The sequence below is a fragment of the Rhodamnia argentea genome, chromosome 9 (genome assembly GCF_020921035.1).
Source record: "Rhodamnia argentea isolate NSW1041297 chromosome 9, ASM2092103v1, whole genome shotgun sequence".
Taxonomy (NCBI): Eukaryota; Viridiplantae; Streptophyta; class Magnoliopsida; order Myrtales; family Myrtaceae; genus Rhodamnia; species Rhodamnia argentea.
Genome location: NC_063158.1, coordinates 18,095,942 through 18,168,030, shown reverse-complemented (window position 1 = coordinate 18,168,030; position 72,089 = coordinate 18,095,942). Strand labels below are relative to the sequence as shown.

General features: G+C 40.4%; 3 protein-coding genes and 2 long non-coding RNA genes across 7 annotated transcripts; 3 read left to right on the top strand and 2 right to left on the bottom strand.

Moving 5' to 3' along the window:
* The first annotated feature begins 25,757 nt into the window (after positions 1–25,757).
* LOC115728721 (putative invertase inhibitor) lies at positions 25,758–26,423 on the top strand. Its single transcript, XM_030659092.2, has one exon. The coding sequence runs from the start codon at positions 25,797–25,799 to the stop codon at positions 26,355–26,357; it is 561 nt and encodes a 186-aa protein (XP_030514952.1). The 5' UTR covers positions 25,758–25,796; the 3' UTR covers positions 26,358–26,423.
* Positions 26,424–29,039: 2,616 nt separating this feature from the next.
* On the bottom strand, positions 29,040–29,955 carry LOC115728727. Its single transcript, XR_007199819.1, has 3 exons — positions 29,594–29,955; positions 29,239–29,487; positions 29,040–29,142 (listed from the first exon to the last, which is right to left on the bottom strand). It is a non-coding gene; the product is annotated as an uncharacterized LOC115728727 (long non-coding RNA).
* Positions 29,956–33,463: 3,508 nt separating this feature from the next.
* Positions 33,464–35,042, top strand: LOC115726330 (mannosyltransferase APTG1-like). The gene is made up of 5 exons (XM_048284800.1): positions 33,464–33,693; positions 33,762–34,313; positions 34,398–34,560; positions 34,662–34,785; positions 34,921–35,042. The coding sequence occupies exons 2-5, from the start codon at positions 34,180–34,182 to the stop codon at positions 35,040–35,042; spliced, it is 543 nt and encodes a 180-aa protein (XP_048140757.1). The 5' UTR covers positions 33,464–33,693; positions 33,762–34,179.
* A 4,758-nt stretch (positions 35,043–39,800) lies between these two features.
* On the top strand, positions 39,801–43,711 carry LOC115728725 (probable E3 ubiquitin-protein ligase RZFP34). 2 transcript variants are annotated; one of them, XM_048285907.1, is made up of 12 exons: positions 39,801–40,133; positions 40,216–40,303; positions 41,189–41,248; positions 41,355–41,387; positions 41,489–41,566; positions 41,888–41,931; positions 42,340–42,380; positions 42,479–42,561; positions 42,717–42,808; positions 42,920–43,031; positions 43,185–43,312; positions 43,363–43,711. In XM_048285907.1, the coding sequence occupies exons 1-11, from the start codon at positions 39,880–39,882 to the stop codon at positions 43,293–43,295; spliced, it is 996 nt and encodes a 331-aa protein (XP_048141864.1). In that variant the 5' UTR covers positions 39,801–39,879; the 3' UTR covers positions 43,296–43,312; positions 43,363–43,711. The 2 variants fall into 2 exon arrangements, with proteins under 2 accessions (XP_048141864.1, XP_030514955.1); XM_030659095.2 differs by lacking the exon at positions 43,363–43,711 and having other exon boundaries at positions 39,804–40,133; positions 42,920–43,074; positions 43,127–43,290.
* Positions 43,712–68,967: 25,256 nt separating this feature from the next.
* LOC115728726 lies at positions 68,968–71,909 on the bottom strand. 2 transcript variants are annotated; one of them, XR_004013871.2, is made up of 4 exons: positions 71,528–71,909; positions 71,131–71,250; positions 69,968–70,311; positions 68,968–69,403 (listed from the first exon to the last, which is right to left on the bottom strand). It is a non-coding gene; the product is annotated as an uncharacterized LOC115728726 (long non-coding RNA). The 2 variants fall into 2 exon arrangements; XR_007199817.1 differs by lacking the exon at positions 71,131–71,250 and having other exon boundaries at positions 71,528–71,900.
* Between the last annotated feature and the right edge of the window lie 180 nt (positions 71,910–72,089).

The following is a 72,089-nucleotide window of genomic DNA, read 5'->3' as shown; positions in this document are numbered from 1 at the left end:
CTAACATATATAATCCATTTACGATCCTTCTTTTTATGTTGTCATTTAAAATTCATTTATGATTGGCGTGCAAAATTTTAAGTGAGCCATGTGTAATCTATTTAAATGAATATGGGTGGCTTAAATACGCTACAAGTGCCAAAACTTGTGTACGACGTTTATTTTAGTACCAAAACTTTTAAAATGATTACTTAAGTGTCAAATTTTTGAAAAACGATTACTTCAGTGCCAAAACTTTTAAAACGATTACTTAAGTGTTATTTTTTTTTAAACGATAACTTAAGTGTCAAATTTTTTTGAAAGCCAACTCCGGCTAGCCACGTCAGCTCAAATATTAATAAAAAATAGCCCACGTCAGCTCAAATTGGAGTTGGTACTGAAGTGATCATTTTTAAAAAAAGTTAGCACTTAAATGATCGTTTTGAAAGTTTTGGTACTAAAGTGAGCGTTGTACACAAATTTTGACACTTGTAGAATACTTTACCCGAATATGGGTTATTCAATAAATTTTGGACTCATTTTGATAGATCTACCTATTACACATATTTTTGGTAATTTACGGAGCAATCCACAAGTACATTTTTCTAATCGTGGACTTCTTGGACGACGTCAACATGAAAAGAAATCCACGCCCAGCATCCCAATAAACTTGGGTCAGCGAAGCCCACCTTCTGACTTTCCTTTCTTATGTTCTTTGCTTGGCCGGCAATTTGGCGCAACAATTTTGAAGTATCCAATTCGAAATATTCAAACCTCCACGATTAACAATTGATCTTGAGTAGAATGTTGCCTAACGAGCTCACACACAAGACATATTTCGATAATATTTCCATTAAACAGTTGTTGCGCGTCGAAATCCTTCGACCGGGCTTTCTTGGTTATGGGTTTTAGGCCCAAAATAACTATAGCCCAAAAGAGATTGCTGACGCTAGAATCTTTTATCGAACTTAATCCGTTCGTTTTCTAAAAAGGAGTTACGGGTCGGTTTTGGACAGAGAGTGTCAAATGCAGTAGATGTTTTTATTAACACAAAAGGTGTTACGGACTCTCAACAACTTCGACAGCCCAATACGTGCAATAGTAGAAGTATGTAGCAAACTTCGACACGATCCCGGAATTAAATCGACAGGATCGAGCAATGATGTAGGACACAATGTTGGAATTCAATCAACAGCACCGGATGGGGGATTATAGGACACAATACCGGAATTGAATCGACGACACCCGACTCTGGATATGAAACTCGCCGGAATTGAATCGACAACGGGAATCCGAAAAGCTATGGCTAGGCTAGACTAAAGACTAAGAGCTAGTTGAAAAGATAAGTGCTTTTGTGTTTGTTGTTGTATGTTGCTACTACGGGGTATTTATAGGCAGACTCTTTGATAACCGCCGAACGGTTTCTTCCTTCGGCCCCACGCTTTACCCTTTTCCATAAGCCACGTGGATGACGGTTTCCTAGTCTTTGCGCCTTTTCTTTTTACCTCGTGAGGATTACCGCCAATCTTTTAGCAACTGCTTCGATCGTGGCCCCCTTCCGCGCGTTTTTCTTGTTTTGGAAGGAAGTGGCGCCAGAATTTACCCTAACACGTGGCACCCTTTTTGATCGGCACGTACCTTACTTCAGTGTTCCTTCTTGTAGCTGATTATCGCCCCCTCACGTGGTTGTCACGAGCCTTCTTGGATTGTTTTAGGTGTCAACACATGCCCCCTTTTAAAAGATGTAAATCGACGATTTACCTCTTTTAAAATATTTTCCTCTAATTTGATGGTCTCCAACTGTAAAAATGATGATTACGCTTTTCCCTTGATCCCTTTTCCCGAAACGCAATCCTTTCAACTTCATACCGTGTATCAGCCCTTTTCGTCTTGCTTTTAAGGATTTTGAAAAAGCTTTCACTCGTCGTCTTTACGTGTCCAAGGTTTTCTCTAAACCCTAAACCCTTTTTCGAGCATTCCAAACCTTCATGACGACCGAAACCCCCGAGTTCCTTCCTCACCAGTTCATTGCCCGCTTCGACGAGATCATCAATAGTAATGATGCTGATCACTGTTTCTTCAAATTATTGAACACTCAACGAGAGTATGCCAGTTTCATTCTTGGACCCAGTCTTCACGATCATCACCATGTTCCAGCGTCTCTTCAATCTTGTTTCCCAATGCGGGCGGATGAACAACTTCCTATTCAAGCCTCTTCACTAGAGAATATTTGGTCCATGCCGGCTCAGCGATTTAGGAGTTTTCCGCTATTTGATGACAAGGCTTACGCTTGGTTTCAAAGGCTCTAAGATGATATCCCAACAGTCGCCTTTTGGGAAACAGCCAGATAAGGACAACGATTGAGGTTAGCATGCTGTCCCACGATTTGAATAGGGGCTTACCGGGGTCCGTTATAAGTTTCCGGTCTTCCTCTATCAATTGCTTTTTCTTCCCATGAGGTCCCATGTCTATAACCCTTCTAGATACTTTTGCCATTGCTGGTCTCTCTCCTTATGGGACTTACATCAAAAACCCGGGGAAAACCAAGGATCGCCCCATCTCTGATGATACTCTTGCCTATGGGAAGTTTATCGATACTCATTGTAGAACATCCGGGGCAGTCACCCATGAGGAGCAGACGGCTTTCCTTCTCTTTTGGCTGTCGAAGTATCTATTCTTTAGCCCGACCCTTAAAGTGTCCAAGGATTACTTTGACCTTGCCTCACTTCTAGCGAAAGGGAATCTTGTCACTATTGGTCCTCTTGCCTTGGCATCTTTGTATAGAAGTGTTTCCTATGCCGCTCGATTAATGTCAAATTCTGAGGAAGATAGCGTGCTGTCGGGTCCGCTCTGGATTCTTCAAGCCTGGGTTGCGATCTATCTTCCTTTCTTGTTCGAGAGCATTCCTTCCTTTGATTCCAATAGGGTCCCTTTAAAGCTTGGTATACGATTGCTCCAAGCTGCCCCATCAAAGGCCCCTAGTGATGTTCAGCCTTTCCGCTTCTTCCTTCGACAGCTTCTATCTCGTGAGGCCGATCGAATAGATTTCTTCCCTTACCGCTCGGGTGAATTTGACTCTGGCTTCAATTCTCGAACCTTGAAACGGTTCAATTATTGTGACTTTTGGACCTTTGTCCTCTTCCCTCGAGATCTCCCAATCCGACTTTGTCTTAAAGGGAGATTCTATCCTGGTTTTGAACTATATTCTCCTCATTCTTGCGCTAGGCGGTTCGGCCTTTGACAGGCAGTGCCTATGCCCATACCTTATCTTATGGATTTCCCATCTATGGACAAGAAGGTCTATAACATCAAGGTCGATGGACCGTTCGCCCGCTGTGCCGAGATCACGAACGTGATGTATCAGCGGTTTTCGGGGGACATCCCATCGGCACTACGTTTGAGTTACGGCGTGACTTTCGAGTTTACGACCTGGTGGACGTCCTTCGCCTTCGAGAGCCCTTTTGAAGATGCTATCTCGTCCATACTCAAGGATAGTCGGATACTGCTCTTCGATCACGCCTCGAAGAAAATCGGGAAGAAGGGTGCAACGAGAACCCTTTCAATTGGTGGTCGCAAACGTTCAACGATCAGTTTCGGTAAGTCTATTTCTTCCTAATTCTCTCGGTATTACGGGCCCGGAGTGACTTTACTTCACCTTTGCTGTTAGGCGACGACTCAGATGACGAAGTTGATGATGAAACACTTACTTCTCTTAAACGGCGAAAGATGGGAGCAAAGAAGAGCAAATCTCCGATGGAATCTCCGAAGGTTCCTCAGTATGTCGAAGTTCCTCCGATTGCTTGTCCCGAAGATCATTTGGGGAATCTTGATCCACCCGTTGGGAGGCCCGGTAATATTGCCGTTGCTGGAAGTTCGTCTGACCCTACTGTATCGGGCGCGGCTTCCTTGCCTATAGAGCCTCAAGGGGAGTCTTCTTTACTAGCCCTTGCCATTGTCCCAGCTTCGATGGTCGAAGCTCCTTCAATGGCTGAAGATCTCACAATAGCTGAAGATCCTTCATCCGCGGATATTATCCGGGATCTTCTTGCTGCTTCTCTCCTTCTATCGCCCGTTGAAGATGTTCAAACCTATCTTGCTAGGTCTTCTCGATCTTCAGATCATCCGAGTATGCCTCAACCAAGCGGCTCCTCTGACTCGGAGACTTTCAGCAAGTTGGGTATTATGTTGTCTTGCTCCTTGGACCTTGTTTATTCGGGGGTGGCCTCCTTCGTTGACAATCCATCGATTATTCAAAGTATCAAGTCCGTAATGGAGTGGTCGGTCAAAGAGGAAGTTAGCGAGAAGCTTCCTGCGAGTTTAGTTCGCCGGCTGAAAGCATTCCTAGAACACTTTCCTACTCCCTTTGTGCATTTTTGACGGTGTCGGGACAAGATGCTTGCTCCGTCGAACTTTCCCGATAAGCTTTTCTCTCCTAGCTCCGAGACCCAAGAAGCGGGACAACTTATGACTCAAGGGGAGCAATCCCTTCAATCTACCATTAGTGAGCTTGCTGCCCTTGATGAGAAGGAAGCTACTCTAGAGCAACAGAGGGTGGCGATAGAGAGAGAAATAGAGGAGACTCGACGCCGACGATCGACTTTGCTCTCTCATCGATCTTCCGTGGAAAACCAACCGAAGGTGTCTGTTGCCTCTCCGGAGGAGGAGAGGCGATCAGATCGTGCTCGGGTAGTACAAGCGGAAATAGAGCGGCGTCGCGTTAGGAACATGTACATGGATAAGAATAGGAAGTTTGAGCGTTTACTCCGTGATTTGCCCGAGGGGATCAAGTCGGCCCTGTACCACGACGATCCTTAATGAAATTTCGCCCTTTTTCCTCCTTATTTCTCGTATCGTACTTTGCCACGATCTATGTAATTGCCCACATTTGAGTAATCGCCATCATTCGCCCGAGTCGGTTACTTCAAAAATCCCTTATAAATGGCGATTGCCCCCAAATGCTGATCCACACGAACCTTGTCACGAAGCTCATATGAGTACTCACGTAGCTTCCTACTTGTCGCGCTTCGACGCTCTCCCACAATGAAGCCAAAAGGGAACTCTCCTTATCCTTCATGGATCATCGGTTAGGAAATGGTCATATTATTTTGGGTCCACATCTCACAAATTTACCACCTCCTTCCTTCTTGAATGATTGCTTTCCCCTCAGTTGCGATGAAATCTTACCCTTTGAGCAATCTTGTCATTTGCACCTCGCTTGGTTGTCGAATAATCATAGATTTTCTTTATACTCATCCTTCGACCGCCAATTTTACAATTGGTACAAACGACTGGAAGGGGAGCCAACTACCGTCTGGGCACAAGCCAAGATAAACGTCCCGCTACCATTTTGTGGTATATCCATTGATCCTTCCGAGTATGGTCTCATCGGCAGCTTGTGTTGCTTCAGGTCGCCATCATCGAATTGCTTCTTTTTGTCTATTGGTCCAGTGACACCTACCCTTCTTGATATTTGGTTTCTGACCGGTCTTTCTCCGTTTATCGATAGTGACACTCAACCTTCGAATGACCAATTTCTACTTGACATGTCCTGCTGCCTCGACCCGCCATACATCGAATTCATGGATTGCAATGGTAAATCTTCAGGACCCATTCTTCCAGGGGAACATACGGCTTTCCTTACGTGTTTGGCTCTGTAAATATGTCTTTTGTCTTCCCACATGTTGAATTTCTTCAGAATTTCTTGATATGGCGCATGAACTGGCATGTGGTGTTGATATTGGACTAGGTTGGATGTTCTTGGCGATCTTGTATCGAGGGTTGTCGGATGCTCAATCTTCGTTGATGGATAAACATCCCGCTCCTTTTTCCGATCCCTTATGGATCCTGCATTATTGGCTCCGAGCGTACCTCCCTCATATGTTTCTTGATAAGGCGCTCACTTTGACAACAATTCTTTCGCCGGATGGTGATGTCTAATGATGTTTTCATTCAAACATTGATACTAACCATTTAGTTGTTTGATCACCAGCTGGGAATAGCCCTTCACTTTAATTGACCTGATCCCCATGTCAATTAAAATATTCAATCCCACGATTAGGGTTTCATATTCGGCTTGGTTATTCAAGCATTCAAAGTCAAGCCTGAATATGAGCTTTGTTTTCTGTCAAAAGGGTGATATAACCATGATTCCTACACTTGCTGACCCGGATGCCACTGACCTGTTGAAATATAATGTCCAAGGTGTAATACCAAGATAATTTTCATCATCCTCGACTTTTAAACTCGACGGGTATTCGGTAATGAAATCGGATATCGCCTGCCCTTTTACCGCTTTGAGCGGCACATAACTCAAATCGATTTCTATTAGAGTAAACGCCCATTTTGCAATCCGGCCTCTAATGATTGGCCTGGACAACATGTACTTAATCACGTCTGTCTTGCAAATTACATGTACCGTAGTCGGCAACATATAATGTCGTAATTTCGTACAGGCGTAGTACGAGAATAAACATAGTTTTTCGATGGACATGTATCTTGTCTCGGCATTATTAAGCATCCTACTTAGGTAGTACATGGCCTGTTCTTTGCCTTCATCGTTTTCCCGAGCCAGCATACTCCCTATCGTTGTATCGGCAGCCGACAAGTACAACTTCAATAGCCGTCCAGCTTTTGGTGGCATCAAAACTCGTGGCTTGATGATATACTCTTTTAATCAGCCGAAAGCCACTTGATGCTTTCCCTCCCATACAAAACTCTTGTTCATTCTTCAATTTGAGCAACGGGGAGAAAAGTTCGATTTTTCCTGACAGGTTAGCTATAAAACGCCGCAAGAAATTTAATTTCTCGATTAGCATTTGCAACTGTTTTTTACTAATAGGGGCTGGTAATTTTAAAATAGCCTTGGCATTATTCATGTCTATCTCTATACCTCTTCGATGGACTAGAAAACCTAGGAAATTGCCAGCTCTTATCCCGAAAGCACATTTCAAAGGATTCATCTTTAACTTAAATCTGCGCATTCTCTCAAAAGCTTGCTCTAGGTGGTCCAGATGACTTACATGGTCTGTCTTGACGATGACGTCATTAATGTAGACCTCCATGAACTCCCCAATTATGTCGTGGAAAATGTAATTCATTGCTCTTTGATATGTAGCACCGGCATTCTTCAATCCGAAATGCATGACGACCCATTCGAATGTGCCAATGGCCCCGGGGCATCCGAAGGTTGTCTTGTGAACGTCTTCTGCTGCTATAAATATCTGATTATACCACGAATGTTCGTCCATGAGGGACATCATTTCATTGTTGGAGGCCGAATCGATCAACATATCGGCCATGGGCATCCGGTACTCATCTTTTGGGGTGGCCGTATTGAGGTCGCGAAAATCAACGCATATTCGGAGTTTACCATTTTTCTTCTTAACGGGCACGATATTGGACAGCCATTCGACATACCTTGCTGATCTTATGAATCCGGCCAAACGGAGGCGCTCAATTTCCTCCTTAATTTTAAGGATTACTTCGGGAGCGAACCTTCTAGCAGCCTTTTGGTGTGGTCGAAATCCCCTCTTAATTCGCAATCGATGCTCAACTATGCTTCTCGAAAGGCCGGGCATCTCATGGCAATTCCAGGCAAAACAATCATTATATTTTCTCAACGGGTTTACCATTTGAACCTTGTATCGCTGATCGAGCAATTGGCTAACATAAGTAGGTTGAGGACGGGCCTTATCTCCGAGATTAACTTCTTCCAGTGGGTCTTGAGCTTGGATTATTTTGTCGTCTTCCTTAATTGGGGATTCTTCGAAATCTAGAATGCTATCTGCAAGCTGGCTAGCTTGATCATTTCGCTCGGCCCAGAGGGCCGCATACCTCTTAGCGAGGTTTTGTGCAAATGGTTGAATTTCCATCAGAAAACCGGTCAATTGGTTCTACCGGTTCCTTTCTTGGGATCCACTCGGTGCTTCCCTTGTCGAAACGACAGAATGTAATATCCCTTGAGTCCGCTTCGGGCGGCTTAGATACGTGAAGGCAATCTTCCGGCATCACTTTATCCCGACCGGATATACGGGTCCAAGTAACACAAGTTTGAGGATTCGCCTTTACATATTCCACCTTGTCCCCATTCCAGAATGCCGGTATTTTGTGAAGTGTTGATGTGACACATTGGTTTCCATGTATCCAATCTCGTCCCAAAAGCAAGTTATAAGACCCGTCGGCGTCCATGACGCAGAAGGACGTCCTCGACGTTTTAGATCCAATGGTCAGGTCGGCAATATATACTCCCTTTACTTGAGTAATGTCGCCGGTGAAATCAGATAAGCGTATATTCGATGAGATTATCTCGTCATCATTCCTTCCTATTTTCTTGAAGAAGCGGTATGGAATGAGATTTAACGTCGACCCCCCATCGACCAACACTTTCATTGCTGGTCGCCCGTTGATCTTGACATTTATGTTGAGCGACCTCAAATGATTTGAGACATCTTCCATGGGTTTTCCGAATTTCATGGTTTCTTCATCGTTGAAGCGAAATTGAGCCCCTTCCCTCTCTTGTGTCGTTTCTTCATTATCGCCGTCAGGTGAGGTCGACTCAAGTCGAAACTCGTGTGGCAATTTTAACTTGTACCATACAAGAGCTTAGAGGGGATACTGACACGCTAATAGGGGTTTTAAACAGGAATTTGGATGCAGATGGTTTACGTGGCTTTGTGCCATTGTCCTCTTTTTCTTGAACCGGCTGTCTCTCTTCCGGTCGTCGTCGCCAAACCCGATTTCTTGTCCTCCGGGGCTTGGTGTAGTTCGGGGTTGTTGGTATTACCTCACGGCTGGCTGGGATCTCTTGTTGCCGTAGTATGCGAACCCTATTCCTCTTTTACACCCTTCTTTTCTGATCGGGTCGGGATCCTTTCCTTCTCTCGGTCCTCCGTTACCTCGTACCACGATCCCTTTATAGGGTTGCTTGGTATCTTAAGAGTTCATCGACGATGTGGCTCATGGGGGCTTCGTCGAAAATTTCTGTCGAACTCTTCTCCCCATCCATAAGGGATTCCTTCTTGAGGATATGTGGGTGGTGGTCCATAGCTCACGTAATAATCGAACTTGCCATTTGGCTTACCTAAAGTACCAATTGTGGGGTGCCCTTCATCATATCTCTGCTTGAATGACCTATAAGCTCCTTGATGCTTGAGACTTCTCCGAGGCTTGGTACTTTCGATCCGAAGAGGTGTCTCGTCTCTCCGACCGGTTCGATTACTTCTTTGGACCCTTACTTGGGTGCACTCGTGTTTCCCAATCTTCGTTTACAATGAGCGCATAAATTTGGAGACTTATGCCCTTCATTTAACCGCTTTAAAGAAACCATTTCAGTCATTATCGAAAAAGGGTCGGTGTCCACTTCCATCGGGGACTTCCCTTTATCCTCGCCGAATTTAATCTTCCCTTGTTGAATTGCTTCTTGAATGTTCTTTTTGAGGACCAAACAATCCGAGGTGTTATGGCTCCACGAATGGTGCCATTTGCAGTACTTCTTCCCCGCTAATTCCTTCTTGGATTGTATCTTCCGTCCTTCAGTTAGCTTGATTTGTCCGTCGGCCAACAATATGTCGAAAATTTCTTCTGCCTGGCTCGCATCGAATGAATAGTATATTGCCTCTTTTGTTCTAACCATTATGGTTAACTTTTCTTTCATCTTTGCTGGCTTTAGTGCTTGGCAAGTGTATGGCTTGTCGATAGTTAATTGGGCGACGGCCACTTCGACATGATCCGTTAATTTTTCGTCGAAATCGGGTGGCTCGACAAAACTTACATCTCCTCTCCGGGTATGCCTCTTATCTTTTTCCTTGAGCAAACTCTCATGCTTCGCTGCCATCGTGGATAACTCGAACGGATCCGCACATGGATGTCCCACCATCCTATCTCGTATTTCGAATTTCAACCCGTTGAAGGCGAACTCCGCGAACGTTTTTTCAGGTAAAGGGACTAAACATTTGTTTCTAGCCCGTTTGAACATTGCAATAAACCGGTCGACAGTCTCATTTGTCATTTGCTTCATTGTTGACAAATCAGCTACTGACAAGTTCGACACCGCTCTTTGGAACCGGCCATGAAATAAACGTTCTATCTGCTCCCATGTCGGCACCGAATTGGGTGGTAGCGCGGTATACCATGTAAAGGCTGTCTTTGACAAGGATAATGGAAAGAGCCTTAACTTCCAGTGATCCGCATGTGTAGTATCTCCACATAGTGCTAGAAAACGATTGATATATTCATAAGTGGACTGATCATCCTCACCAGTAAAAAGTGTGAACTCGGGTATTTTAAATCCTCTCGGAAACGGGATCGTATCCATCCAATCTGGATATGATTTTCGGTAGACATTAGCTCGGTATCCTACCATTGGGTCAATGTATACGGGTGCCTGGTCAAATCTTGGCTGTTGGTACTGCGGCGGATATGGCATTTGATATCCAGGTTGTGGTGCATGATACACGGGTTGCACGACAGGCTGAAACATAGGCTCGGGACCTGGTGGTTGTGGAGCTTGATTCATCTGCTAATACCCGGTCGTATGGCCCGATGTCCAAACTGGCCCGGGCCCTTGACCTGGGGAAATCGGTCCCGCCCCCTGACACGCCATTGCCCCCTAAAGGGTACTGCCCCCTGGTTTTTGATGATCAAGGGTACCGGTTGTTCGTTGACGGGGACGGGGTTATGCTGGGCAGCAACCTCCCGACGAGCAACATTCTCGTCTTGTCGAATAGGGTGTCCCGGAAATATACCTGTGTCTATTGGCATATCTTTTCGAATAAGATGTTTAAGGAACATACTTGCGTACGCATTTAGCGGGGGTCCGGGTTCGTTGACCGGCAACGCTTCCCCTTGTTGCGGGATCCGCGCAGGTGCTAAAGGTTGAGTATTTTGTCCGACGGGCCCTGCGTTTGGCGGTGTTGTTGTTGGTAACACGCCGTTTGCTGTTGGTACGAAGCCATTCCCCCTTGAGCATGAGGAGGATTGATTGTAATTCCGCATCGTCTCGCAGCACATTCGTGATATGTGTTGATGATTAATAGCTCGACAACTTCAGTCATTCGCTGAACCATGTGATCAGCAAACTCGTTCTGGACTTATTCAATGGTGCGTCTTATCGAAGTTAACATGACATGTGTCATTTCCGGATTTCTCCTTGGCTCCTCGACGTTACGTCGAGAGACTTCGGCATCTTCTATTGGGGCCTGATGGGCCGTAGATGACTCAATTCGTTGCATATCTTCTAGGGGTTCATCTCCAACACCGTCTAAGTTAATACGTCCTTTTGTGCATGGCATAGCACTTCTCTCAAACTGATACCGGACGTCCCACCGGGCGTGCCAAAAAAGATTGTTGCACGTCGAAATCCTTCGACCGGGCTTTCTTGGTTACGGGTTCTAGGCCCAAAATAACTATAGCCCAAAAGAGATTGCTGACGCTAGAATCTTTTATCGAACTTAATCCGTTCGTTTTCCGAAAAGGAGTTACGGGTCGATTTTGGACAGAGAGTGTCAAATGCAATAGATGTTTTTATTAACACAAAAGGCGTGTTACGGACTCTCAACAACTTCGACAGCCCAATACGTGCAATAGTAAAAGTATGTAGCAAACTTCGACACGATCCTGTAATTAAATCGATAGGATCGAGCAATGATATAGGACACAATGCTGGAATTCAATCAATAGCACTGGACGGGGTATTATAGGACACAATACCGGAATTGAATCGACGATACTGGACAAGATGGACGAAGGGTTCAACACCGGAATTGAATCGACGTGCTTGAACCTAGTGAGCGAGCGTCGGAATTGAATCGACGACACCTAACTCTGGATATGAAACTCGCCGGAATTGAATCGACAACGGGAATCTGAAAAGCTATGGCTAGGCTAGACTAAAGACTAAGAGCTAGTTGAAAAGATAGGTGCTTTTGTGTTTGTTGTTGTGTGTTGCTACTACGGGGTATTTATAGGCAGACTCTTTGATAATCGCCGAGCGGTTTCTTCCTTCGGCCCCACGCTTTACCCTTTTCCATAAGCCACGTGGATGATGGTTTCCTAGTTTTTGCGCCTTTTCTTTTTACCTCGTGGGGATTACCGCCAATCTTTTAGCAACCGCTTCGATCATGGCCCCCTTCCGCGCGCTTTTCTTGTTACGGAAGGAAGTGGCGCCAGAATTTACCCCGACACTTGGCACCCTTTTTGATCGGCACGTACCTTACTTCGGTGTTCCTTTTTGTAGCTGAGTATCGCCCCCTCGGGTGCTTGTCACGAGCCTTCTTGGATTGTTTTAGGTATCAACAACAACTGAAGTTTGTTAACTAAATAAACTCTTTTGTTTAATCAACGGCTAATGATAGACGATGCACGATGTACTATTTCGCTCATCATGCTACAGTATTCCATTTCGGCTGCCGGATTTTTACGCACAAAACAAGGAGAGGGGGTAGATATAAACCGGTTTTGATGGGCGGGAAAGGCGATGCCTCGGAATACATTTGAGGGTACGTTTTTTCAATTGAATACTTAGTGATTTAGAAAAAATATTTTTTGTGAAAATCACTTTCATGGAAAATGGATAGTTTTCATTTGTTTTGATTTAGGGAAACTAATCTCCTTCTTACTAGAAGGGAAAATCATTTCCTCACAATCTAAGTTTGTCATTTTTTATCCGTGAAAAAAAAAAACGTTTTCGATGTATCGATTAACTTTCCATCATCCAGACATCGGAAAGTCCGGGAACAATTTCCCAATTACGATTTTTCTTCAAACGAACATACCCTAAAATTCCATGCTTTTGAGATGGTACAACATTAATTAGCAATATTGCTGAACTTAATATCGTATGCTTGTAACCAAGTGACACATTAAAGTAATATGATGTAACTGCTGACCTTAGCATATAGGCTTTTGCCAAAGCAATTACACTAGGAAATCTGAGACTTAGATCCCAATAAATGAGAATTCGACTCGCATTGCTTAATTAACTCTTCTTATCTTAAGTATGCATGGATCATCCTCTATAAATGCTAATGGTCTTCATCCGATCAAGGCATTGAGTACTCTTTCTATCAACAAGAAGTAAAGATGAATAGTGCATGTTAGAGTTATTCTAATGTGGGCTTATATTAATTGAGATTGTATTAATTGACTTGGTCTAATAAAGATTGGATATAAAGATTCTTAATGGGCCTAATATGGGTCCGGCTAGTGTGGGCCGAGTTCGGCCCGGCCCGTGATGAGAAGGCCCGCGAGAAACTCTATAAATAGCGCTCGGTCCCTCCTCTAGCCTTTAAGGATTCGGAAATCACTTCACATAAAATTCAGAAAGAAAGTGAAGGGCGTCTCATCGAGCCAATCATTCGGAGGGTAATAGAGGAGAAGATCTTGAGCTTCGGATCATTGCGATTCCGCCCGAAGTACAATGGATTCGAAATCGGGAGCACAAACTTTTTATTTTCTCCGTATATTGCTCTATTTCTAGCTATGGTGATCCTGGGATAGCCGCATTAAGGTTTATAGCGGCTAACGGTTGGTATCAAAGCGGTTCCATAGTCTAGATCTAGAACATTCGGTTTTTGCTTGTTTTTGAAAATTTTGACGGATGAATGTTGAATTTTATTGCATATTTGGGACCTACTCGTCGTTCCGAGCATTTTGAGGGGTGACCTGTCTCCGGCGGACACCACACGGCGCCGCATGCGCGCCATCGCGGTGTCAGACGGCGCGATTCACGCGCAGCGTGCGCGGCACGCCTCGGGCGCGTGCGCAACACGTGTGCGCCGATGCGGCTACCGCCCGCGCGCGCAACGATCGTGCGACACGTGTCCCGGACACGTGTCGCTTGCGGGCGAAGCGGTGGTCCACGTGGCTGCTAATGTCATGATGACGTCGGCGGGCCACCGCCTTTGCGTTCGGGTCGAACCGGGTCGACTCGACCCGAATCCGGTGACCGGCGCAGCGCACACTCCGACCCGACCCGTTGACCCGGTCAACTCGACCCGATGACCGTTGACCGGTTCGACCAGTTAATGATCGGATCGGAAAACTGGTCGGACCGGTTTTGGGTGGACCGGTCAAACCGGTCGGATCGGTCGTTGGACCGGTGAGAGGGCCGAAGACGTGCGTGGCGCGTGTGGCGTGTGAGCCCCATGTGCCGATGCTTTAGGCGGCGTGTGTAGGTGCGTGCGAGCTCCGTTTGGGGCATTTTTGGTACCGCGTGCTCGTATGAAGATTCTCTACATTGTGGTATATTTATTTTAAATATTTAGAGCTTTTAAAGATTGAAAAATGCATAGAAACCCTATATATGTGTATTTCTAGGGGTATTTTTGGCATTTTTCTCGTATTTCCATATAGTTTCAGAAATAGTAAGGCTAGCTCATATTAATATGACCACATACAGAATGTGTAGAGTATTCTTAAGTGTTGACATGTATAAAGATTAACATGCATCAATAAATGAAGCAATATTATTGGCATCATATATGATTTTAATGACAACTGTCCATGTCTTTAAGTTTAAAATTACATGTATATGATGAAGGTGAGACATAAAGATTATATCCTTGGTATGAGAGAGTTTCAAAGATTCAATTGGTTTGTGACGACTAAAGTGGCACACTTGATTGAGTTTGAGAAATATCGATCTCATATTGTGGTAGGATGTCTCCTATTCTAATGCATGATCATACTCCCAAAGGAGGTGATTATGTATTGATTATGGAGGGATACATGTACATCATATAGTTGAGGATTGACTAATCCTAGTGGTTCATACACCCAAAGGTGGTGATTCACGAAGATTGGAATATATTCTGATAACCGCCGACATGTGGAGAGTTTACAATCGCACGTTATACAATCTGCCCAAAGGTGATTGTATGATGGTACATATAACCCTCTAGTTGTGTACTTATATGGTTTTTTAAGTTACACAGTACTCACTTGATGCTGATTATATGCACTGCTTGTTTTTCCAGTCACCTTCTCTGTGAACGGCAACTCCATTACGATTGAGGTTCTTCATGGTTCAAATTTTAAGAAATGGAGAGAGGATTTTCTGTTTGCTATGGAACCGGCGGATGTTCATGTGGCTCTTTATGAAGATAAGCCAGCTAATCTCATTGAGATTAGTACAGCAATTGAGATGGCGCATTTCGCCGCTTGGGAAAAGAGCAACATGATTTGCTTGTTATCAATGAAGCGATCCATACAGGAACATTTAAAGAGTAGTCCGCTAGTTGACTGCCCTGTGAAAGAAATGATGGAAGTTTTGATGGCCAGAAACCGAGTATCATCTAATGCTGAGGTTGGGACACTCGTCCAGGTACTTTTTAACATGAAGTATAATATAGGTGCGGGAGGAGTCGGGGATTATATCCCGAGAATGTTGGATTTGCAAACAAAACTTAAGATTCTGGGTATTATAATTCCCGATGCTATTATGGTACATCAAGCCTTAAACACCCTTCCCCCTGAGTTTGGTATGATCAAGACTAGTTTCAACACACAGGATGAGACTTGGTCTATTAATGATTTGATAGCCAAGGTGGTGGCGTAAGAAGAAAAGCTGAAAAAGAAGGGGGCATTATGCCATGGTTGCCTCCGGTTCTGGCACTAAGAAAGGTAAGGGGTTCAAACTTCGTACTCGTAGAGGAACTCATCTTGCCACCGGTTCATTTGATAGTACGGGTCATAAGAAGACGTCCTTTAAGAAGGATAATGACCGCTGCTTCTTCCGTAAGAAGAGAGGTCACAAGAAAAGGGACCGCTTCAAATATAAGAATTGGTCGTCTAAACGTGAGGATGCAGGTATTGATTCTTTGGCATCCGTTTGTGAATCCAACCTATCCGAAGCCCCATCTAGTTCATGGTGGTTAGATAGTGGTGCAACTAATCATGTTGCATTTACCATGCGAGGATTCATAAACCGGAGGAAGCCAAATCGGGATGAATCAAACCTCAGAGTGGGAGATAACAATAAAGTCGACGTTGAGTTCGTGGGAGATATAATTTTGGTTTTAGAATCGGGTTTCAACTTGATGTTGAGGAACACTTTTTATGTACCTTCCTTTAGATGGAACTTAGTGTATGTATCATGTTTGGACATGTGTGGTTACTCTTTTGAAATAAAGAATAATGTGGCTTCCATGTTTTTTAATTCAAATAAAGTTAGATCTTGCAATATGTCCAATGGATTGTACATATTGTGTTTAACTCCCAATGATATATACGTCGCTTATACAGTTGAGAATATTATCTCCAAAAGAACTCTACCTAAGGAACAGTCTTACGCATTGTGGCATAAACATCTTGGTCACATTTCTAGGAAAATAGCGGAAAGATTGATAAAAGCCGACATCCTACTTACTCTTAAAAGTGACCTAGAAATTTGCGTAGACTTCAGTAGAGGTAAGATGACTAAGATAAAGAAAAAGACAGCAATCAGCAGTTTTAACCTGTTGGAGGTCATTCACACCGATATCAGTGGACCTTATCTTGCGACCTTGTGTAGAAATTTTTATTTCATCACTTTTATTGATGATTATTCCCGATATGGTTATCTGTACTTGATTAAGGAAAAGTCCGAGTCTCTTGACAAGTTTAAGATATTTCGGACTGAAGTCGAGAAACAGTTGGGAAAAGTCATAAAGGTTGTCGATCTCGACCGAGGTGGCGAATATTATGGTCGACATGGTGATGCTGGACAGCTTAAAGGGCCATTTGCCAAATACTTAGAGGATTAAGGGATAGTAGCTCGGTTTACTATGCCCGGGAGTCTGAGCGAGAATGGTGTAGCCGAAAGGCGTAATCTCACCCTTATGGATATGATGAGGAGTATGATTACTAGAACCAACTTGCCATCTTTTCTTTGGGGTGAGGCTTTGAAAACAGCCTTTTATGTTTTAAATCGGGTTCCCACTAAAGTCGTACCATTGACTCCTTTTGAGTTATGAACTGGACGTAAACCCGGTTTAAATCATCTAAAAGTTTGGGGTTGTCCTACAGAAGTGAAATTATATGATCCAACATTAAGTAAGTTGGACTCTAGAACCACTCGATGCTACTTTGTGTCTTATCCAGATCATTCAAAGGGATATCGATTTTTCAACCCTAATAGAGGTACAAGAATTGTGGAATCACATACATCAAAGTTTCTGGAATTTGATGTAGCTGAAAAGGGTAGTTGTTCGAAGACTATAGAAGAAAATAGTACGATGGAGACTACTATGTTGTTTCCTCTACCAATACAGACCATTGTGGAACCTCCTATACCACAGCCCGAGCCTCTTGGGCTTCGGGATCCAATTATTCCCGATGAAGTTATTCAAGCCCCACCATTGCGGGATTAAGGCGAGGTAGCTCCACTTAGGAGGTCTATCAAGCAGAGAAGATCAGCCATTCCACCGGACTATATAGTCTATTTGGGAGAGCAAGACTACGATATCGGTTGTGTGGTTGATCTAGTTACTTATACAGATGTTGTTTCTTGTCCTCAATCAGATTTATGGATGGATGCGATGAAAGATAAGATGCAATCTATGAGGCATAATGGTGTCCGGGAACTTGTTGAATTGCCTGACGGTCATAAAGCAATTGGCTGCAAATGGGTGTATAAGACAAAAAGAGACTCTAAAGAAAAGATAGAAAAGCTTAAAGCTAGGCTGGTAGCCAAAGGTTTCACTCAGAGAGAAGGAGTGGACTATGAAGCAACCTTTTCTCCAGTCTCTTCTAAAGATTCTTTCAGAGTGATCATGGCATTAGTAGCTCATTTAGATATGGAGCTACGCCGGATGGATGTAAAGACCGCTTTTACGAATGGAGATCTTGATGAGGAAGTCTATATGGAACAACCCGAAGGTTTTACGGCTGATGATTCGGGTAAGCTAATGTGTAGACCGAGAAAGTCTATTTATGGTCTCAAGCAAGCTTCCAGACAATGGTATTTGAAGTTTCATAGTGTTGTGACTACTTTTGGTTTTGTGGAGAATAGAGTGGATCGGTGTATATACTGCAAGGTCGGTGGGAGGAAATTCATTTTTCTTGTTCTTTATGTGGATGACATTCTACTTGTGAGCGGTGATATTGAATTACTGCGTGAAACAAAACAGATGTTGTCGGAGAACTTTGATATGAAGGATCTTGGTGATGCGTCTTTTGTCTTTGGCATTGAGATCCATAGGGATCGTTCTCGCTGGGTATTGGGTTTGTCTTAGAGGGCATATATTGATCGTGATTCGGAAAGATTCAATATGCAGCATTGCAAGCCGGGAATTATTCCCGTCAGCAAAGGTGATAAATTGATTCTTTCACAGTGTCCTCATTCGGATATTAAGAAAGCTCGGATGAAGGATATACCTTATGCTAGAGCAGTTAGCAATATCATGTATGCACAAGTTTGTACTAGACTAGATATTGCTTTTGCAACAAGACTTCTAGGCAGATATCGGTCAAATCCAGGATACGATCACCGAGTTGCTGCCAAGAAGGTTTTGAGGTACTTAAAGAAGACGAAAGACTATATGCTGATTTACAGACACGTTCAAGATCTACACCTAGTTGGATATTCGGATTCAGATTATGCTGGCTGTCAAGACGACAAAAAGTCGACATCGGGATACATTTTTATGTTAGCAGGCGGTGCGGTATCATGGAAAAGCGAGAAACAGAAAACCGTATCATCCTCTACCATGCAAGCGGAGTTTATAGCATGCTATACAGCTGCTACTCGGGCTATTTGGCTCCAGAATCTCATTAGGGAGTTGACCGTATTTGATTTTGTTGATAGGCCCATACAGTTGTACTGTGATAGTAACTCTGCGGTGTTATTTATTAACAACAACAAAGGTCTCAAGGGGTCTAAGCACATGGAGGTCAAGTTTTTGACCATAAAGGAATTTGTGCAAAATGGTGATGTTGCGGTAGAGTATATTTGCACAGATGATATGGTTGCGGACCCATTGACTAAAGGTCTTCGCCCTTGTGTATTTGAACGACATGTCATTAGCATGGGCTTAACAGCATTGTTGGATGTTGTTGTCTAGTGGGAGCCATTTTGTTTTGCTCTAATAAAGATTACATCCGTGTTTGTTACATAATGTAACATTTTCATATGTATTAAAGTTTGTATACCATAATTGTGATGAATACATACATATGATGAAAATCTTGAGGTGTATGTAAATCTTGAGTATTGGCTATGGGCATTTGGTTACTAGCCGTTTTAATATGTCTTGTTACATATAAAGTAAAGTTAACTATAAAGATAAGACATATGTGGGTTCATCGGAATCATATGGATATTCTCTAGTGACACATTTAGTTTTGTGACACATAAAGTGAGAGAATGGTGACCGACAAAGGGAATGACACAAAAGATATCACTATTTTATGAAGTGTCATCCAATTGCCACACTACCATATTGAATCCATATCGGTAGAGTCAAAAGCACTCGTGATCATGGATGGTTACGTGTACAATTTTATGCGATTCTTGCCATGATTCAGTGTTTGAGACTCTATGGGATCTGATTGGCCGTAAAGAATAATCCCTAGACCAGTATAAATGTGCGCACTACAATACACTTTCAATTAATATAGCCCAAGTGGGAGAATGTTAGAGTTATTCTAATGTGGGATTATATTAATTGGGATTTTATTAATTGACTTGGTCTAATAAAGATTGGATATAAAGATTCTTAATGGACCTAATATGGGCCTGGCTAGTGTGGGCCGAGTTCGGCCCGGCCCGTGATGAGAGGGCCCGCCAGAAACTCTACAAATAGCGCTCGGTCTCTCCTCTAGCCCTTAAGGATTCAGAAATCACTTCACATAAAGTTCGGAGAGAAAGTGAAGGGCGTCTCATCGAGCCGATCATTTGGAGGGTAATAGAGGAGAAGATCTTGAGCTTCGGATCATTACGATTCCGCTCGAAGTACAATGGATTCGAAATCAGGTGCACAAACTCTTTATTTTCTCCGTATATTGTTCTATTTCTAGCTATGGTGATCCCGGGATAGCCGCATTAAGGTTTATAGCGGCCAACATTGCACTCTGCATATTCTCCCTCTTCCTGGCCTTTTCTCTTATCCTCTTCCATGCCGAATCTGCGGCACGCGACATTGACCTTCTTTTTAACGGGGGAGGCTTTTAAAAACGTTTCAAAACATATAAAGATCGTTATATGTAGTTTTAAGCACATAATTTTTCTTTATTTTTTCTCGAGTTCAACTAATTGTTACATTCAAATTACGGAAAGAAAGAAAATGGCTTACCCATTGGTGTAACAATTAGACTTATCGAAATGGGTCCAAAACTAATTTGTTAATCCATATTCATTTAAATGGGTTATACATGAGTCACTTAAAATTTTGCAGGCCAGCCATAAATAAATTCTAAATGAGAGGGCCAAAATAAATGGGTTGTAAATCCGTCGTGCCAAAGAAAAAGGCCTGGCTCGCTATCACATCTTCTTCTACCACTCTCATTTTCTTCTTCAACGAGTTTTCAACTTGCGGTCCGAGACGATAATGTCGGAGATGACGGGAATAATGATTTTGTTGAGAGGAGAGAGAAAAAGGCGTGCGAAACAGCTTGTTTTGCTAAACTATCGAGAGAGTGAGTGACTTGGTTTGATCATAAATTGTTTTTATGCAGTTACCAAACGCGTTTTGATTCTCTAAAAGTCATCCAAGAAACATAATAAAAAAATTGATTCTAATCAGAATTTTTTTTTTAGAACGCAAACGTTATCAAACAGACCTCGAGTGACTTGGTTTGATCATAAATTGTTTTTACATATCGGATGTTGGAAAGCAATGGCGAACACTGAATAATAGTGGCGCTTAGCGTTATCAGAAGTCCACCTTCCGACTTTGCTTTCCTATTCACAATCTTGAGCATCAATTTTGAATATCCAATTAAGACCTCCACGATTAATAATTAATCTAATATCGTGTTTCATCTAACAGACTAAAACTCAAGGCATATTATTGCGGAAGGAAGTGATCAAACAATAAAATAGACAAAATAGGAAAATAAATCGAACATTGGATTTACGTGGTTCGGTCGTAGAGACTTACGTTCACAAAGGAAGAGCAAAAATGAATTCCATTATAAATCAACCAATACAATTTAGATCATAACCACGCTCAAGTCTCTCAAATACTCTCGGTGATTCCCAACCTTCAATTACACCAAACAACCCGAGTGTTTAGTCCTACAATTCCTCACTAAAGAATCTCTCAATATCACGAAGAAATCACGCAAAATCTTACTTTGAAATTTAATTGGTTTCGACACTTGAACACTTTATGTAATTTCACGAACAAAATGCAAAAAAAAAAAAAAAAAAAAAAAAAAAACATTATCAAGCACCGGTGAAACGGCGCTTCAAGAACACTTTAGCCCTTGAGAAATTATATATAAGCCACCGCCAGTAAGAAGCGAATATTTGGATTGGTCATAGAAGTCGACACCTAGTTAGAGAAGGAAACAACCAACTGGACTTTCTTCTTTCTTCGTTTCCCTCCCCCCCTCCCCCCCGGGGTGCCCCCCTCTTTTTTTTTTTTTTTATTTCAAATAATTCAGACTTCTCCAAATCAGAAAACAATCCAAATCTAACTATGGACTTTCCCTTTTTGATCGTGGCTCCAACACATAAGCAAATTCCATAATATGCAATATTCGTTTTCTTGAACTCTCGTGTACCGGGCTTTATAGAATTCAATTCGGATCAAGTTCGCTCGACGGGCTAAAGCTCGAGACATATTTTCAACACATATTTTGATAAAATTTCCATTCAACAACTGAGATTAATCAACTAAATTAACTTTTTTGTTTAATCAATGACTAAAGATAGGCAGCGTTCTTTACCACAAAAAAAAAAAAAAAAACAGATAGGCAGCGTACAGCATAAAGTTTCGCGGTAAAAGTGTCATTTTGGATAGACAGTCCGAGTCCTTAATGCTCATTCATGATACAGTTTTCCATTTCAGCTGCAAAATTTTTGTGACCCAAACAAGGAATGGGTTGATATCAATTGGTTTTGGTGGGCGGGAAAGGCGATGCCTCAAAAACGTTTAAGGGTGCACATGTTTGAGTGTATGTGTTTCCCGGACTTTCCCCATTTAATTCGCCGAAAATGATTTAGTCAACGGAAAATACTTTTCGGTTAACGTAAAATTCGTGCATAAAATGGGGAAAGTGAATTCCTAAACGTAAAGAGGTGGAAACATCTTTTGGAAGTACGCCTCTTGAGTTTTTTTTATTTATAATTTTAATATTAAATATTGTAATATTTTAAGTTTCTTATTTTATTTTATTTTTTCATTTCTTTCTTTTTCTTTCTCCTACCGCTTCGCCGGTCACCAAGCCTCGGCGACGGCCGATAGTCAATATTACATTACTAGAGACAAAAGCATATAATCCATCTATCTCTAGGCTGTATCCGACAATACTCCACTAATGCTCATCGATCTCTAGGCACATGGTCCGTTGCTCCTGAGTCCACAGTCCATATAGGATGTGATTTAACAAGCATTACAGTGTTAGAGACAAAAGCATTGCTTAAAGCAATGGAGTAATATGTCAATCTTTTTGGCTCGGTGCATTCACGATCGAAATGACCCATCTTGTCACAATTGTAGCATTGACCCTTGTCCTTCTTCCCATCACGCTTCTTGCGTAGAATGATTTACATTCTCTAGGGTGCCCGATCTGCCTCTTTCCCTTTGTTGTTGAATCTTTAATTCCTCTTACGCTTGAAGCTCGAAACTTTACACGAACTAAATTCAACAACATAAGCATGTGTGGAAGATCTAGCAGCCTTTAGGTGCTCATCCTCTAACGCCAAAAGATTCGCTATATCATCAAAAAGTTATGATATTTTCATTATGCGCCATGTTGATTTGTGCATGTTTTCAACTTTCAGGAAGAGACTTGATAATAGCCTAAACTAGCTGTTCGTCAGCCAGGGTGTAACATGCTATTTTGAACTCACGTATCAAGTTTGAACTTGGTGAGCCTCCTTAATGTAGTAGCAGATGTACCCCAAAACTTAAATTTTAGGGTAGCCTAATTTTCACATTCTCCAATCCTTCAAACTCACACATAAGATCATTTAGCATACAACTCAGCAACTTGATGTGAGCAAAGCTAATTTTCTTTTTCCAAGCTTGATAAGCTTCTTGGTCTCTTATGTGCAAAGCAGAAGTTCCTTACTCAGGTTCATCCTTGGTGTAGTTAAGGGTTTCCAAAAACTCTTGCCCTTTAAGGATGTACTGAACCTTTCGGTGTCAAATATCATAATTGTCACTGTTTAGTTTCTCACCCATGTTGAGGTTAGCCACAATGGTCTTAGATGCCGAAGCCATAGTCAATGATAATTATATACAGACAGAAAAAGCACAAAATAAACACTAGCACATTTTTTACATCAACACACATTTATTTTGCAGCAAAAAGCAACCTAAATAAATGATAATTCGACAAAAGACAATGAAACGAAAATTCACTATGTTCCCAATCAGCTTCTATGTTACGGTTGTCCGACTATCATACATTTAGTTCAATTCGCGCAAAATTTAAGTTCTAGGTCAGAATTCCATCGAATTCTACCAACTTACGAACTCCCACTAGAAGATATAATCTTGATGTATGATCCAATGATCTTGTTCTTTATAGTCATAAAAACATAGCATGATGTGAGTCCATATACAAGTAATTCAAGCATCAATTATCATCAAATGCGGAATACAAGTTAAATCTTCTACCATTGTTCGAGTTTGCTTTTCGCTGAAATTGCAAGGACGTTAAAACTCATACATGCTATATATGAACCATGCAATACATTATTTGTAATGTGGTCATTTACATGTAAGCAATGTACTGTATTTTTTTAAAAAAAAAGGAAAGTGCAAATAAAAAAATGCAAAAATGTCCCAAAATGTACACGTATTTTGGGTTTTGTGTGCATTTTCGTACCATTAAAAATTTCAAATATGTATAAAAATTGTACCAGAATGTAGAGCTTTTCATGACGAACACACAGGTACCAAGAACTCCCCAATCGGAGCTCGTACGCGCCTACATGCACCATGGCCGTCTAGGGGCAAAAACGTAAATTAACTAGTAAGGTAATGCTGGAAAAACAAGGCGTGGGGAGAAAAAGAATATTTTGCCCTCCCCGCACGCGTGCCAAGCACGCCTTGTGAAGGCCTGCGCGGGTGCGGGCATGGGCACGCCTCTGCGGTGGGCATGGGCGCGTCTTCTTTTTGCGGCCATGGCTTGTGGTGGCGCGTGAGGTAGGGATATCAATGGGCCGGCTCGGCCCAAGCCAGCCCGAAACCGAATAGTACCAAGCCTAACCTGGCCCGAACCCTCTTCGGGCCGGGGTCAAGTCGGGTAGGTTTTTTTTTTTTTGAATCAAAATCACTTGACATGTCCATCGAATGAAAGAATATAAAAAATAAAAATAAGATAAACTAAAAATGTGGGTGAAAAAAAAGGCCGGAACTAAGCCAGCCCCCAAAATCCCAAAAATTAGGGTATTTTTTGGCCGGGGCAGGTCGGGTCGGGCCGAGTCGGGCCGAGTCGGGCCGAGTCGGGCCGAGTCGGGCCGGCGCGGGCTTTTTTGACACCCCTAGCGTGAGGGTGTGTCCGGGGTTCACTGGAAGTGTGGGACCACTCAAAATTCTCGTATCGACGAGATGAATTTGATAGTATGTTTAAAAATGATTTCCATCGGGCAGAAAAATAAGAAACATTATGAACATACGTTCATGTTCAACCCCGAGACTTGTATTTATGCACCCTGTTCGTACTTGTTCATTGTAATTCAACGTATTGATTAAGCCAAAACTCGACATAAACAAGGCAGATATTCTGACCAAGACTTTGATACCAATGTTGGAATTTAACATCGATGAATTTACTAACCTCTATCGATGTTCAATTGCGGAAAAATCCAGGAATGTTGTTGAATCACCAGCGCCGACGTATCCTCTACGAATCTTCAAACCCATGACGATCCAAATATAATCACAAAGGAAGATATTCACGTTCTACAACGTAAATACGAACAATTCTGAAAGTAACGATGTACGTCTTTCTTTGTGTTTGAGAGAGAGAGAACGAATGTATGCGTTCTCTATACGTTCTATCGTTATTTCGTCTAACATAATCCCTTAGGAAGTTATCTATTTATTTTATAGATTAGGAGGCACTAGTTCGAAAAGCACCTCTTGGTGGATCCCTCTCTCATTCACACCCTATCATGGACGTTATCTTTACAGGTGAGGCTATTGAAAAGTTTCAATATAATCAGTCTAACTAATCAACTTTGAAAGTATTTATCCGATTAACATTCTTAATTCTTGTAGCTTCTATACCCTTTATTTTATGTTATTTTTTTTAGATAGGGCTGGATCGCACAAAAGGCATGCATATTTTATTTTCGCATCTTTAGATTATTCCTCCATATTATTGGCCAAAAGTAATTTTTTTTATGTGTCGCAGTGTAATGGATATAAAAAGGAGAATGTTTCCTTGACAGTACTATCATTTATTTTCTAACCATAGATCCACACAACATTATCGTGTGTTTTCTATAAAGCACTCATTAATTGAAACATTATGGGGTCAGAAATAATGACAAGATTGTCGGACTGTTAAGTTAGCGGCTTCCATATAAAAGACTGTTTTATAAGAAATTACTGCTCCAATTTGGCATATTATATATAGCCAAAACTCTTAAGATTAGTGTCTAACAAATCATTGCTCCACTTTGAGACATCGTTCAAACTCATTCAACAAGAAAACGAAAAATGAGTCCCTGCCCTTCCGTCTCTCTCTTCCTCGTCTTCTTTCTCACCGTCCTCCACGCCGCATCTGCAGATGGCGGGAACACCAGCATAATCCACGAAACATGCAAGAAATGCGCGCAAGAAGACCCCAACGTCGGCTACAAGTTCTGCGTTGCGTCTCTCGAGTCAAACCCGATGAGCCACTGCGCCGACCTCCGGGGGCTCGGCCTCATCTCCATCAAGCTGCTGCGGCACAACGTGACCGAGACGAGGTCTTACGTCAAGAAGCTTCTGAAGAGCAAGAAGACGGATCCATTCATCAAAGCATGCTTGCAAGATTGCTTGGAGCTGTACACCGACGCGGTCCTGACGCTCGAAGAGGCGACCAGAGCCTACAAGGTTGAGAGGTACGAGGAAGCGAACGTCGACCTGAGCTCGGTGATGGATGCGCCAACCACGTGCGAGGACGGGTTTGCGGAGAAAGGCGCGGCGTCGCCGTTGGCCGAGAGGAACAAGGACGCGTTCCGGTTGTCGGCTTTGGCTCTCTCGATTGTTACGATGCTCTCGCGTTCTTCCCATTAGTTAAAGGTTCAACGTTGCGGCCTGCCGCTCATTGCTGTCGCTTCCTGTATTCTTTGCGTTCGGCATACTGATAAAAGCTGTGGTATTCTTGTATGATTCATAGATTATATCGAAGTTCTTGGCGTTTGTCACTGTCAAACAATTCTCTGGTTTTCTTTTTTCTGCTTGCGATGAATTCATTGAATGATTTTTGGAAGATGAAGGAGACGTGATGGGGGTGTCTGCGGGATGTGATCGTCTTCTCGCTGTCTTCAACGCTAAGTTCCATGATCAAATGCTTTTCGTGTACTTCATGTTTTGTAAGGAAAGTAACATGTAATTTCTGGCTTTATCCCTTTTTCTATTTAAAAAAAAAAAAATCGTCGCACAGTAGCTTTACACCAGCCAGACACTGTGCAAAGATACTGTGCGAGCACAGGTCGACGATGCAAGAGTTAAAACTCCAATGATTCACTCCAGGCATATGACACTACTACACGATCCTACCGGGCGGTAGTCATTCGAAAATGTTGTGGACTCTACTTTCCCCATTATCGGCCTTTAAGTTGAGAGAAAATATATTTCTTCCCTTTATACCGGGAACATCGCGAACTTGTTCGGATTCAGGCCTGGGTACAAGTTCCTCCGGTTGGAATGTGGACGACCAGTTCCGAGACATCAAGGACTTGCTTGGCTCGGACACTCAATCAGCAATGTGAATTTTTTTTTTTATAGCTCGAGTCATCAGGAAGAAACATAAACCAAAGGAAAATCACTGGGATTAAGATAGTATGTGTCGAAGTTGAAGCGAGTATCCACCCCTTTGAAAGAATGCAACAGCAAAAATTCTCTCAACGCTCTTTCTTCTGATTCGAATGAGCACTATGTGACTTAGTAGTGACCATTCATTTGCAAGCTCTTCAGCAACATATTCACGGAGCAGAACCAGCTCACCCGTGACTGCTGTGAGAAGCTCGTGCTGATGGGAAGAGAATGCCATGCCACGACGTGATGGTGAGCTTCATCGTCTGCTTGCCCTGCGTTCGGCAAGAATGCCTCCATCACTGTGCCCACGAACGAGCTGGTGTGGCCCAAGTGTGTCTTGTTGGCCAAAGAAGCCCTTTCCCCGGCGTAAGAAGGCCTGGTTTCGCCCGGTTTGATTGATGACGACGCTTATTGACAGTTCAAACAGTTGATTATCTGCGCTTTTAATACAATTTCTATCCATCATCATTTAGTATTAACCTGTGTCTCCGGAAGTAAAACCGAATTCTAGACCAATAAAAATGACTTACTGGCTGGATTGATAGTCCAGAGACCAGAAAGTTGTTTCCCTAATCTAATCATCAGATGCAAAAGAAAGAAAAAAATCTGCCAAACCTGCAGAGTCATCTTATACAAGACGTGATCATGGACAGCAAAACAAGGAAAGTCCTGATTCTTTTCTGAATGAAAAAATCTCGTGAGCTGAAGAAGCAGCTGCTCATGAGGCATTTATACCAGCAATCAGTAGTAGTTGCGAAAGCAATCTATGAATTCCCGGAAAGTCCTGCAATATGTATATCCACAAATAATGGACACAATATTCGCATATCTTTCTTAAAAAGTATAATCTGATGCCAAATTATCAGCAAATACCTTCAGGCTTTCATGAAAAGTGCCATTGATGAAGGATTCAGGGAGTGACTGCTTCACAAGATTATGTCCCCTGCCAGACATGAATGCCAGGGTCTCAACTTAAGAATCAGGAGTCACCACATAAATCAAGAACAATAGAATATTTGCCCGAAAACAAGTGCTAGAACTTCGCAGCAATAAATTCTGTTCTCAATTTAAGCACTAGAAGATTCAAAAGCATTTACTAGGTCGCAAGCATTTTGACGATGCACTGCACCACATATGCGTCAATAAATCTTAGTCTCACACAAATATCCAACTGGTTGTGCATACCGGATTCATTTAGATGATGATAAGAGGAAATGCTCGCTAGTCCTTTCAGCTTCACAACCCAAAAGGGAAATGAGGTAAATCACCCTTCGTCATAACATGAGAGAGTGAAGCACCGGATGGCATGAAAGAGGATTTGAGGAGAGAAGTCGTGCACAACAGCTATCTGATTTACCTGAAACAAAGACAAGATTTGAAGTTTGGAGTTTTAAGATTTGTTCAACATAATGTCACATTATGATGGCCACAATGGCTGATTAAAGGCATACCGAATTATCCAATGTTCTCATCAATTTACTCAACGGATGATCAGCTACAGGACTGAATATGTATTGTTGGAATATATAAATATTAAACCACTTCTATAAGCTTTTTTAGAGATTGGCGTGGTCTCATCAAATCTTACATGGTATCAGAGCAGGTGGTCCTGAGTTCAAATCTTTCCAGGCCCCTATTTGCCTCCCCAAATGAATATTTCCACGCTTAGTACTAGGCAAAAAGACCAGACTAAGCGTGAAAGGAAGTGTTGGAATATATAAATATTAAACCACGCCTTCTTCTATATTTTTTTTTTTAAAAGATTAATGTGGTCCCATCAAATCTTACATGTATGATATTCCAAAGTCAACCCGAAGAATGGATTCAACAATGTGCAGACCAATCTGATAAAGAAACAACAGAATTTGAGAATCATATAGACTTTGCCCAGTCTTAAATAGGTGGACAACAGGCGAAACGGAAACGGATGCTAAGAAAATCTCATCACTCTTGTGAGTTTGTTTCCAGTGTCCTTGCTAATCAAGCATAATTCCACCACCTCATTTTCAATAGCCCATTGGAGAGCACTACATTCTATTGCCTTCAGGAAAGACATTAATATGGAAGAAGAAGTTAAATTTTGTCTGAGATCAGAGGAAGTCATTGATGATTCACTGCAGGGAGAAATAGAATGCACCTGGCATAAAATGCCAAACACTGACAAGGCAACAGCTCTCACATTGTCATACACCTCCAGGTTGGATACGAACAGTACTAAGGGTACCAAGAAGTAGACAATGCAGGCTGACCTAACAAAAGAGAGGAAACGAGAACGTTCTTATCAATACAAATGCCAGAGTGTGATTAGCCAATTTCAGGATGCTGATGAAAGTTTCCGAAGCCCGCAGTTCACGAGCTTTTGCCGAGTTTCTCTAGCTGCAATGCACTGCAATGAAGCAATTGGTTAACTGAGAGAAGGGACAACAAGAACAATAATGAGAATGCATTAGACAGCACTCGACACGCATCTTTTCTAGCTGCTTTCAGATTACCTGGAATAGAATAATGACATTGATAAGGCGCATGCATGCTTTCTCATTTAGACTTCCATCAGCCATCATCATGTAGACCAAGAGCACCTCCTGCATCATAAGACCAACCATAACTCAAAGATTCACCCATCACCCTAAACATCACCGGCAGTGTGGGTAAAAATAGGGAAGAATCCTTCTCCATGCCACAAGATGAAAAAACACTATATTCTCTTTTCATTGTGCCAAAGCAGTTTTTACAGAGCCTGCATGTTAGAAAGTATCAGAGAGTCCTTTCCATTTCCCCCAATCTGCAGGCTGATAGAGAAAATTAAAAACTTGTCAACTCCTTTCATTCACAGGCACTTCAAAGAGATTAAGGAGAAGACGAAATTCTCAACAAACGTGGAGACCCCTTTGCAGACCACTTACTAAATAACCTTAAGAGGACAAAGCAAGCCGAGTTAGAAGTTCCTCTTTCGTGGAACCCTCGAAAAACAACAAGAACAGTGACATTAATCACAAGGATTACAACGTCAACTCATCATACTGTAAACCGACGCCGACTGGTCTCCTACCAACGATTCAGCTTCAAATTCCGCAACACGAGACATACAATTGTTAATGCGACAGTAAAAAGTAAACAGGAGCAATGGCCTGTATCAGGATGGCCAAGGTACCGCAAGAATGGAACAGAAGCAACCCCGCTCTGTAATAATTCTCTGGGTTCTCTTCCCTCTTCTGTTGACAAACGACAAAGCGACAAAACTTTCAGTGAACAGAAGAATCATGAGGAGATCGAAGCTTCGAATTGAGCAAGAGGAGACCTCGAAAAGGAAAGAACTAAGCAATTGAAGAGCAGATTCCCTGAAATTGGGGGTCCTGAACCTTGAGGATCACTTGGGGAATCGCTCTCGGCTTCCCCAACCAACGTAGCCTGTGCTTCTTTCTTCCCCATGGCGATCTCTCTCATTCCCCAACTCTGCAAATACGAGAAGCAAGAAAAAGGGTCGCGGAATCAATATCGGAGGGAGAGGGTAAAAATAAAAGATTGTACGAGCCTTGATCGATGTTGTAAAGAAGATTGCGAGATATTTCTTTCCAATCCCAAGGCTCGTCGGGCAAATCACGAATGTACGGGCGATCTTCTTCCTGGACCGCCATGGCCAGGGCTTCCCCGGTAAGGCAGGGAAAAGCGGAAGTTCAAAGGGTTTTCCGCGGGAAAGAAACAGAGTAAAGCGTCAAGTGAAGTGAATCGTGATACATACGATGACCCCACCATTCGGTTACTCTCCGATCACCAGCGTACGTACAACTTTTTTCAGAATTCTCCGTGGAACCAACTCACTTGGCTGATGTCCAGATTTTGGCGCGCAGTCACCATCGTCGTCCCGTGAAGAAGACGGCGTCGATTATAGTAATGGTTTCCTCGGTCCCACACCGTCTTCTTCAACGGTGGACGACGGCGGTGCGCGCCAAAATCTGGACATCGGTCATACCCATTCTCCAACCTTCAGCTGTGTTCATCGAGAAGACAAAGCTTTCCTTCCATAAAATGTCCGATGGACGTCAACTTAATGGGATCGATTCTGATGGCAATTTGGATTGCAGATCGTATTGCAGCTGAGTTAAGTGAGATTTACCCCGAAAAGAAGTAAACGGAGAGATATGCTTGAATGGCTCCTGGTAATAGTTCGACTCTGCTGCAGGAGAGAACCAACTGGATATGATCTTGCAATTTTTTCTGTCATATGTCAATCGATTGAATTTTGTTGTGCTAATTTGATGGACTGTGCTCCAAATTTTAATCAAATGCAAGACAAAGAAATCTTTAGCATGGTTGAGGTTAGTGGGTATGAATTTGCGGATGCCACAAATGTGCTCATATTCGTGTTCTTTTATTGGCTATTCATGTGAAACTGTTGTGAATCATTACCCAGCCAAAACAGATATAATGGTAGCTTTGGCCAAAGCATTGTTATTTCGCTCTGATCGCGAATGGTGAATGCACTTTCGTTTTGTTTATTTTTCGTTCATAACTATGTCTGATTAAAACTCCGTTCTGTCATTCCCTTATTCAGTTTTGCTAACCTATATACAATGCGATCACTATGTATGCATTTGCAGCAACCATGCGACAGAGGCATCGTGTTTCTGCTACTTCTGCTGGTGGACAAATATCTCAGAATTTGAAAGACCTCCATGAAAAAAAAAAAATTAGGAGAATCATACCTGTGCTTATCAGAAAAGAGAGTGTTTTTGCTTTGTTTGGCTGTGTGAGTGTTGAATTCCTTGCTTGTGCAGACATATTTCAACCCCGATGAGCATTGGCAAGCTCTAGAAGTTTTGCACATCATATTGCATTTTTGAGTGTTATATATGTGTTGTTGCTGGCAGGATGAACATTGACTGTTTGATATATGAGTTGCCAGCTATGGACACCTACATGGGAATGGAAAAAGGGCATCCGGGGTTATCTGCATCCAATGATATTTGTTCTTCTTTACAAAGTTCTCGCAGTATTTGGTCTTGATAAACCTTGGTTCATGAGTCTTGTCTGAGTGATTGTGTGACTCCTCCCACTGATGGCTCTCATTCAATATCAACCACGTCAAGGGTAGCAAATATCATCTCCACTGCAAGGGTTTTAAAAAGAATTTGGTGAAAATATATGACATTCAGCTCTATAATAGTTGGACTGACCTTATCCTAACATGGAAGTTATTTTTGGGGTCTGTTGTCCTGATTTAAATCAACTTTGCATGCAACTGAGGACCTTAACTTGTCTAATTTGCTTCTACTGTTTTCTTGAAGATTTTGAAATCGTCTGCCCTGCACCCACCCACCCAGTATATGCTTCAACAGGAATCACACAAGGGTAGATTGATACAATATAAATCTCTGGAATAACTGCGATGGACTTCTTAGACTCTGTTTCTGAAGCACTTGATGCATGCTTTCCAATTATATACCACGTAGGGAGCCTTTATTTCAATGTTCTTATTCTTGGAGTGTATTTGCAGGGTCCTTGCAGAGAAACTGAATTTGAATTATGAAGATGCTGAGGAATGGATGGTGAATCTTTTTCGGACCTCAAAACTTGAATCCAAGATAAATACTGAAAACTAAAACTTTTGCTATAATAAGTTTGATGTATTACAAAGGTGATCAATATTGTAACTGTTGTCTATTATATGCGAAGCTGCTTTTCTTGCTTTGCAGATGAGGGCTCCAAGGCTGCTCCAGTCAATATTTTCTGCAGTTGGCGATCTCTACTCATATAAACTCTCGCGCCTTCCTTTTGGCAATCGTATTGCTAGATGGGCAGTATCCTTTTGCTAATACACTTGGCAGCATCTGTATTGTCCCCTTCACATCAAATTTGTTGATTAGCGAAATTTTTAGCTTGAAGTTTATTAATATTCACCTCAACTTTCTGTCAGTTTTTTTCAGGGTTGACAAACTGGTTTATGATCTCTGCATTACATGGACATTGTCAAATAGTTTGGAAACCGTCCTTACAGTCATGGGGCTGTATTACTGGCCGAGTGGGAGAGTTTCATCCGGTAGTGATGACCTCATCGACGAGGATATGGGGCGTGGTAGTGGCAGCATTTGCATGTGTAATTCCACCAACAACTGCCAATATATGGATGTATATTGGCCTTCTAAAGCTTTCTTTGGCCTGCGATAGAATAAGATTCATTTTTTTTCGAGGTTCTTTCTGTTGGGTGAGTAATCATGCTTCTATCTATTTTGGTACTTGTGGCTATTTGATGGCATGCAACTGTAGGTGCATTTTGTGCATTTGATTTATGCATTTCTAATATACTGTACAGGGCGCTGGTGCTTGGACTAGCAACCTCACTTGAGCGGCTAGTGTGTGGCTCATGGGTTTTAGTGCCTCTGAACTTTCTCATGTTCAATTTTCTTTCTTCCAGACGCGGCTACTATGGAACATGCAAATGGCACTGGTACTTTACTCGGGGATTCACAGTGATGCTCTTTACTTTTTTGCCATTCTCCTTAGCCGGCATCATCATGTCCAGAAATTGGAGGCTCTCTGGGCTTATAGCCTGGGTTTTAGTACTTTAAAGTGTACTTGGCCACAAAGAATTCAGGTACAGGCGATGAATTCCTTCCTTTTTTCCCTACTTATCCTCCTTTGTAACGAGAAATGTGCACCCAGATTTGTTCTCCCTGTGATTCCAATGACCTTGATATTCTCGGGATTTTCTGTAGCTGCAATAGCGACATGCTACAGTTCTGATATCAAGACCGCAGAAGCTTTGAAACATCACACAAAATGCCCCTCGAGAATGCGATGGGCCATGCTTCTTGCTTGCAAGTAGCATCCCTATGGCCTTGTACATGAACTTATTTCATCAGGTTCGCCAGATTTTTTCTGCCTTTGGTTAAAAAAACTGTGATGCTTCTGGTTTCATTTGACAATTTCTTTATCCTGTTACATTGTGTACATTGGAGTGGTGGAATGTCTCTGTTAACTAGGGCCTTTTTCGTTATTCATCATTACATGTTTGTTGGAACTTTTCTTGTTTAATATCTGAGAACTTTGGTACGCTGGACACAGAGGATCTGAGGATGTGATGAACTTTCTTTCAAGAGAAGCTGCAAAAGATAGAGTGAAGAGTATCCTTTTCCTTATGCCCTGCCATGCTACACCTTGCTATTCAACCCTTCATCGGGACCTGCCCATGTGTTTCTTGGACTGCTTACCAAGGTAATCTTTGATGATTTCATGTGTAAAACCGATCTGTCTATCTGAGCTCTAAGTCATGGATTTGCATTTGATTTTGCTCGGCAGTGAAGAGAGGGGTGTTCCAGATGAGTCAGACCATTTTACGATGGATCCTGTGGGGTTTACCGAAGAGCTTGCAAATGATTGGGCACCTCTGAGTCACATAGTGTTATTCGAATCAGAAGAAAGAGCGTTGAGAGAATTTTTGCTGTTGCATTCTTTCAAAGAGGTAGATGCTAAATTCAACTTCGATGCCTACTATCTTAATCTGCATTGATTTTCCTCTGGTTTATGTTTCTTCCTGATGATTCGAGCTATCAAACAGTGCAGGTCAAGGGATTCTTCCTTGCTCACTTCAAGGTGGCTTGCGACCTTCAATCATCAGTGGTTGTCTATGCTTTGACAGGGTCAATGAGATATGTGCTCATGGCTTTGTTATTCGAGCTTTCTGCAAGTCTAAATTATTCTTGTTTCACATCCTATTGAGATTCTAAGTTCTCCCTATGCGATTGCTCCTGGTCAAAGCGTGGAAATATACGTAAACATGTCATCAAGGTGGCGATCTTGTGTAGAACTTGTCGGGTTGCAGGAACATCATTAGCATCCCAAGGTTATAGGCAGGTCCTGCTTTCTCTACTGCAGAAGCTGCCTGAGGATCCTATTGTTCTTGATCATGCCATGTTACGTGCAAGTGCAACCTCTTCCTGCTGAAGTGGATTCGCAGTTGGCTGACTATGTCCTGCTTTTTCCACCTCCATAACTTTGCAAGCAGGGAGTATCAGGAGTGCTGATCAAAGCATTTTTTTTCGGATGGCAAGGCCTATATTCTTCTGTCTAGCAGACTCGAGAAAGATACCATGGCCTAAGCATGGCAGAGAGCTTTAAGGCATTGTCATTATGATTCGGAATCACAGATACTTCGCTGGAGCAGGTATGTAGACATATATGTACTTTTAAACTGCTGATAAGATGCTGAGGAAGAAGCTATGCAGAAGAAAAATGTGTTGGTTTTTGACAAATTGTTGGCTTCTTTCATTAGTTTTATCTAGGTAAGTTCGGCTCGTCATATGTCTTACTCTTCGGCTTATTTATTTCAGGTCGGGCGATCCCCTTGGACTGCAGAAGCACTGGGGGCTTGATCCTTGTTCACCAACCCGGCTCATGGACGGTCGAGGAGATTGCTCATCCTTTTCCATGGCGCAAGCATCTTCGTTAACTTACTCTCTTTGCACTCGGCTCGATACGACATTCAGGCATCCACTCGAAGCCGGCAAGCTAAAATGAGTTGGAGAGCATTGATTCAATTGGGTCGATCCATGCAAGGCCGGTGGCTTCAGCTTCTGCTACAGCTCCGCTAAATAGTTCTTTTGTTGATGCTGCACAACCCTCTGTCGTTGCTGGAAATGTTATCAATGGATGGATCCTTAACCCCTTTTTTTTTTTTCAGAAGCTTGCTTCTGAAGTTCCAGCTAGGAAGGTAGATTTACTTCTCTGTGCACAATAGTTTAAGGATTTCGCGTGAAAATTACATCATGTGCTCGCCACGTGGCACATGACCTAGAAAATCAATCAAAGACAAATGATTTTGATATTGGAAGGCCACGTGAGATGACGGGCTTGTTTGGTTCAACATTTAGTCAATGGACTTTGAGAAAAATGTAAATACCTTTGAGCTAAAAGCTTTTTTCAAAATGCAAGTAGTATTTGGTAAAATATATTTTAAAAACACATTGGAAAGTAACTTTGACATAAATATTGTTTGGTGAAAATAAACTTTATAAAGTATTTTTACTTTTTGAAAAAAAAAAGTAGTGGTCGACAATGGTGGGAGGTGGCGGCGATGGCGATTGATGGTGGCGGCGGGCGACTAAATAATTACAGCATTATCAGCTAATGCTATAAGTGATTAGCAAGTAAGGTGGCTAATTTAAAAAAAAAAATTAGTTACATTTCACAAAAGTCCTTTAATCCAAAGTACCTTGTATTTTCCCAAAATGGGCCAAAAAATGAACAAAACACCATTTGTATTTGGCCAAAAGACTTTAGAATCCCAATGCTCTTATATCACGTGAATCATGTAATTAATAATTGCAGCATTATCAGCCAATGTTATAAGTGATTCTATGGCTATAAAATTTTGCCCTTTTGTGACCATTACTTTATTTTAAAATTGGATCGGGTTTATAAATGCTCGTTTTCTCGTTAAGATCATTTAATTCGGCATCATTTGATTTGATTGATTTGCATAGTAGAATAATAAGAATTGCCTTTAAAATTTTAAAATTTATTTCAATAATCCCCTTTGGAATTTTTTCAGACGGGCCAAAACATTACGTCATCGACACGACAGATCAGCTCAATCAACAAAGGCTTAATGTAATCCAACTCTAACGACGACCGTCCACGTCATTGTCAGCAGCCCTTTTTCGTTCGGAAAGAGATATCTGGGGCGATCTTCCCCGAAATTAGCGTGACACGTGTCGCCAGCCGACGGGACGTCGCTTTGCGGAATCCTGCTAACAACTTAGCTGTAACCGAGTCAGCAAACCCCACCGTTGATGCCAAGGCAACAGAATCTTTTATCGCCTACTCGCGCTGCCACGCAGGAGACCGTGATCAAACGGTCCAAATTTGCTCTGAGGTTTCATCATGCGGGACCCGCCAGATTGCGGGATATTTTATGGGCCGGCGGTATCGAAGGGCGATGTGATTTTTATGCGCAAGCTGTTAAAGGAAACGCGGAAAGCCGCTGGCCTTTTACCAACACAGCTGTCGCTTTCCGAGCTATAAAAGGCCAGAGCAACAGAATCCCCCTCTCCATTTCGACCCAAAAAAGGAAAAAAAAAAAAAAAAAAGCTCTCTCTCCTCCGTCGCCTGGTGACTTTGGTCCGGCTAAGCTTCTACTTCTCTCCGGCGATCTCCGCGACGCCGTCGACGCGGACGTGTCTTGTGAGAGGAAGCCGAAAGCGAATCGGAGTTTGCTCGGCCGCTTCCTCCGTTCCCGATCAGGAGTCCGGATTGAAAGTTCGTTGTGCCTTTTATTTTTTTCGCCCCTGAATTCGCTTGTACTGGCTTGTTTGGATCGCTCGCTCGGTTGTTTGATCGCGATCCTCCTATTTTGTCTGATTGCTGCGATTTTTTTACATTGTTCGCGTAGCCGACGCGTCTTGTGCATTTCGAGCTTTGTTTAGTCTCGTGTGAGAGAATTTGATCGGGAAGAGAGCAAAAGAAGATGTCGGTCTTAGGTTTTCTCTTCGGTTCCTTGAAACGTGTAGGCGCTCTTGGCATCTGTTTAATTCTCGCGATTTGCTGCTTCATTCTAATCAAGTCCGCGACAGGTACGATGTTTCTAGGTAATGACTGTCTAATCATGCAAGTTAAAGAGAGATAATAACGGCGTTTTAGGTAATGTGACTGCTGCCTGCTGGTTATGCCACCGAAGCATGAGAAATTGTAGTTTATGTTGGTTGCCTGCAAGGCCAATTGGCATAATAGTACCTTATTCCTGGGAAAAAGATTCTTGTTCTCTTGTGCAACTTTTGGTGCAATATTTGTTTGGATATCTGCAAATTTTTCCCTGGACCAGATGATGTCAGGACCCTATTATCAGGACTGGATGATCTCCTCATTGATTGTGCAAATTACACGATAATGTTTAATGCCTTGTTGTGTCACTTGTGTTTGCTCTTGTTACTGTTTATTGCTGGTCAAAGGATTTCATTGAGAGCATGTAGGCTTAGACTGTGTCAACTGAAGTAGAGGAGATGATTTATTCGAGATTAGTGAGACAGATTGCAATCACTGAAAGGGCAATTTGAAATTGGACTTTTCTTTAGTGTGGTCCATCGAGTTGCTTCATGAGTTGGTTAAGTTTGGGGATTGTGCTGAGATACCTTTGAAGAGGTTATTCCCCGGAGAGGTGATCTTATGCAGCTTGTCATATTGAGGTAATCTGATCTTAAGTTTTGTCAGAACGATGTGAAACTTTGCTCCTATAGGATATTCAGTACCTGACCATACTAAAGAAATTGAAAACTATGTTATATTGAGAAGAAGAGATCCTTGACACAATTGTGAAAGAGGGATAGGACAAGTAGATGGTTGCTTGCATTATTTGTTGAAGTTTACTTGCTTCCAGGTGCACCCAAGGCTGGTAGTTTATGGAACTGTGTAAGATTGAGGTGTGTTTCCAAGTTCTAAGAGCTAAAAATGTAATGCCCTGGTTATGGATCACATATATGTTGGGCATGTATTCATGGCACTGCTGCTATGAACTTTTGCGAAGATAGTTAGATCAGGAGTAACCTCTGCCTCCATTGTCTGGGATGGAGTTGGCTCCAAAAATCCCAACTGCCAAAAGCTAAAGGCAGTTGGAGAACGTGTTGATATCGAAGGAGTTTCATCATGCCACTGATTAAGCACATCCTTTTATGGAGGGCAGTTTCTGGAAGTTAAGATTACCCGCGCAAAGTGCTTGTACTAGAGATCCATAAATTCCTTGGCGAATTACATGGAAGCTGTCTGTCTCCTTTCATTAGATTCACCAGGTGGATCCTGTAGGTGGAAAATCTAAGACCGCATGATAGGAGTCTGCATTCCTTTGTTATCTTTTAATACTCCGTGCGGTGCTAACAATATGTAAACTTGCGCAACTACTGGGCAAGCAAAAAATCACTATATAAACATACTGTCTGCTGGTAGTGTTAGACTTTCCGTTAAGGGTGTGTCATTCTCGTTGCCTATGTAGGTGGTCAAGTATTCATGAACCTTTCTTGATAGGGTACTGAATTCAAACAAACTTTGCATCGTTCCTTGTGATTAGGTGCTACTCCCATGTTCCAAAACCTTCTTGAGCCTGTCAAAGTCAAAATCCATGGAGATTCAATCCTGTAATCTGGGTGCTTTTTCAAGAAGCTCCTTGCTTGAGGATCATCACTTTGTTCCCAGCATTCTTCTGGTTTTTTTTCCCCTCTCGGTACTGGTGCGGCATTCAATTAAGATGAAAAGTGAGAAGATTGTGGTCAGATGAGCTAAATTACGACGGAAGAAAGCTGATGATTCGACAGTGGAAGAAATCTTACTCGGTAAACATTTGTCCTTGATGGAAGTTTTCTGCAAAGTTGCAGATTGAGGTAGGGATGTCCTTGAAGGACAATCGTGCCACAAATACTCCTAAATTTCCCTAATTTTCATTTTTTAGGAACCAATTGATCACGTGATTTATTGCCTTTACATTAGGTTGGCGTGTCCATTGATCGTGTTCGGTATAATTGCATTTGGCCCAAGCCTCCCAGGTTCCTGAGAGGAATGGAGTAATGATACGGTTCCTTTGTTATTCGTTGAAGTGGGAGGCTCTGGAATTCATCCTTGCTGCATATATATTGTGTGGATCGTTCTAGCCTCTGGCTTTTGTGAGTGCATCTCTTTGAGTGTTGCTGATTGGAGCGGTCAAACTTTCTCTGGATGCGTTCTCTTCTAGCTGATTTCAATCCTCGTTCCAAGAGAAGAGCAATAATATTATACGGTGTTGCCTTGGCTTAAATGGTCAATGACATGCCTTAATGTGATTGGAGCATCGCTAAATTCTTCCTTTATGCAGGTACCTGGCAACCTTGTTGAAGATATAAGACCGAGGAAAATATATAGAATGGGTGAACTGACTGTAGAGCATTCTGAGGATCAGAAATTTGAGTCGAAGAAGTTGGAGACCTTGGAGACCATCATATGTGAAGATAAAAATAGCGAGATAGCTGATGTTGGAAAAGTGAATGATTTTCTAGAGAAGGGATGCTCACTCTTTGGGTATGTTCTGAATCTGTTTCTTGATATCAATGGTGATGCTTTCATACCGATGTTCTGCTAATTTTACGTGCTTTATTTGCAGATGTTCACATTATCGGCGGAGGTGCCGCATCAGAGCTCCGTGTTGTAATGAAATCTACGATTGTCGCCATTGTCATAATGAGGCAAATGTGAGCCTTTCTTATATATGTTTTTGTGATTTTCAAATTACGTTCAATTTTTTTATAGCTTCCAGTCGCTTGTAGGATTAAGTAGCTGCATGATTTATTTTGAGCTATCAAAACCTGATGAATGCCGATTTCTTTTGTTTACTTTTCCATAAAGAACTCCGAAATGAATGGAACAGATTATATATAACTAGATGAAAGAATTGGGGAAATGAATGTTGATTTGCTTGTGAGAATGTATTCAATTTTTTAGGCAGTGCAGAATTTGGATTCTCTTTGCAGTTACTTTCAGTTCAGTTTTGGAATTTTGGCTATTTTCTTCTTGGAATCTTTGTTTAGCTAACGGGCACCTCGGATAAGTGTCCATTCATGGTCATGCATTGGAGTAACTCTTATTAGATTTTGATATCTTGATTCCTGCAATTTAGGTTGCATCCAATTGTTACTGTCATTTTTCAGATGAGGAGCCTTTTTCCTTTGCTCGGTTTTCTAGTTTTGGACCTTCGGTCTGTTTACGCATTGCTTATTGTCAGTATGTCTAAATCTTACCTAGAGATCAGCTAAACAGTTAATTTATGCGATTGTGGAAGCATCTCCAGAGTAGGTGACGGCTGTACTAGAAATATATAGAACTATTTGCATTGGAGAGGATCAAAAGGTTCAAAACCTTAGGCTTTAATGTTTTTCCTGTTTTCTTCCTTGGAGATTAGAACCTCTGTCTCTGGTCTTGGTGTGATGAGTGTTACTTGCTATCTTAAGAAAGAGTCGCCAATATGCAGCTCTGAAGTGTCCAGTTGGTTTTATATCAAATGTGAGCTTGTCTGTGTATGCAATTTTTCTTTTAGTCACAACTGTATGTCTTACTTGGAACTGCATATTGATTTTCAGAATAGTATCAATGTGGACCAGAAAGATAGACATGACATGCCACGCCATGAAGTCAGTCAGGTAAATCTCTCTCTTGGAAGATCTTATGTTGTTCAGGTTTATTAATTTAATTGTGGACTAAAACACTGGATGAACATTTTGTACTCTATTCTCATCGACTTTTCAGGTGATCTGTTCCCTTTGTGGCACTGAACAACAGGTGAGAAAGAAAACTTAAAACTTGCCCCTAGTTTTCCTGCTTGGATAATCTTTTTTGAGGGAGGGAATTTCCAATATATGCGTTATCTGCAATCAATGCAGGTCCAGCAGTTCTGTATAAACTGTGGTGTGTGCATGGGGAAATACTTCTGTGCAACATGCAAGTTGTTTGATGATGATGTAAGTGGCTTATCTTCCCTCTATTATATATTATTTTCAATTTTCTATTTGATTCGATGGATTCTCTTTCCTGCGATGAATTTTGTGGTTCCTCCATACAGATTTACTAAAATTTGCGTTCAAACCTAGAATAAAAAAAAATAAAAAAGACATTCTGTCAGGTCCTGCGTCCACTTACATGTTCAGGGGCCTCTATACATCATTAATAGTAGCTTGAGTAATATGTCAAATGAGATTACTGTACATGTCTGTCAAACTACGTTGTTGTTACATGCTGTCTATTTTAGCTCGGAAGAAGCTTACCATTCTCTTTTATTGCAGACGTCTAAAAAGCAATACCACTGCAGTGGATGTGGAATATGCAGGTATTGCTCATGTCCTTGATTGTGTTTTGAGCCTTTAGTTATTCAGTGATGTTTCAAGAGTTCCTTGTCAAAGGGTATCTTTTGGATTAGCGAATGAAATTTGGAATTGGCATGCTGCTGCTTCTTTTTTATCACCTCACTTTGAAGTTCCTTTTTTTCTGAGTCAATTTTTAAGTCAATATCAGTAAGATTTTCTCCCTACTTGATGACGTTATGAGTTTGTAATATGTTCAAATCTATTGCTTGTTTCCTTCCGCCCATTCCCAATGATGTGCTGCCTGGCTGTTTACTTCTGCCTTTCCGTTTCACATTATTGTTCTCCTCCTTTTATCCAGTTTATTGTATTCTACTTAGAGAGGTCGTTATTGTTATGGGTTGCTGATTGAGCTTTCTCACTTTCCTGTCCAGAATTGGAGGGAGTGAAAATTACTTTCACTGCTACAAGTGCGGTAAGTAAGCCCTTTCTATCGTCAGCCTTGGGTTGATATTACATATTGGGTGGTTAAGGGAAGACTGATTTGTGTTTTCATCTTCACTTATGTTTAAGGTTGCTGTTACTCTATTTTGCTCAAGAATAGCCACCCTTGTATAGAAGGAGCAATGCATCATGATTGCCCTGTCTGTTTTGAGGTAAGATCATATTTGTTTGTGCATAATTATTTTCTCATCTTCTGATAGATGTCTGTATTCCTTATCATGGAGATTTACTTGAGTCAAATTTGCAAATGGGGATACGGCATCCGTTATTATTGGTGCTTCATGAATAACCAAATGGTGACTTGCAGTATTTATTCGACTCAAGGAATGATGTGACTGTTATGCCATGTGGACACACGATTCACCAGAACTGCTTAAAGGAGATGAGAGATCATTTTCAGTAAGCCCCCCAAAATATCAATTTTTCACTCATGTAGCTTTCGCTGAAATGCCTTGGCTGTTCTTTGGACTTTTCACGAATGTGCTCTACCATATGCTGAATATATCGCAGATATGCTTGCCCCCTTTGTTCAAAGTCCGTTTGTGATATGTCCAAGGTCTGGGAGAAATTCGATTCGGAGATTGCTGCAACACCGATGCCAGAGCAGTACCAGAATAAGATGGTAAATCATTTATCGTCCTTATCATCATCCCCTAGGAAAGTCATACTTTGTGTTCGCCCTTTTCATGTCCATGCACGTCCTTCCTTTTCAGGTGGTAACGTTTGCTCTTTAATTTTGGATATCATGAGTGTAATAAGGATTGCTGCATGACAGGTGTGGATTCTTTGCAACGACTGTGGGAAAACCTCTGAGGTGCAATTCCATGTAGTGGCTCAGAAGTGCTTGAACTGCAAGTCCTACAATACTCGCCAGACGAGAAGCTGAGATTGCTTGCAAGGAGTGTGCCCGGACAATTATGATGGATTTGAAGCCATGACGCATAAAGTGGCCTCCCAACATCGACTCGATGAATCATGGCTTTGTCCAAGTCCAATGTGCTTGTTGGTGGTTTCCATTTTCTCCTCAACATCCTTACTTGAAATGAGTTCATGGTAATTGCATCGAGCGAGTAGCACTTCCGCTGCGATTTGTACCTTTTCGAATGAGCTGGCATCCGGGGCTATGGCAGATTGCCTATCGGATGTCTATTTGGGCTTTCAGTGGTAGCTGAAGGTAAATCCTGTTTCGATGGGCTGCATTTGATGTGGGGTTTCCCCAAAAGATAGTTCTTTGTATGGATCGACTGGTCAATGTTGACTATTCTTTCAATGGTCATTCATAATTCCATTTGCGGGTCCCTATACTTTAGGAATCTGAATTCTGATCCTTCCTCGCTTGCAAGAAACAGAACCGAGACAGGGGAGGTTCTCTCTTCTTTTGCTGGGTTTTTTTCTGAGATTCAACATGCTGTTGCGGTTTATGGTGTGCTGCTAGAGTTGACTGCATTTTCATTCTGCTTAAGTTTTGAGTAGCCACCCAAAAAAAAAAAAAAAAAAAGAAATTTGTTATAGCCGATGGTGTAGGGTTGAGCACCAGTTCCAGTTCAATCTGGGAACCGGACCGGCCGGCGGTTCCCCATTTCAAGTGTTTGGTACCGATAATAATCGGCCCGGTTCCTTGTTCCTTCCTTGTGCTGAACCGAACTGGACTAGAGTGAAATATCGACGGAGGGAGGAGACACAGATGGCGGTCCCGAAGGGAGCAGTGACTATGGAGATGGAGAAAATGAGCGTGGAACAGCTGAAGGCGATCAAAAGGCATCGGTCAACCTCCTCCACGACAGCCTTGTCAGCATCTACAACGGCATATTCTTCTTCTTCTGAGGCTAAGGAGCTGGAGAAGATGAGTGTGTTTCTCGTAACAGACATGAGGGGGGGATCACGGAGCAGTTGACGTCTTTCGACTCAACAGAGAAGGCGGATTAGGGAATAGGCATCATCTCCCTTTTATTGCAAAGGACAGTGACTTAGAACCCAAGACTGCAGCCCATTTATTTATGAAAGAGATAGATATATAAAATTAATAATAAGAGGGATATCTTTGAATGTGTCGGATATCCTTCGACATCATATCTCTCAGCGCACTCGCTAAAGCTAAAGGATATCTTTGGCTGTTTTCGTGGGTCCCACGAAGATTATTAAGAAGAAGGAAAAGAGCGTGTATCAGACATGTTTCTTCCTAGTCCTCTTCAAATAAAGTAATGAACCGTTAACATAATATGAACAGGAGAAAATAGTGGTGACAGTGCTTTGGCCAGGTTCCGAAGTGAAATCACTGGTAGGTTCCACCCTAAAATCAATCAGCCCTAGTCAATGGTAATCAAGGGTTATATATTCTCGTGTTTTATTGGTAATTGGTTCATTCCGTGGATAGAGAAACTTACCGTGGACGAGTCATAAATATTTATGAGGCTATTCACAAAAAATGAGACATGCTTTGTTTGAAAGACAGATTGCTTGAGTTTTAACTTGTACTAGCAATTCGTAAGATTCTCATCGAAAGCACTTTCTAAAATCTTTGAAGCATTGTAAAATTAAGACGGTTTCCAGTGAGGGATATACTACCTAAAACATTCCTTGCTTTTTTTACCGGCATGCCATTTCCATAACCCCCTCTATTTTTGAAAATATACGCTCTTACACCTCCAGACAAAACACCCTATTACGAAAAGACCATATTACTCTAACCGTGCATCTGTAATTTTCAATTGAAAAGTGAATCCATGGTCTTGGCATCCATAGAGAGAGCATGAGAGAGAGAGAGAGAGCGAAAGATAGGTCAATGGGAGGGCCACGAATGACGATGTTTCACGTGAGCGAGGGGTCCGAGTTGAATTATTTTTGGAAGGTTTTGAGCGGGTGGCGAGGTGAAAATTTACATGGGAACGATATTAATTACTAACCTCAAGTGCAAAATGGTATCCAAAATCAAAATTTTTAAGGTGCAATAATTACGTTATGCATTTGGACGGAGATATAACGTTTATTTTAAGTGATCATTCTAAAAATTAAATTTAAAAAAGTGAGATGCGTATCTTACCTTCCATCCAATATCACTTCGAAACGAGCTTCTGTTCTATCCACTAGAAACGTCACGAGCGTTTCTTACTTCACCCACCAAAAAAAAAAAAAAAAGAAAAAAAAAAGGAAGAACCGTTCATTTTCTTCCCCTTCCCCTTCCGAGCCCGAAGTCTCCCGTAAAGAAAAGAAGAGCCGAACGGCGGCAGTTAATCCAATGGCCGTTGCTTGTCCCGTCACGGTCCCTCCTCTCCGCCCGCAGTTCCAAAAGCCATCCCAGCCTTGAAGCTCAATTACTTCCTCGATATCGCGGGGACCTCACCTCCCTGATAAGCTCTTGTTCGAGCATCAAAGAGCTCGCGCCAATCCACGCTCACTTAATCACCACCAACTGCATCCGAGACCCTCTCGTCGCCGGTTGCCTTCTCGGCTTCTTCGTCTCTGTCGATGGTATCGGCCACTGTTGCTGCTTTTTGAGCGGAACCCATCAGTTGGAGACAACTTTGTGGAATGACTACATTCAGAAGCAGCTCCAAGATGATTTGCCAGGGGATGTGCTCGCGTCGTATTGTCGCATGGTTGTTGAATGATTTGTTGGGATACACTTAACATGCATAGGCAAGTTAAAATCATTAATGCATCGGAAATTAAAACTCATACACGTATCTTCATAGACGTCGTTCATGCGTTTTTAATTAAAAATCAGAATAACAAATGGGGTTGATCGGATTACCTCTCGTAGCGTGCGCAAAGAGATTTGATTTGGATGTTCTTCAATTCGAGCCCTACAAATGTCGAATCTCTAGTTCGGACACATCACTAATTGCACGTCGAATGGAAGAAAGAACTCGTGGGTAATCATCACTTTAATTGTGTTGGCAATCTTATCGAGATAATTCTCTGCATTCTTGATATTTCAATCATGACAAAAGAGAGTAAAACATTTTTTTTTTATCTCACGTACGCAAATTTACACTCTCTTCTTTTCTCTTATTCTCACCCTTTCTCACTTTCTCTCTTTTTTACTCCTCTTCTCTTTTGATGCGAGCTCCTCGCTTTACATAGAGGTGCTTATTGTCACTTCGAAAGAAATGGCCATCATTACAAAAAGGGATAAGGATGCCTTAATGAATAAGGATGAAGTAAGTTCACTTTGGGTGTGCGTGTGCATCATATGAATTCCATTGCTGTGATTGCAAATATATTTGTAATATTGTATTTCCCGTTTAATGTCATTCTAAATTGGTTATGGTGTGTGACATTCTTAGGTTTATCACCGAGCTACTGGTAAGACTTATATAAACACATTAGTACTCCAAAGAGAATTGATTGTCCCGATTAACCCCGTGTCCTACAAACCATGACTGACATCTAACAATATGTCATGGCTACCTATATAATATGAATGATTTAAAAACATAATGAACTTGCCAACTTTGATTACGATGTATTCAATCCCACTGTCTTACTATGTCCCGATTGAACAATGACCATGAAATATTTGTCAAGTCATCAATTCGATCATATGCACAAATCTAATCGACATGCATTTATACAAGACATAAACATGTTATTCTTGATTACAACCCCGACCAAGGATTTCAATACGGTGTTGCGATTTGATCACATAGGACATCATTATTGTACCTTACATGTAACAAGGAGATAGATTTCATTTTGTGCACTAGTGTAACTTTGTATGTGAATGAACTATGATCATCAAGTACATAGACGGATCAACAAATTGGCAACACGTGTACCTATGACCCATAGCCATCCAACACACAAGTCGAGATCGTAACTTAGGTCTAAGAATTATTTACATAAGACCAAAGCATGAATAATTGGACATTGACCAAGCTAAAAGTTTTCATCTTGTTAATCGTTCAATGCGTGTCACGTTCAATGAACTTGTTTGGTACAAGTACATGTATTCTAACTCGAGTATCACAATTCTTAATGACTTGTGACTCACCTTAAGTGTCCAATACTTAATGATGAAGCTAAGAATATACCGATTTTATCGGAATCATTAATATCCACTCAATGATCCATCGATCGGGAATAGTTTAAAGATTCAATCTAACTGTAACCCTTCATAAATATTCTTGACATCTCAAGAATATGTGAAGTCACAACCGATCTTATGAAATCATTCATCTATATGAATAATTGGACAATTGAATGAACACGTTTTTTCCATTAATTAAATAAGAAATTGAAAGTATAATCGAAATCACTAATATGTAATTATTACATGGTTGCTTTAGAGCATGCATCTAACAATCTCCCACTTGCACTAGAGCCAACTTGTCTAGTACCTCAAACCCATTTTGTCAATGTGTTTTTTTTTAAAAAAAGAATGAGGTAAGGCCTTAATTAATGGATTTTCCATGTTTTCCGTTGATACAATTTTCTGCAAGGCAATATTACCTCTCCCAACTATTTCTCTTATGAGATGGAAGCGTCTCTCAATGTGGTTGCACTTTCGGTGAGACCTTGGGTTCTTAGCATGAGTTATTGCCCCATTGTTTTGGCAAAACAATGTAATCAATTGCTCAATGGAAGGAATTGCTCTAAGTTTAGAAATGAACTTCTTCATCCAAGCGGCTTCATTCGCCGCTCCAGAAGCGGCTAAATACTATGCCTTAATGGTGGAATCAACAAAATTTTTTTTTTTTTTGAACTCTTTCAACTAACTGCACCACCATTGAATATAAATGACAAATCCATAAGCAGACTTATAGTCATTAGGATTTGATTGAAAATTAAAACTAGTATAAGTTTCAACTTTGAACTCTCTTTCTCCATAGCTCAAGAATAAATCATTAGTTCTTCGTAAATACTTAAGGATATTCTTGATTGCTCTATAGTGCTCTTCCCCTAGATTAGACTGATATCTACTAGTAATGCTTACAACATGTGCAATATCAAGTCATGTATATAGCATTGTATACATTATGTTTCCAATAGTGGATGCGTAAGGTACCTTCACCGTCCATTCTCTTTTTTCAAGAGTGTTGGGACACATATCATATCCTTAGAAAGTTAAATTCCATGCCTAAAAGGCAATAATCTTCTTGTGGAACATTGCATGTTAAACAGTATTAATACTTTGTCTATGTATATAGACTGTGAGTGGCCAATCAATCATCTCGATCTATCTCTATAGATTTTGATACCTAAAATATAGGTTGCTTCTCCTAAATCTTTCTTGGACAAATTTTGTGAGAAGAATAGCTTGATCGATGATATCATCAATACATCATTCACAATCAAAAGTATATCATCCACGTACAAAACTAGAAACGCAATTGCGCTACCACTGCCCTTCTTGTATACACAAGGTTCATTTGAGTTCTTGATAAAACCAAACGATTTGACTACCTCATAAAAGCGGATATTCCAACTTATAGAGGTTTGTTTGAGTTCATAAATGGATCTCTTAAGTCTATACACCTTCTGACTTTCACCATTGGATTCAAAATCCTATAGTTGTTCCATATAGATGTCGTCCTCGAAGAAACTATTTAGAAAATCCATTTTGACATCCATATAGAATATATCATAATCAAGGTGTGCAGCTATAGCCAACATAATCCGAATGAATTTTAGCATGGCTACAGTTGAGAAAGTTTCATTATAATCGATTCCTTCTTTTTTACGATATCCTTTCGTCACCAGCCGTGTTTTGTAAGTACCAACTTAACCATCACCGTTTATCTTCCTTTTGAAGATCCATTTGTAGCCAATTGGTACAACAACATCAGAGGAGTCAACTAGAGTCCAAACATCGTTGGAATACGGAGAATCCATTTCGGATTTCATGGCTTCTAACCATTTACCAGAATTGATGTTCGACACCACCTCCTCATAGGTGTTAGGATCACTCAGTTGATCACTATCATTCATAATGAATAATAGTTCAATATTTTCAATCGAGTGTTTGTTTGAAGGATAGCTTCAAAGAAGATTGAAAGGATGGGTAGAAAAGATGAAACCATGGGCCATTTGCATTTTGGGAGGCTAAAATCACGTATATCTTTTGGGAATCCTTATGTAGATCTGCCTATGTCAAGCGACTATGTTAAGCTCATCCAACACTTGGGAATGTCCTCCAATCATGAGTTGTCTAGAAGTACCGGAACATCGCAGCCCTTCAATCCCTTCGGGTGGAATAAGTACACTCGTGAGTGCCATAACTTTCAAAACGTTCACTTAAATGCCATAACTTTTAAAAATTGTTCACTTGAGTCTTACGCCAACTTTTTCGGCATCCATGTCAACTTTTTCGCCGTGCCACGTTAGCTTTTCCGACGTCCACGCCAGCTTTTCGGTGTCCACGTCGGCGATGACACTCAAGTGAACAGTTTTGAAAGTTATGGTACTTAAGTGAACGTTTTGAAAGTTATCGCACTCAAGTGAACATTGTACAAAAGTTATGGCACCGATAGTGTACTTATCCCCTTCAGGTCAAGTGCAACATTAGAAGAGCAATTGGTGGAACCGGCAAGGAGTGCCAATCAAGTTTAAACTGGATGCTGTCCCATTTATTCTTTTACCAAAACAATGGATTCCAAATGTAAGGTTCATTGAATTCGAACTTGCAGCTTGGTTCTTCGCGGTAGCCAGACTTTAACATTACAACTATAAGGATTGGTTGCTCACTCTTCATCCCGAATGGTGGCACATTTATTAGCTCGTTGGACAATGCATCATCAAAAGAACGATCTTTATTTTTTCAAATGAAGTTTCCGGTTTTTGTTGGCTTCATGAATATCCTCAACTCAAGCCGTCATTTATGTTTAGCAATCTAGAGAAATTCTGTACATAAGTAGAACCACATCTATAGACAAGCTGATTTGAAAACAAAACATTGGTTTCGTGACATTAGGCTCCAGATTCAACGAATGGAATGTTAGAATATATTTATAATATTCAATGTGGGCTTTATTAATTGTTATTATAAATATTAATTGGTCTAATAAAGATAGATAAAAGATTTGTTAATTTTAGTTGGATATGGGACTAGATAGTATGGACTGAGATAAACCTTATCTATAATGACGGGATAAGGTTTCAATCTCTATAAATAGAGCTCAAGTCCTTCCTTTAAACTCTATTGTCCACATAACATCACATAATGTCACGTCATGAGCGATATGTGAGGGGCCATCTTATTGAAGTCAGTGATAAAGGGGGTTCATAGAGGAGAAGCTCTTGAGCATCAAATTGTCGCAATTCCGCATCAAGAACGATGGATTCGAAACAAGGTACGTTAATTCCTCTATCTTATGTATATTTGATTTGTGTATCTAAACGTGATTATCTAGGGTCGTTGCATCAAAGGTATTAATCACATCTTACATGTGGTATCAAAGCCAACGCGTTCTAAATCTCGAATCGCATTCTAGTGGTTTTTCGAAATTTTATTTTCGTCAAAATTGAAAAAAATTGTATATTCGGAACCTACACAACGAGACGAGCAAAACCATATAAAATTCTCCATTGGAGGATGACGGACACGCCTCCACGCGCGGCTGCCTATTGGGTGTATGGCGGCCATGCGCTAACCGTGTAAACCACGCGGCGACCGGGGCCTCACACGTGCTCGGTAGGTGCGGGGCTGACGTTATCTTGGCCGAGTGCAGATCCAACCCGACTCGATTAGTGACTCGACCCGCTCCAATTGACCGTTGACTTGGACTTCCTGGTCCAACCGGTCGTTGATCGGTCAGACCGGGTTAAGCTCGATTGGGTTGCCCGGTTCGGTTAGGTGAGCGATTGGACCAGTCGGACCGATTTCAAAACCGGTCGAGAAGTAGAATACATGCCCCGGACGTGTCGGCGTGTGGGCCTCATGCACCGAAGCTTCGGATGGAGCATGAGGGAGCGTGAGAGGTTCGATCGAGGTATTCCAGGTACCAACGTGCTCGTATTCTCATCCTCTACAAGGTGATATATTTATTTTACATGTTTAATGCATTATGGATGGAAAATACCTATGAAACTCTAAATACAAGTATTATTTAGGGTATTTTTGGCGTATTTCTACGTATTTCTATATGGTTTCGTGAAATACATGTGCAATCTCACATGTAAGTACCACATACATATATATGGAGCATAATTTATCAATTACATGTATATGGTTTAACATGTATTGTTGAGTGAATTAGCACGGTATGTAATTTTGTGGATAATTGCTCCTAGTTTCTGAAATTACATGCATATGGTAAATGTGAAATATAAAATTTATATCCCAATTTCAAAAAAATCCAATTGGGTTGTGACCATCAAAGTGGCACACTTAGTTGGGTTTAATAAATAACGGTTTATAAAGTATTGAGATGTCTCATACTTTAATGCGTAGCTATACTTTCAAATGAGGTAATTGCGTATTGTTACATGGAGGGTTGCATGTATATCATATGGTTGAAAATTGACTAGTCCAAGTATTTTCATACACCCAAAAGGTGGTGATTAACGAAGATTAAAGTAAATTCTCATAGCCACCGTAATGTAGAGAGTATATAACTACATATCATGTTTCTGCCCAAAGGTGATTATATGATGATGTATCTAACTCGCAAGGTAAATTTTCACATTATGCTAATTACAAACATTGATTATTTTTGTCACATGTTTCGTGAACGGCAACTCTATTAAAATTGAGATTCATATTGGTTTAAATTTTAAGAACTGAATGGGGATTTTGTATTTATAATGGACTGACGAATATTGAAAATGTTGCTCTTATTAAGTATAAATTTGCATATCTCACTCTTATGAGTGAGGAATCCTGGAAACACTATATGTTGGTAGGGAAAAGAGCAATAGGATCTGCTTATTTTTTTATAAGTACTAATCCATTAAGGAACACTTGAAAAGTATTTAATTGCCGGTTTTGCACTATTAAATAAATGATGAAAACCTTGGAGGCTTTGAACTATGTATAGTTAATGTTGAAAGTAGTACTCATCTGCAATGACTCTTTAAACATCCGGTGTGCTGGTTATTATAATATTATAGATTACGTCTTAAAGATGGTAGAATTTGATATTAAAAGGTTTAGAAATCATACTCATAAAGGAACTCACCAAACCACCGGTCATTCCGACGATTTGGGTCCATTAAAAGCATTCTTTAAGAAGGATGGTTGTCGCTCATCTCCCTCCTTCTCGTTTTCTACCTCATGTCCCTCCCTACAGCATACATGGTGGTGCCAACAACGTAATCCACGAAACGCGCAAGAAATGCGCCCAACAAGACCCCAAGGTGAGTTACAAGTTCTTGCTCGCATCGCTCGAGTTGAACCCGAACAGCCACCGCACCGACCTCGGGGGACTCGGCCTCATCTCCATCCATGGAAGCATGCTTGCAAGATTGCTTGGAGCTGTACACCAATGTGGTCCCAACGCATGAAGAGGCGATCAAAGCCTACAAGGGATGACAAAGCTGTGGTTTTCGCGGTACATCAAGTTGATGTTCTTAATGAATTTGATGAGTTTCTTCGGAGTATTAGTCATTACTTACGTATAGCATGATGTAATAAATAAGATTCAAGACACTTTATCAGTATATCGGTGTACCTTGCTAATGTTTAAAACGGGTCCTCATTTCAAATTCATACTAGAGAAAGTTCACTACATTTTTTTCTTTCAACATTTCATTATGGACTCATCGTTCACCGACGATATAGGACTTTATGAAAAACCGTGGGAAAAGTACACTAGAAGTGCCATAACTTTTGTACGGCGTTCACTTGAGTGCTATAACTTTCAAAACGTTCACTTAAGTGTCATAACTTTTAAAAATCGTTCACTTGAGTGCCATGTTGACGTGACAACTGGAAAAAGTTACTGTAGCATGCCGGAAAAGTTACTGTAGATGTCGGAAAGGCGACGTGGCACGACGGAAAGTAACTATAGCACTCAAGTGAACGATTTTGCTCCGACGTAGCACTCAATTGAACGATTTTTGAAAGTTATGGCACTTAAGTGAACGTTTTGAAAGTTATGGCACTCAAGTGAACACCGTACACAAGTTATAGCACTTCTAGTGTACTTTTCCCAAAAACTGTCGATATAGGACTTCATGAGTCTAGACTGAATGATGAAACAAAAGACGTATGACATACTTCATCTAGATAGAGTTAACGAGATTTGATCATATAATGACATACTTCATCTAGATAGAGTTAACAAGATTTACTCATATCTCAAGTTTAAAGTTGTGGTACAAAACGCGATCCAATTGGAGGGTAGTTATTTTGTTATCGGCCACCACAAAGGGACTCCTAAGCAACAGAGAAAATCGCACAAGAAAATTAAAATAGAAGTTTAAAGAGCTAATTGGCCTTATCTATTATATTGGTGTTAAAATAGAAAAGAATTTCACCGCATAAAGCAAGATAGGATGTACCTTTTTCTACAGAGTGGCCTTCGTCATATGTCATTACTCATCACCATTGATCTCTCCTCTCTGTTCATCATCTTTGAAGAAGAGAGCCAGATTGTTCTAGGACGAAGTGCGAACTTTGAGTTGCAAGAGTATTCATAGTTCCCGTTAGTTTTCTCCAACCCAAAAGTAAATTATTTCGCGTTCTTATCGTGTTTTTTATCATCTGTTTCACTTAACAAAGAAGATCAAAGGTCGGAGTTACTCACCGCTCATGCTCGTTCCATATTGCGGAGGAAATCTTTCTATCGGGATCAGCATCTCCACTTCCTCCCTTGAAACCCTCCCACCAACAAAAAAAAACCAAAGCAAAAAAATCAAGAAAATGCATAGATCTTCCCCTACAAACAATGTTCCGGAGTCAAGCAACGTCGGATCGTTCTCCCACCCGGAACCATGGGACCTAAATGAACAAGCTCTGATGACGAAGACCTTTAACTATCGCAACTTCCTTGCGAGCAAATCCATTGAAGACGCAGAGAGGGCCCACGAGGTCAAACTTGAGGCGGTCTAGATCCGAGATGAAGATCCTCTCACGACTACTCAACCCTCTATAAGGCCATTGATGAGTTCGATCTTGGGAAGGAGAAGTTGCCGGTTAGGGACCGCATAGCCTTCGATAACATGTTCTGTCATTGCTCTACGTCTATCACGCAAAACATACAAGGCACTACGTGACTATACGTAAGGAGATAGATCGCAATCATGGTGGCAACCACGGCAGCAACAATTGTGCAAATCGACCTCGGTATTTCCGTGGCTTGAATGTATAATACCGATGCGGGGAAGTAGTATCTGTAAAGCTTTTCCAAAAGAATTGATTGATACTTGAGAAAATGAATTGTGAACATTACATAGGCGGACGTCCTTTCTATAGGAAGGACTCCTTTAGGGAAATAAACATACTATAAAACACCATAATGAGAATCAAATTAAAATGGAAAGAAAATAAATAAAAATGCTTTAGTTATCTCGAAAATCAAGGAAATACGTGATTTAGGGGACGAAAAGATTGTAGCTCCATAAATGGTGCAATGCGCATTTCAAGGGTCTATTTATGGTGGTGGAACCGCCCTGACTTCTGGTGATCATTTTTTTTTCATGAACTTATGCGCCAGCTATTCTACATCAGCTTCCTCCTCTTCAAAAGAACTTGTCCTTGAGTTATCATCAAGATAAAAAGGAATATCAAGGGAGTGATAGTCAAACAAATCAGCCGCATTGAATGTCGAGGATATTGAAAAGTCAATCGGCAAGTCAATGACATTAGCATTATCATTGATCTTGCGAAGGATGCGACGTGGACCCACATTTCATTGCTTCAACTTATTGTAAGTGCCGACCGGAAAATGTTCCTTGCGTAGATAGATCGTTACTTCATCGCCTTCTTCAAAAGCCTTGGAACGGCGCCGTTTGTCGAGATCATCCTTGTACTTTGAGTTACAAGCAGCAAGTTGGTGTGTAACATTAGCTTGAACCTCAAGAATTGTGGTTGCCAAATTTCTGCCGACACACTATAACTAGGAATCTTAGGCAAAGGAATCAAGTTAAGAGTATGCCAAGGTACAGCACCGTAAACCACCTCGAGTGGAGATTTTCCAATGGAGCGGTCGATCGCTTATTAAAAGCAAATTCCGCAAGGCCAAAACATTGGTCCCACTGCTTTGATGTATCGGTGCAGAGACAACGGAGGATGTCTGCCATAGTTCTATTGACCACTTCAGTCTGTCCATTAGTCCGAGGGTGGAAGGAGCTCTTGTATTACAAGTTTATATCAAATAGCTTCCATAGGGCCCTCAAGAAATGGTTAAGAAACTTGGTATTTTGATCAGAAGTAATTGTCTTTGGCACACCATGTAGACAAACTACTTCGCGGAAGAAAAGGCCAAGAACATGAGAGGCATCGGTGGTCCTCTTATAGGGAATAAAATGGGCCATCTTCATGAATCTGTCCACCAGAACAAAGATAGAATCCATACCTCATTGGGTTCGTGGAAGTCCTAAGATAAAATCCATGGATATGTCCACCTAAAGTCGGGATGGAATCGGGAGTATTGTGTAGACACCTGTATTTTGGGAATGTCTCTTTGTAGTTTGGTAGATAGCACACTTCTGAACAAAACGTCCAACATCCCGCTTCAATTGTGGCCAATAATATCGCTCCTCCACCAATGCAACAGATTTATCATGCCCCAAATGGCCTCCAAGACTCCCTCCATGTAGTTATCGAGTCGGTTTATCTTGAAGGGAATTACACGGAATATACAACATGTTGCCATAAAACAAGAAATTTTTATGGATAATCATGTCACCATTAGAACCAGCAGCTTGACACTTCGCCTAGGTATCTCGAAAGTCCTCGTCCTCGGGATAGAGGTCGCATAAAAACTCGAAGCCCACCACTTCATTGTGCATAGTAACAAGTAACGCAACTCAACGGTTCGGAGTATCGACAACTTTGTTAAGATGGCCTGCTTTATGACGAAGCACAAAATTGAATTGTTCCAAGAAAGAAACCCAATGCTTGTGCATTCTATTCAAATGCTTCTGGGTTTTGATGTACTTAAGCGCTTGGTGATCCGTGTTGAGTACAAACTCATGCTGGTATAGATAAGACTACTAATGTTTAATAGCTCGTATCATAGCAAAGAATTCATATTCGCAAGTAGATCATCGATGTCAAACTTCATTCAGTTTTTCACTGAAATAAGCAGTTGGTTTACCCTCTTGGGAGAGCACTGCACCATCCTACACCAGAAGCGTCACAATCTAGTTCGAATACCTTGTAAAAGTTTGGCAAGACAAGAATTGGAGCAATATATAATTTCTCTTTGATTAGGGTAAAGCTTGCCTCTGCCACTTCACCCTAGTTGGATTGCCCCTTCTTTAAGCACTTTGTAATCGGGGCTAATATGGTACTGAAATTGCGTATGAACCGGCAGCAAAATGTTGCTAGGCGGTGAAAGCTCCGTACTTCCCCAACAGTCTTGGGTGTTGGCCACTGTCACATAGCAGCAACCTCTACCTCATCGACTTGAAGGCCATCTGCACCAATGATATATCCTAGAAAGAGTAGTTGGTTGGTCATAAAGTTGCATCTAGGCAAGTTGATGTAGAGTTGACTAGCCTATAGGACCTACAAAACATCTCGTAAGTGGTCCACATGTTGTTGTTCATCCGGGCTATAGACAAGGATGTCGTGGAAGCACACCACCACAAACTTTCCCAAGAAAGGCTTGAGGACTTGCGTTATCAAGCGCATAAAAGTGCTGGGAGCATTGGCAAGCCCAAAGGGCATGACTAACCATTCGTAGAATCCTTCACTTGTTTTAAACGCCGTCTTCCATTCATCTTTGGGACTCATGCGAATTTGATGGTATCGCTTCACAAATCGATCTTTGAAAAGACCTTTGATCCCGTTAACCCGTCAAGCATATCATCCAAATGAGGAATGGGAAATTGATACCTCACAAGAACTTTGTCAATTGCTCAACTGTCCATACACATTTGCATGCTTCCATCTTTCATCGATGTAAGGAGGGCAGGAACGACATAGAGGCTCTTGCTCTCTCATATAAAACCTTTCCCAAGAAGCTCTTCTACCTTCTCTTGTAATATTAGATTTTCCTTTGGGGTTATACGATAATGAGGTCGGTTTGGAATACTAGCATCGCGTAGAAAATCAATTTGGTGTGGGATGTCTCGCATCGGTGGCAATCCATCGGGTAAGTGTTAGAATCGATAGGATCTTTCAATCACATGAACATAAGATTAAATTGATAAACAAAGAGTACCCGAATCAAAAGAAGTCATTGTTGATCCGATGAGAGAAAAGATGTCTCTTTAGGTATGAATCTTAACCACTTTCCTTTATAGCAATTGAGATGGATGTGTAATTTTTTTTTTTTATCTTAGTGACTTTGTGGAAGAAGCGAAAGCATTAGAAAAGCATTAGCCATCCTCCACAAAAGAGATCTTATATAGAGGGAGTGATGGAACCAACCCTAGAGCTGTCCAATCTCAACCGTCCATCAAGGTTTAAGATATAGGTTCCAGAAGCTCAATTGGATGTTATAAAGATATTCACGTAATATACTTACCTAAATAATCGAACCGATAGGCCACATAATTGGAATGGATCTCATCAAATCTAAAATTCTCCCACTTGGCCAAAGGTTCTATTAGCGATCCGATTCATGAGGCTTAACAAAACATAATCAAGTATATATAACATCCCTTAAGTAAGGTCATGTTTGACATTTATACGGAGAACAATTGAAGCCAGTATCCATGTTCCAATGCTACAGTACCGTTCTCTAGTTGCTATTCCAGCACAAACATCAAACACAACATCTAATGGCTTAATAGTCATGAATAATAATGTTTCATAGTATAAAAATGTTCATGTGGTCCATACATAATTGTTTGTTTCAAAAGGCTTCAAATGTGCACATATAACAAGAAGCAACAAACCATAAATTCAAAATCCATTACATAAAGTGATCACAAAATATAACATCATGTGTCCAAAATCATACTCTAAACTAAAGTTTATCAACCAAACCCATACTAGCAACATGTTCTCGAAAAGATTAGGTGGTAAGCCTTTCGTCATGGGATCTGCTAACATGATTTTCTTACTAATATACTGAATGGACACAATTTGATTTTGAACTCTTTCTATCACAACAAGATACTTAATGTCAATGTGCTTGGATGCACCACTTGACTTGTTATTTTTCGAGAAGAAAACATCAGCTTGATTATCACAGTGAATCTTCAGTGGTTTCGATATAATATCAACTACCTCAAGCCCTATAATGAAATTCCTTAACCATAGACTATGAGAATTTGCCTTATAACATGCTACGAACTCTGCCTCAATAGTGGAAGATCTAGTTATAGATCGCTTTGCACTTTTTCATGAGATGAGTCCTTCAAAGAGCATAAAAATATAACCCGACGTGGATTTATTAGTGTCGACACACCCAGCATAATCAAAATCTGAATAACCAATAACTTTAAGGTTTATATGTTCTCTTGTAGGTAAGCATAAAATTTTTTGTACCTTGTAAGTAGCGCATCACTTTCTTAGCTGCTTTCTAATGACCCATTCTTGGGTTTATTTGGTAACGGCCAAGCATTCCAACAACATACGCTATGCCTAAGGAGTACAAACTTAAGCATACATAAGACTCCCTATTGTAGATGCATAAGAAACGTGCTCCATTTGCACAAGCTCCGGCAGATTTCTAAGGCATTGTAGTAAGCTGAATTTGTCAACCTTAACAATAGGGGCAACACTGGGAGAGTAGTTATGCATGCTGAATCTCTTGAGAATCTATTCAATGTAAGCTCTCCGGGACAGCCCTAAGATCCCTCGAGATCTATCTCTATGAATCTCAATGCTTATTACGTAAGAGACTTCACCAAGGTCTTTCATCTCATAGTTATGTAAAAGAAAACTCTTGGTCTCATATAACATGTCCTTATCATCGGTAGCAAATAATATATCATCTACATACAATATTAGAATGATAAATTTACTCCTACTAATCTTAAGATATATACATTGATCTACTACATTTTCTTTAAAGTCGAAATTACAAACTACATCATGAAACTTAAGATACCTCTGTCTTGGGGCTTATTTCAAACCATAGATGTACTTTTTCAGTTTGCATTTCATGTATTCCTTGCCCTCAACCACAAAACCTTGTAGTTGTGCCATATAGACATCCTCTTGAAGTCTCCATTAAGAAATGTTATTTTCTCGTCCATTTGATGTAGCTCTAAATCATAATGAGCTACTAAAGCCATGACTATTCTGAAAGAGTCGTTTCTCGACACGGGAGAAAATGAGTCGTTATAACCCACTCATTCTCTTTGAGTGAAACCTTTCGCGACTAATCTAGCTTTATACCTTTCAACATTACCTTTAGAGTCTAGCTTAGTTTTGTAGACCCATTTACAGCCTATAGCCTTGGCCCTTTTAGGCAACTCTACTAGATCCCATACATCATTAGTTTTCATTTAGTTCAACTCATCTTTCATGGCTTCAAGCCAATGAGTTGAATGATCGCTTGTAATGGCTTCATCATAGGAGATAGGATCGGTTCCTATACCGACATCATAGTCCGACTCATCTAGATATACTATGTAATCATCAATGATAGCTAATTTTATTTCTCGTCCCGATCTCCTAAAAGATTGTTCATAAGGAGGAATAGGCTCTATATTATGAGATTTTTCATTGAGTACCTTATTTGGTGGATCGGAACCTTCGGGTGAAGGTAATGGTATACTAGACCCTTGAATAATAAGAACCAAAACATGATCTTGAGTATAAACTTGATTTCGAGTTTCCTCAAGGTCTATTGTTCTAGAGTTACTATAATTAGCATTTAATTTTTTTTTTTTTTTTTATAAATAATTAAAAATTTAATAAATTTTTTTTTTTTTATAATAAATTTTATTTTTAATTTTTTTTTTTTTTTTTTTTTTTTTTTTTTTTTAATATATTTTTTTTTTATATTTTTTTTTATTTTTATTTTTTTTTTTTTTAATTAATTTTAAAAAATTAATAAAAATTTTTATTTTTTTTTTTTTTTAATTTTTATCTTAAATTTAATTTTTCAATTAAATTTTAAAATTAATTTAAGTATTTTTTTTTTTTTTTTTTTTTTTGGTGTTTTTTTTTTTTTTTTTTTTTTGTTTTTTTTTTTTTTTAATAAATATGTTTGGGGGTATTTTTTTATTTTTTTTTTGTTTTGGGTTTTTTTTGGGGTTTACCCCCAGATTTTTAAAAACACCCCATTTCTAGTTTCAACAAATTTAGTGGTATGTGAGGGCAATAAAATCTAATACCCTTCGATCTTTTAGGGTAACCAACAAAACAACAACTTATAGTTCTTTGGTCAAGTTTCTTCATTTGCGGGTTTTATATTTTTGCCTTAGCTAAATAGCCCCATACATGAAAATATCCCAAACTCGATTTTCTTTTTGTTCACAATTCATAAGTTATTTTAACCACGAATTTATTGGGAACCCGATTAAGGATATGCACGGCTATTTTAAGAGTTTCAGCCCAAAGGCACTTTGGTAGAGTGCTATGGCATATCATACTTCGTACTATATCCATGAAAGTACGATTTTGTCGCTTAGCAACACCATTTTGCTAGGGAGTACCCGGCATTGTATACTGAATAACTATACAACATTGCTCCATAAATAAGGCAAAAGCACCAGGATTATAACCTTTGTTGGAAAACCTTCCATAATATTCTCTTCCACAATCAGATCTTACAACTTTAATCTTTAAGTCGAGTTGATTTTCAACTTTGGCTTTGTAGATCTTAAACATGTCTAGTGCTTTAGATTTATAGTGGATAAGATAGACATAACCATAATATCGATGAAAGTGGTGAAATACTTATGACCACTAATACCAGGAGTAGGAAAAGGTCCACAAATGTCGTTGTGGATAATTTGTAAAAGTCCGTCACTCCTTGTGGCACCATGTTTATTGCCCTTTGGGAATTTTCCTTTAATACATTTAATACATGTGTCAAAGTTAGAGAAATCCGGAGAATGTAGAATTCCATCTTTAATGAGGCGTTCCATTCTACCTCATGATATAGCCTAGTCATTCATGCCATAATTTTGAGGAATTTTCATTCTTTAATTTCCGTTTCTTACCAGTTTTAGCAACTTCATCATTCACATTCAACAAAACCAATGATTCAACAAATGAAGAATCTAAACAGAGTTTGTAGAGGTGTCCCTCTAACGGACCATAACCAACGATCCCATCATAACGAGAAATGGAGCAACTTTTATTCTCAAACTTAAATGAATAACTGTAAGCATCAAGTTTTGAAACAAAAATTAAGTTTCTAGTAATATTGGGAACATAAACAGTATCAACTAAATCCAAATTGAAACCACTCTCTAACACCAAACGGAGAGTGCCAAATGCTTCAACTGAAACCTTTTCTCCATTTCCCACGACAATAGTACGGTCTTCCTTATTTAGATTCTTCTTTGAAAGGAATCCCTACAATGAATTAGTTATGTGTAGAGTTGCACCAGTATCAATCCACCATGTATTTAAAGGAGCATCAACAATAGAGGACTCATAACAAACATGACATAATAAAGTATTACCTTTCTTCTCCAACTAGTGTCGGAATTTCAAGCATTCTTTCCTCACATGTCCTTTACCTCTATAGAAATGACACTTAGGACCATTGGTCCTTTTAAACTATAAGGACTTGCCTTGTTAATCTTAGTGTCATGAGTACCCTTGTTTCCATAATTGCGACCCTTGCCATGCATCTTTTCTTTTCCTTTATTTGAACTAAAAGTAATTACATGAACACCGTCAAGTTGTTCGAATTTCAGCCTCTCTTCTTCTTGGACACACATAGAAATCAACTCGCTCATCTTTCATTTCTCTTTTTGGGTATTATAGTTAATCTTAAAAGGACCAAACTGTACATGAAGAGATGTTATAATGAAGTGAACAAAGAAACCTTAAGAGGTTTTCATATCCAAGGACTTAAGTTGAGCAGCCATACCATTCATCCGCATAATGTGCTCATGAACACTATTGATTCCATTATATTTTAGGGTAATCATTTTGGAAATAAGAGCAGTTGTTTGTGCCTTGGAAGTGCCCTCATATTGCTCCTTGGTATGAGCAAGATACTCCTTAGTATTATTAGAGTCAGGAATGGCTCTCCGAATAGCGATCGTTCTTGAGCCTTTCATAATCATTAGAGATATACGGTTGGATCGCTCCCATTTTTCATAAGTAGATTTCTGCTCACTTGAGCTTTCATCCATAAGTTTAATGGGAACGTCAACACGTAATGCATAGTCCAATTTCATGACTCCAAGAATGAGACTTATTTGCTCTTTCCACTTCTTAAAGTTTGTACCGTTCAATTGTTCAATAGAGGAAAGATAACTCGTAATAGCATCAGGATTGTATGCTAGATCAATAAAATTATGCACATTAGTACCTTTTAGAAAATCTACTAAAAAAAATAAATGATTTAATTCATCATCAAAGTAGATTGAAAAATAAGCAGTTCACTTACTTGGAAGGTAAAATACACAAAACCTTACTAAAAGAAATCCAAGAATCATTTATAGCCTTCTATTAGGCCGACTATAAACACTTTAAATGGATTCTTTCAAAATTTATCAATAAATTTCGTAAGGTGATAACAAATCAAATTAAATCACTGGTGGGCAAAATTAATTTGAATCACATATTTGCAATTTATTTGCATATCGGATTATCACTCTACTCAAAATTAAATATTTTAACTTTTCGTTGGGCCAGTTACGAATTTAATCATGAGCATAACATAAGACGGTTTTATCAAAATTTAAATATATTTAAAACAATAATCTTTCGTTGGGTTGATTACTGCTCAAATAGTTTAGAACCGCAATAAAGATAAAATTTATTCGATATAATAGATTATCTTGCCCCCAAAGCTAGCATCCATCATCACATAAACTAGTTCTCGTCCCGGATGATTAGTCATTTCCCGGATCAGCAAACTATCTTTCTCAGCCAGGACAATAGAAATATGCAGTAATCTTCCTCTAATCACCACACACTTATTGCTCTCCTTGACATCCGAATAAACACAAGTTACTTAAAGAACAACTCGAACAATTTGCCCAAACACGAATTTGGCATAACAATATGAAACATTTGCACATCTAGGAGCCGATGCTAGATGGAACAGATCACAATATATGTAAGCAAGACAAATGACCATGGCATTTTATTTATTTATTTATTTAACCCATTCTGGACATGACAATATGAATGGATCTTTGGGGAAAAAAAAATCAAAACATGGTGGGATGAAGAAGTCATCTAATAAAGAAGAATCACCCTTAACTTTTCTATTCTTTTCCTCGACTTAGTGCTTGATCCGATGGTGGGATCACTCCAAAAGCACCGATTAATCCAAATAAGAATAATTGCATCGTCATGATCAAACCACATATTCATAAGCACAACAACGAATCTCTAGGAGAAATAGCAATTAAAAAAATTCAGCCGATCATGGATAGCATCACATCTCGCATGTAGAAACCAAGGATTAATTTTTAAAAGTTCATCGATCAATCAGTCATAAGATCCCGAATCAATCATAAAAGGAGACGAAAGATCATACTAAACATTATAACTATGTCCATGCATTGAATAAACCCTTGCTCCGATAATACATGTTAGAATTGATAAGATCTTTCAATCACACGAACATAAGTTTAAATTGATAAACAAAGCATACCCGAATCAAAAGAAGCCATTGTTGATCCGATGAGAAAAAAGATGTCTTTTTAGGTATGAATCTTTACCACTCTCCTCTATAGCAATTGAGATAGATGTGTACTTTTTTTCTCTCAGTGACTTTGTGGAAGAAGCATAAGCGTAAGAATGCGGAAGCGCCAAAAAAGCATTAGCCGTTCTCCACAAGAAAGATCTTATATAGAGGGAGTGATGGAACTAACCCTAGAGCTGCCCAATCTCAACCGTCCATCAAGGTTTAAGATATAGGTTCTAGAAGCTCGATTAGATGTCATAAAAGATATTCATGTAATATACTTACCTAAATAATAGAACTGATAGGCCACATATTGGAATGGATCTCATCAAATCCAACAAGAAATCCTCAAGAATAATGTCAGAGAAGGCCTTCAGCAACGGTTGGAGGGCTTCTAAAATTGTGATGGCTTCCTACTTGGATCCAATGTCTATAATTAGGTATATGCCATTTCTTTTGCGAACATTAAGGAGAATGCCAATTTCATTCTTCTTTTGAGTTGTTTGCGAAACATGAGCAACTTCATTTAAAGTCCGAAGAGTGATTTTAGTCTTCTCTCACACAAAGGAGTAAACATCCTCACGCGCTTGATGAGTAACATCAACATCATATTGCCATGGTCATCCCAGCAAGACGTGGCATGCATCCATCTCAACAACATCACAAATTATTGTATCCTTATGTGATTTTCCCATAGAAATAAGCAAGCGACAAATCTGAGTTACCTTAAGTTCGGGCCCCTTACGGATCCAACCAATCGTATAAAGAGAGGGATAGGCTTTTGTCTTTAGTTGGAGGTGGTCAACAAGGGCTTTGGATATGATGTTCTCACAGCTGCCATTATCAATGATGACATTGCAAACCTTTCCGTTGATAGTGCAATGGGTGCAAAAGAGGTTATTCCGTTGTGAGTCATCCTTTTGTGGGGCTAATAGCAGCCGCCTAACCACGTAGTTAATATGTTCTCCTTCTTCATCAACCACTTCTTCTTCATCCTCCCAGTCATTCTCGTAAAATTCACCTTCATGCTCGACCAAGTTCACCACCTTTCACCGTGGACAATCACTTGAGCGTTGTTCGAGTTCATTGCACTTAAAGCTTTCCCTAGATAGGGCTTCACGTAGGAATTCCGAACAACATCACTAGCTTTTGAGGTAGGAAACTCGGGAGGCTTGGACGCCCCAACAATATTCTCCAAATTTCGGTTCATACTGTTGGATTGCCAATTAGAGGACTCAGCAGCATCCTATGGTTTTCCTTGTCCGAATGTCCCTCGAGGAGTATAATTGCTTGTTCTATTTGAGAAGTTGGTTCATTCCAATTGCAACTCCACTTTTCTGGTTATCTCTTGTGCATCTTCTACAAAATATAGACGATGCAGCGAAACACAATCTTGGATGTTTAAGCGTAGACCATAAATATACATGGCGGTTTGTTGTGCTTCCGATTCGACAAGATTGTTGCGGGCCGAAAGTCGAAGGAATTCCTCCGTGTAGACTTGAACCATCCAATCCAATTGTTTGCAATCTTGAAATTGCTAGAACAAGACTTGTTCATAGTCAGGTGGAAGGAACCGCACCTTAAGCATTTGTTTCATCCGATTCTAGGTTTGGATGGGAGCCTTGCCTTAACAATGAAGGGATAGTTACGTTTGCTCCCGCCACGCCGAGACACCACCCTTTAGCTTGTAAGGCACTAGTTTGACTTGGCGGTCCTCTTCAATATCCATGGCGTCGAAGAGTTTCTTGACTTCCCAAAGCCAATCAATGAAGTCTTCAATGTTGAGATTGCCATTGAAGGTAGGAAGGTCGACCTTCAATTGATATTGTTCCCGATTGCGTCGATAGCCTCTATTATGGTAGTCCCCACGGGTTGAATCTAGAAATTCACCTTCATCTTCTTTTAAATCCTCAGCATAGGCTTGATGACTCCGCTGGGGGTTGACCCTACGTTCCATAGCTACTTCTAGGACGCGAGAGCCCGAAGCATGTTCGGCCGAGAGAACGCCGGTGTTAGGGCTTACGTACAACCATTGGCTTACAACAAGCAAATCTTGCATCATTCGTTGGTTATCTTGCCGGGTTCGTTGAGTTTCCTCAACAAACTAGGTAAACTCCTCTCATGTAATGGGCTAATTGGCATGGCCCTCAGCTATCGAGGCATTTCTATTCACGTTATTAGTTATCGTCGTAGGGAGAACCCGCTCTAATATCAAATGACGTAGGGAAATAGTATCTAGAAAGCTTTTCCAAAAGGATTGATTGATATTTGGGAAAATGAATTGTGAACATTACATAGGGTGGACGTTCTTTATATAGGGAGGACTCCTTTAGGGAAATAAACACACCATAAAATGCCATAATGAGAATGAAATTAAAACGGAAAGAAAATAAATAAAAATGCTTCAGTTATCCCGAAAATCAAGGAAATGCGTGATTTTGGGGACAAAAAGATTGTAACTCCATAAATGGTGCAATAACGCTTTTCAAGGGTCTATTTATGGTGATGGACTGCTTTGACTTCCGGTGATGGCATTTTTCTAGGAACTTATATGTCAGCTGTTCTACATCAATTTTTCTTAGTTTCATAGGACCGACCATTACTTTCTGAATTTGAGCGATGTGTTTGTGGCGAGACAAATCAAAGTGGGCAATATCATTATATTTAGGTGGGACACTCGCAAAGCATGCTTCATTATCGATGTTGTGTGCGTTGGGACCAAAACAAGCACATTGCTTGGATGCATTTGCAAATCTTTTGCTCGAAAAGAAATCGGAATGTCATGAACTTGTAGAGATGCACAGATTCGGGACACAGAGTTATGGAGACAATTGGATTTCTTTCTTTTTCGTTTCTTTTTAAAACATTCTTGTTTTTTATGATGAGTAACTGTTATGCATGGTGTAGGGCAAGTTAATGTGGCATACGAGTTTGGTGTGCCTGTATTGAATTTCTTTTGTGTCGAAGTTTACAAACTTGAAATAACTCCGCTTTGAATTAAAAAGAAAAGCGTGGTTTAGATGTAAGATTTATATTCAGGTCAGGGATTGACACCCTTTACAATTAGGAGATCAATTGGATCGATTTAGTTTACTTTCCTTGATTAGATGCACATTATCTCTTTCAAATTTATATGAGTATAATTATCCAATTCCATAATTCACATTCAAAAACATAACAAAATGCAAAATCCGACCAAGTCCTCTAGCCACTCAGCCTTCGGCCAACAAGTAGTAACCACGACTCCAGCCATGTCTCTCTCTTCGACATACCATTTCCAACCATAATTTCCTCAATTATTTTCATTATATTTTCTTAATGTGCTACAGTCGATTGAGTTAGCCTTATGTATTGCAGGCACTAGTGACGGAGTTGATTCTTTCAGTCATTATGAAGTGAAGAAGGGAAAATAATCAGTCATTCTATCATTGTTGGAGAGAATAAGAGGAATTTTAGTTGGGATTTTGTGTGATCAATAGACATTTATATCTTGGTCATGATCGTTAGATTGGCGCTAGATCAACATCTTTCTATTAGTCGATGTAATAGGATCATGTGTATGCCACCATTATATGGAGGACTTTAATTCGGGTCATGAACGAGGTAAACGTTTTCATAGAGAAGCTGCTTGCCTTGCACCACAGGCCTTCGATTACATTTTCCGGGCGAGGCGAATTGCGATCGGTGATGTAATTCATTACGGTTGGGACACTCGGAATGAGTGTTTTGTTTTGAAGGTGGTGCTTAGGGAGACCTAATGGACAATAACCATGTGCGAGCCTTGCGATTTGCAGAGCTATAGATTCCGTACAGAACTTGTTGAAGACATTATTTCTTTCTTCTCCTTTTTCAAGTTCTTTGTTCTTGATGGACTGCACTATGAAGAGAAAGCCAATGTTATAGATGACTTCCTTCTTTTGCCTTCACTTTTTTCCACCTTTGTCTCTCTTTTCCCGAATTCACGCAAAAAGTTAGAAAATTTATCATCAAAAGTACGGGTCATTAATTAGGAGACTTTAACTCCAATTTCCAGGCCAAAAGGAAGAAATTTCAACATTACCATATCTTTTATGCGACACAAAGTGGAACATAAAAGGGTATCTTACACATTCATTATACATTCATGGTCTGGGGTGAGCGTTTTCACTTTCCGTGGAGCTTGTTGCAAAAATCCCATCAAGATTAGCTATTATTTCCAGATTATTATTTCTAGCCAGTTTTGTCACATATGGATGAGCGGTTTTGCTAATGAGTTTAAAAAAAGTATTTTTCATCCACTGATTTTTCACAGCACAAGAAAACCAATGCTTTGAAAACAAGAGATTTTCTTTCTTTGGGCATTTAACGGGTATTTTCAAAACACTTATCAACAAAACGATTTGATAAAATAAAGTACAAAATCCAACTCTCAGTTGGGAAAATTTAGACAACTAATTCTTTGGGTATCGTAATATCCAACAACGAATGAATAATGCCAATATGAAAAATCTCATCTTTTGTTATTTTTTCGGAACAATGAATACTTAGATTCATGAGAATTAACCAGTCAAAAAAACCATCACTTGAATTGAGCACTTTACAAAATGGTTACTATATGAGATTTAATACAATTCGGGAAACCCAATCTCTTGTCAGGCTACATTTTCTTAACCATAAATCCTCAAAACAAGAAAAGCTAACTCTAACAGAAAAGAAAACTTCACTCAGACAAATACAAATCGGAGATTTAGCAAAGTCATACTTTTTATTTGAGAAGCACTCCAGGAAAGAAATGTAGTATAACAATCGACAGAGAATGGCGAGACAGAAAAGTACAGGCATGCAAACTATACTAAGTATGCGAGTGAGAGCATAAAGTGTACTAGAAAATAATGCCGTAGAGTACCAGTTTCTTCGCTTGTGGTTCAACCACATAAGCTTGTTGATCCAATGGATTAGATATCAGATCTTACAATGGTCTGGTCTTGCCCTTCTTTCTACCTCCTTTGTGATTGGATTGTTCATCTTGGAAGTCTAAGGTCATCTTGCCTTCCTTTTGGCTTCTATGCTGTGCATTTCTAGCTTCCAGTTTAGACATCCTAGAGCTCCTCCTACATTCCTCGCTAGACATGATTGATTGATTGATCCCTTTGTGCGTTCAAACGATCTTGAACTTTAGCTCCTACCAAAAGAAAAAAAAATAGTTTTATGCCTTTCACGATACATTGTCGACTAACAACAACGTAATGAACAAAGATTAAGGAATCAACTTCTGCTAAACCCAAAAAATCACAAGGGCCATATAGAAAATCAGTACATAAAGCTAAATAAAAGTACGCATAAGTGTACTGTTATGTTTTCACCGAAAGGTTAAGTAATTGCACTGTGATAAAGGCTACAATAACATTGTAAAGAATGCAATGAAACTGACTCTTGAAGCAACACAAAAAGGCCAAATAATAAGCAAATAGGCTTTCTAAATACACAGCGTTTTGATGTACTATACAGGTCATAATTCCCTAAATAGCAATGACTTATTTTCACCATTAATTAGGGCTTGGAGTTGCACAAGAGAAAAGCAATTGCGGTGCAACCAACATATGTGGAAAAATCATAAATGATCTGGTTTCAAGGATTTGAAATTAAAGAACAATTTTCATTGCAAAATATTGGAAAATAATGCCGTATAGTACCAATTTATTATTGGCCCAATAGGATTATATTGCAGTGAATCCACTAATCTTACCTTAAAATGTGGAAATGTATGTACTTGCTTTATTACTGGCCCAATAGGCTAATCGGATGTCTGACCTGGAAGCTATACACAGCATAGAATCCAAAAGGAAGGCAAGATGACCTTGGACTTCCAAGATGAACAATCCGATCACAAAGGAGGAAGGAAAAAGGTCAAGACTAGACCATTGCAAGATTTGATATCTGATCCTGTGGATCGACAAGCTCATGTAGTTGAACCACAAGTGAAGAAATTGGTCCTCTACGGCATTTTTTTCTGGTATACTTTATGCTCTCACTTGCATATTTCTTCGGTCAAGGCCAAAACCAAAGAGCATCTTCGGTTGGAATTATTTCCTGAAAAGAAAACGTCACTCAGATAAATACGAATAGCAGAGCTTCAGCAAAGTCATACTATTTGTTTGAGAAGCACTCCACAAGAGTAATGAAGTATAAAAACCGACAGAGAAGGGCAAGACACAAAAGTACAGGCCTTAAATGCCTAGAAGGGAGGGGTAAACTGCCAATGAACTTAAAGCACAGCTATATGATTGATCGATGTCATTAAGCTACGCACAAATTAATTTTTTACGAACAAAAAGTTGGAAAGCTAGTATAAGGATGAGAAGTAACTCAAGGATATGATAAATCAATGAGATGATAAACACAAATATGAAATGTCGAATGAAGTGCTAGGGCAATAGAACAAATAACGACCGGCATGAAACTATTTTCACTAAATGTGGATTTTACAAGTTTGCCAGTCGAATGCTTTCATCAGTATAATGTAAACTCTTTCTTAATTGGTGCTGTTGGGAGAGGCTTCCAATAAGGAACAACCTCCTATATCCAAAGAGTTCTAGAATAATTATTAATCACTAAGAAAAATATTACACAGATGCATTTGAACATTTATCAATTAGGTGGTCGTTTCAAAAAGAATGATGCCATTCTTTCTCAAAAAACGTTTTTTGTTTGTTTGTGTTTGTAGCTAAACTTACAAAGAACGTGCAACTCAGGTAAGTGATTAATGAGCTTAAAGGGTCTATTCCGTTTTAGAACTAGAAGCGAGTGAACTTAAGCAGCGGGCTGATCGATCATCATTCATTTCCTTAAAGGGAATAGAGAACAACTGCAAGCAAAACAAATTAGAGTAGGGTTCAAAAGATGTCATACCAGCTGAGTGGCATATATTCAGGTGGCGTACCATATGCCTCTGGAAAGATTTCCCCACATAGCATGCACAATCTGGGGAAAAGTTCAGGATGTGAACAAGATCCTGCTGTATGGTTGTTTCTGCACATTTGCAAATGCCGGATATTATCTTGTAATCCTAGAGGAAAATAAAAGTAGAGCAGTGAGAGACATCTTTTCTTTTTTCAGACTAAGAAACATCCAAGCATCATAAAACGTGGAAATCAACTCGAGTTTACACGGAACACCGTAACGACGCAGCAAAAAATCTCACGTTCCTATAAAACCCTAAAAGGTAAAGACGATTCAAACTTAGAGATCTTAATCATCCCATCAGACAACGGCAATCTCAGCCAATCTGGAAAGAGGGAGGGCTTACCAGCGGTGCAAGAGGTAAGAGGATCGATCCTTCTGGAGATTCTGGAGATCCTTGTGCTCCTTCAAGATCCGCCACTGCTTCGAAGCCCCAGCACGGTACTTCAAGATCCGGATCCGGTTTGAAGCCATCTTCTCAATATCGACGAATAGATCGACACGAACGCAGATTGCAGAGAGAAATTATTTAATTGGTTGGCGTGCGCGAGAGAAAAAATGCGAGAGAGACGAGGAGCGGAACGGAGTGGCTTGAATGAATAGAATCGGAGGTCGGCTATCAGGGTTACCGCCTCAAGCGGTAACCGGTGGAGTATAAATTGTGTGGTTTGACTTAATTTCAGTTATGTTGGAGTAAAGTTCAAAAAATAACATAATCTTTGTTTGAAAACTTATCTATATTTCACTTATATGAAAATCTTTTAGAGTTACTGTAGTAATAACAATTATGAAAGGATGGCGCTTCTTTGACTTCTCTTTTAGCTTTGATAATCCACTTCAATTATAATTCTACAAAGATGATCCCCTTATTTTATTTGGTCAACTCTCTTTTATTTTGTTTTTATCTT

Bases quoted from the DNA above. Each gene is read 5' to 3' on its own strand.
- LOC115728721 (XM_030659092.2), top strand. From the start codon at position 25,797: ATGAGTCCCTGCCCTTCCGTCTCTCTCTTCCTCGTCTTCTTTCTCACC.
- LOC115726330 (XM_048284800.1), top strand. From the start codon at position 34,180: ATGAACTTTCTTTCAAGAGAAGCTGCAAAAGATAGAGTGAAGAGTATC. The intron at 34,314-34,397 runs GTAATCTTTGAT...TTTGCTCGGCAG, and splicing joins TTCTTGGACTGCTTACCAAG to TGAAGAGAGGGGTGTTCCAG. The intron at 34,786-34,920 runs GTCTAAATTATT...GTCGGGTTGCAG, and splicing joins GTTATTCGAGCTTTCTGCAA to GAACATCATTAGCATCCCAA.
- LOC115728725 (XM_048285907.1), top strand. From the start codon at position 39,880: ATGACATGCCTTAATGTGATTGGAGCATCGCTAAATTCTTCCTTTATG. The intron at 41,249-41,354 runs GTAAATCTCTCT...TCGACTTTTCAG, and splicing joins CACGCCATGAAGTCAGTCAG to GTGATCTGTTCCCTTTGTGG. The intron at 41,567-41,887 runs GTAAGTGGCTTA...CTTTTATTGCAG, and splicing joins GCAAGTTGTTTGATGATGAT to ACGTCTAAAAAGCAATACCA.